The sequence below is a fragment of the Rutidosis leptorrhynchoides genome, chromosome 2 (genome assembly GCF_046630445.1).
Source record: "Rutidosis leptorrhynchoides isolate AG116_Rl617_1_P2 chromosome 2, CSIRO_AGI_Rlap_v1, whole genome shotgun sequence".
Lineage (NCBI taxonomy): Eukaryota > Viridiplantae > Streptophyta > Magnoliopsida > Asterales > Asteraceae > Rutidosis > Rutidosis leptorrhynchoides.
Genome location: NC_092334.1, coordinates 700,986,657 through 701,058,745, shown reverse-complemented (window position 1 = coordinate 701,058,745; position 72,089 = coordinate 700,986,657). Strand labels below are relative to the sequence as shown.

Below are 72,089 nucleotides of genomic sequence, written 5' to 3'. Positions count from 1 at the left end.
GAGCGGATGAACAGAACCTTGTTAGATAGAACAACAGCGATGTTGGCAACTGCAAGCTTGGGAAAATCATTCTGGGCAGAAGTAGTAAGTACTGCCTGTTACGTGATAAATCGGTCACCATCAACTGCAATTGAGTTGAAATCGCCGATGGAAATGTGGACTGGAAAACCAGTTGATTATTCTGACCTTCATGTATTTGGAAGTCCTGTGTACGCAATGTACAATTCTCAAGAAACGACAAAGTTGGATTCGAAGTCCAGAAAGTGTTTGTTCTTGGGGTATGCTGATGGAGTTAAGGGGTATCGCTTATGGGACCCCACTGCCCACAAAGTAGTCATCAGCAGAGATGTTGTCTTTACAGAAGACAAAGATCTAGAAGATGTTAGCACTTCAAAAGAAACTATACCGATACAGGTGGGTAATGAATTTCATAAAGATTCTTCTGAAGCAGTACCAGAGCATGATGAAAATCAAGTAGTCGTTGATGAAGCTCCAGTGACTCGTATTTCTAATCAGGAAAGGAAACGTCCAGGGTGGCACTCGGATTATATTATGGGAAGCAATGTTGTATATTGTCTTCTAATAGAGGAAGGAGAGCCAACAATGTAGTGACCCGAACTTCTCCATGTTTATATATATATTAAATGAAATTGTTATTTACATGATTAAGTGTTTCCAACATGTTAAGCAATCAAACTTGTTAAGACTTGATTAATTGAAATAGGTTTCATATAGACAATTGACCACCCAAGTTGACCGGTGATTCACGAACGTTAAAACTTGTAAAAACTGTACGATGACATATATATGGTTATATATATAGTTAACATGATTTTATTATAAGTATGTATCTCATTAGGTATTTTAACAATGAGTTATATACATAAAAATGAGACTATTAATTTAAGAAACTCGAAAACGATATATATAACAATTATCATTATAACAACGTCTTACTAGGTACATATGAATCATATTAAGATATTGATACACTTGGTTAATTATGTTAAATGATAAGTAAATATATTATTAAGTGTATTAACAATGAAATACATATGTAAAAATAAGACTACTAACTTAATGATTTCGAAACGAGACATATATGTAACGATTATCGTTGTAACGACATTTAACTGTATATATATCATACTAAGATATATTATATATCATAATATCATGATAATATAACAATTTAACATCTCATTTGTTATAATAAACAATGGGTTAACAACATTCAACAAGATCGTTAACCTAAAGGTTTCAAAACAACGTTTACATGTAACGACTAACGATGACTTAACGACTCAGTTAAAATGTATATACATGTAGTGTTTTAATATGTATTCATACACTTTTGAAAGACTTAAAGACACTTATCAAAATACTTCTACTTAACAAAAATGCTTACAATTACATCCTCGTTCAGTTTCATCAACAATTCTACTCGTATTCACCCGTATTCGTACTCGTACAATACACAGCTTTTAGATGTATGTACTATTGGTATATACACTCCAATGATCAGCTCTTAGCAGCCCATGTGAGTCACCTAACACATGTGTGAACCATCATTTGGAAACTAGCATGAAATATCTTATAAAATTACAAAAATATGAGTAATCATTCATGACTTATTTACATGAAAACAAAATTACATATCCTTTATATCTAATCCATACACCAACGACCAAAAACACCTACAAACACTTTCATTCTTCAATTTTCTTCATATAATTGATCTCTCTCAAGTTCTATCTTCAAGTTCTAAGTGTTCTTCATAAATTCCAAAAGTTCTAGTTTCATAAAATCAAGAATACTTCCAAGATTGCAAGTTTACTTCCAAGTTTTTCTAAATCCATTCCAAGTAATCATCCAAGATCAAGAAACCTTTGTTACTTACAGTAGGTTATCTTTCTAATACAAGGTAATAATCATATTCAAACTTTAATTCAATTTCTATAACTATAACAATCTTATTTCGAGTGGAAATCTTACTTGAAATTGTTTTCGTGTCATGATTCTGCTTCAAGAACTTTCAAGCCATCCAAGGATCCTTTGAAGCTAGATCTATTTTTCTCATTTCCAGTAGGTTTATCCAAGGAACTTGAGGTAGTAATGATGTTCATAACATCATTCAATTCATACATATAAAGCTATCTTATTCGAAGGTTTAAACTTGTAATCACTAGAACATAGTTTAGTTAATTCTAAACTTGTTCGCAAATAAAAGTTAATCCTTCTAACTTGACTTTTAAAATCAACTAAACACATGTTCTATATCTATATGATATGCTAACTTAATGATTTAAAACCTGGAAACACGAAAAACACCGTTAAACCGGATTTACGCCGTCGTAAGTAACACTACGGGCTGTTTTGGGTTAGTTAATTGAAAACTATGATAAACTTTGATTTAAAAGTTGTTATTCTGGGAAAATGATTTTTATTATGAACATGAAACTATATCCAAAAATTATGGTTAAACTCAAAGTGGAAGTATGTTTTCTAAAATGGTCATCTAGACGTCGTTCTTTCGACTGAAATGACTACCTTTACAAAAACGACTTGTAACTTATTTTTTCGACTATAAACCTATACTTTTTCTGTTTAGATTCATAAAATAGAGTTCAATATGAAACCATAGCAATTTGATTCACTCAAAACGGATTTAAAATGAAGAAGTTATGGGTAAAACAAGATTGGAAAATTTTTCTCATTTTAGCTACGTGAAAATTGGTAACAAATCTATTCCAACCATAACTTAATCAACTTGTATTGTATATTATGTAATCTTGAGATACCATAGACAAGTATACAATATTTTGACCTATCATGTCGACACATCTATATATATTTCGGAACAACCATAGACACTCTATATGTGAATGTTGGAGTTAGCTATACAGGGTTGAGGTTGATTCCAAAATATATATAGTTTGAGTTGTGATCAATACTGAGATACGTATACACTGGGTCGTGGATTGATTCAAGATAATATTTATCGATTTATTTCTGTACATCTAACTGTGGACAACTAGTTGTAGGTTACTAACGAGGACAGCTGACTTAATAAACTTAAAACATCAAAATATATTAAAAGTGTTGTAAATATATTTTGAACATACTTTGATATATATGTATATATTGTTATAGGTTCGTGAATCAACCAGTGGCCAAGTCTTACTTCCCGACGAAGTAAAAATCTGTGAAAGTGAGTTATAGTCCCACTTTTAAAATCTAATATTTTTGGGATTAGAATACATGCAGGTTTTATAAATGATTTACAAAATAGACACAAGTACGTGAAACTACATTCTATGGTTGAATTATCGAAATCGAATATGCCCCTTTTTATTATGTCTGGTAATCTAAGAATTAGGGAACAGACACCCTAATTGACGCGAATCCTAAAGATAGATCTATTGGGCCTAACAAACCCCATCCAAAGTACCGGATGCTTTAGTACTTCGAAATTTATATCATATCCGAAGGGGATATTCTTATATATGCATCTTGTTAATGTCGGTTACCAGGTGTTCACCATATGAATAATTTTTATCTCTATGTATGGGATGTGTATTGAAATATGAAATCTTGTGGTCTATTGTTACGATTTGATATATATAGGTTAAACCTATAACTCACCAACATTTTTGTTGACGTTTAAAGCATGTTTATTCTCAGGTGAATACTAAGAGCTTCCGCTATTGCATACTAAAATAAGGACAAGATTTGGAGTCCATGTTTGTATGATATTGTGTAAAAACTGCATTCAAGAAACTGATTTCGATGTAACATATTTGTATTGTAAACCATTATGTAATGGTCGTGTGTAAACTGGATATTTTAGATTATCATTATTTGATAATCTACGTAAAGCTTTTTAAACCTTTATTTATGAAATAAAGGTTATGGTTTGTTTTAAAAATGAATGCAGTCTTTGAAAAACGTCTCATATAGAGGTCAAAACCTCGCAACGAAATCAATTAATATGGAACGTTTTTAATCAATAAGAACGGGACATTTCAGTTGGTATCCGAGCGTTGGTCTTAGAGAACCAGAAATTTGCATTAGTGTGTCTTATCGAGTTTGTTAGGATGCATTAGTGAGTCTGGACTTCGACCGTGTTTTCTTTAAAAATGATTGCTTAACATTTTTGTTGGAAACTATATATTATTAACATGTATATATTATGTGATATATTAATCTCTTAACATGTTTGATATTGTGTGATAGATGTCTACCTCTAGCACAAATCCCATTGACTCACCTAATAATAACGAAGAGTCGAATATATATTGGACTGATTCACAAGTTCCCGAAGAAAAACCGGAAGAAGAATCAGAACCGGAAGAAGAATCAGAACCGGAAGAGGAGGAACCGGAGGAGGAAATAGAACCGGTGGGGGAAATAATAAAACGGTTAAGTAAAAGAAAATCCTCAACCAACCGACCAAGGTTAATTATGGTCAATGGTTTTTCCGCCAAGGAAGCAAAATATTGGGAGGATTACCAATTCTCCGATGAATCGGATTCCGACGAGAATTCCGATGATGTTATAGAAATTACCCCAACTGAATTTAAAAAGGCAAAAGAAAATAATAAGAGAAAGGGCATAAAAATAGAGAAATCTAATTCCAACCCCGATGAACTTTATATGTATCGTCAACCCCCGAAGCCCTTAAGTTGTAACAATGACCCGGGAACCTCTAAACCACCAGGTTTTTCTAAACCGTTGTGGAAAACGACAGCTCGTATTAGGGGAACATCATATATCCCTAGAAACTTGGCAAAACGAACCAAAACCGAAGAAGAAGAAACGAGCGAGTCGGAATAAAATAGTTGTATTCGTGTGGTGTAATATATGTAATATAGTGTGCTTATGCTTTATGATATATGTAAAAATTGCTTGTATTAATAAGTATTTTTTTTATGAATCTAACTCTTGTCTATTTTACAGTATAAAACCACAAAATGGATAGACAACCCAATATTTTAAGAGACCTACCCGGAGACATGATTGATGAAATCTTGTCTAGAGTCGGTCAGAATTCTTCGGCACAACTATTTACGGCGAAATCAGTTTGTAAGACATTCGAAGAACGTTCCAAGAATGTCTTGGTTTATAAGAGACTTTCGTTTGAAAGAAGGGGGATATCACATTGGGAAACCCATAAGTTACGATGTGTTTACTTTGACGCATATATTGCGGGGAACCCAAATGCTATTTTACGCAACGGGTTAAGAAATTATTTTGACTCAATGTATCCGAATATAGGACTTCATGATTTAGAAAAAGCGGCTAACATGCAACATAAAGAAGCATGCTATGCTTACGGGTTAGTAATGTTCGCTTCTCACCAAAGTAAGAAAAAGAACATCGGGCTACAACTATTAAACAAAACGTTCCCACAAGTGACGGAGTCGGTAATTGGGGTAAGAAAGGAGGTTTTTAGGTTATTACGAGACTTTTGGTCATTACGTAACCCTCGTCCCTTTGACGACGTTACAACACGCTGTCTTATCAACGACCATAACGGTTATGTTCCACAAGACCAAGGATGGGAAGTAGTCATAGTAAAACCAGAATGCATGACTTGTTTCTGGACGTATGAATTACGTGTCTTTATTGCCTTTGCTGAACGACTTGTGTACTAGCTAGAATTATCTTCACAACTATCTTGTATCAAAGTTATTGTGTGCTATATTTCATGCTTTATGTAAAATAAGCGGTATTGTAAGTTTGTAAAATATTGTATAAAAGTTTGAACGCGAAATATTATTATAATCAGTTTTTCATATAGAATTGTAGTAGTTGAATTGTATATTAGCTACTAAGTATGAACTTAACGGGTAGGTACTACCCGAATTTAAACTTATAAAACGCTAATATGAAGAAAAAGCTTTTATAAATGAGTTCATATTATGCTACGAAATACTATTAACTACTCTTAATATTCTGTATGATTAACTTGTTCCATTTGACTATTTTGAAGGAAATGGCACCGACTACTAGACACACCGTGAATATGAATGAAGAGGAATTCCGTACTTTTCTAGCTTCAAACATAGCACAGTACAGGCTGCGCTACATACCAACAATAACTTTGGATCTAGCAGTACAGGAAATCGTGTAGGATGCACCTACAAAGAATTCACTGCCTGCAAACCTTTGGAATTTGATGGAACCGAAGGACCGATCGGATTGAAACGGTGGACCGAGAAGGTCGAATCGGTGTTCGCCATAAGTAAGTGTAATGAAGAGGACAAAGTGAAGTACGCTACGCATACCTTCACAGGTTCTGCGTTAACATGGTGGAATACCTATCTAGAGTAAGTGGGACAAGATGATGCGTACGCACTACCGTGGTCAGCATTCAAGCACTTGATGAACGAGAAGTACCGTCCCAGAACTGAGGTCAATAAGCTCAAGACAGAACTTAGAGGGTTACGAACCCAAGGATTTGTTATTACCACGTACGAAAGATGATTCACAGAATTGTGCCTATTGTGTCCGGGAGCGTTCGAAGATGAGGAAGAGAAGATCGACGCGTTTGTGAAAGGATTACCGAAAAGAATCCAAGAAGATATAAGTTCACATGAGCCCGCCTCCATACAACAGGCATGTAGAATGGCTCACAAACTAGTGAACCAGATTGAGGAAAGAATTAAAGAACAGATGGCTGAAGAGGCCAATGTGAAGCAAGTCAAAAGAAAGTGGGAGGAAAACGGTGATAAGAATCACCAATACAACAACAACAGCAATTACAATAATAATCGCAACAATTATCCCAACAATCGCAACATCAATCGCAACTACAACAAACGGCCCAACAACAACAACAACAACAACAACAAGAACAACAACAACAACAACAACTACAACAATCATCCCAACAACAATAACAACCGCAACAACAACAACAATCAGAAGCAGCTATGCCAAAGGTGTGAAAAGTATCACTCGGGGTTCTGCACCAAATTTTGCAACAAGTGTAAAAGAAATGGTCATAGCGAGGCGAAGTGTGAGGTCTACGGACCAGGGGTTAACAGAACGAAAGGAACAAATGGTGTCGGAACGAGTAATGGTGGAGCAAGTAGTGTCGGAGCAAGTTATGCCAATGTAGTTTGTTATAAATGTGGAAAATCGGGCCACATTATTAGAAATTGCCCGAACCAGGAGAACACGAATGGACAAGGCCGCGGAAGAGTTTTCAATATTAATGCGGCAGAGGCACAGGAAGACCCAGAGCTTGTTACGGGTACGTTTCTTATTGACAATAAATCTGCTTACGTTTTATTTGATTCGGGTGCGGATAGAAGCTATACGAGTAGAGATTTTTGTGCTAAATTAAGTTGTCCATTGATTCCGTTGGATAGTAAATTTTTACTCGAATTAGCAAACGGTAAATTAATTTCAGCAGATAATATATGCCGGAATCGAGAAATTAAACTGGGTAGCGAAATATTTAAGATTGATTTAATACCAGTAGAGTTAGGGAGTTTTGATGTAATAGTTGGTATGGACTGGCTGAAGAAGGTGAAAGCAGAGATCGTATGTTATAAAAATACAATTTGCATTGTACGAGAAGAAGGAGAACCCTTAATGGTGTACGGAGAAAAGGGCAACATGAAGCTACATCTTATTAGTAATTTGAAGGCACAAAAACTAATAAGAAAAGGTTGCTATGCTGTTCTAGCACACGTCGAGAAAGTACAAACTGACGAAAAGAGCATCAATGGTGTTCCCGTCGCAAAAGAATTTCCCGATGTATTTCCGAAAGAATTACCGGGACTACCTCCACATCCATCTGTTGAATTTCAAATAGATCTTGTACCAGGAGCTACACCAATAGCTCGTGCTCCTTATAGACTCGCACCCAGCGAGATGAAAGAACTGCAAAGCCAACTGCAAGAACTATTAGAACGTGGTTTCATTCGACCAAGTACATCACCATGGGGAGCTCCTGTTTTGTTTGTCAAGAAGAAGGATGGTACATTTAGGTTGTGTATTGACTACAGAGAGTTGAACAAACTTACCATCAAGAACCGTTATCCACTGCCGAGAATTGACGACTTATTTGATCAACTACAAGGCTCGTCGGTTTATTCGAAGATCGATTTACGTTCTGGATATCATCAAATGCGAGTAAAGGAGGATGATATTCCAAAAACTGCTTTTAGGACGCGTTATGGTCATTACGAGTTTATGGTTATGCCGTTTGGATTGACTAACGCATCAGCTGTGTTTATGGACCTTATGAACCGAGTGTGTGGGCCATATCTTGACAAGTTTGTCATTGTTTTCATTGATGACATACTTATTTACTCAAAGAATGATCAAGAGCACGAAGAACATTTGAGAAAAGTGCTAGAAGTATTGAGGAAAGAAAAACTGTATGCTAAGTTTTCAAAGTGTGCATTTTGGTTGGAAGAAGTTCAATTCCTCGGTCACATAGTGAACAAAGAAGGTATCCAGGTGGACCCGGCAAAGATCGAAGCCGTTGAAAAGTGGAAAACCCCAAAAACTCCGAAGCATATACGTTAATTTTTAGGATTGGCTGGTTACTAAAAAAGATTCATCCAAGATTTCTCCAAAATAGCAAAACCCTTGACTGCATTAACGCATAAAGGGAAGAAATTTGAATGGAAGGATGAACAAGAGAAGGCATTTCAATTATTGAAGAAAAAGCTAACTACGGCACCTATATTGTCATTGCCTGAAGGGAATGATGATTTTGTGATTTATTGTAACGCATCAAAGCAAGGTCTCGGTTGTGTATTAATGCAACGGACGAAGGTGATTGCTTATGCGTCTAGACAATTGAAGATTCACGAGCAAAATTATACGACGCATGATTTGGAATTAGGCGCGGTTGTTTTTGCATTAAAGACTTGGAGGCACTACTTATATGGGGTCAAAAGTATTATATATACCGACCACAAAAGTCTTCAACACATATTTAATCAGAAACAACTGAATATGAGGCAGCGTAGGTGGATTGAATTGTTGAATGATTACGACTTTGAGATTCGTTACCACCCGGGGAAGGCAAATGTGGTAGCCGACGCCTTGAGCAGAAAGGACAGAGAACCTATTCGAGTAAAATCTATGAATATAATGATTCACACTAACCTACTCAAATAAAGGAGGCGCAACAAGGAGTTTTACAAGAGGGAAATTTAAAGGATGAAATACCCAAAGGATCGGAGAAGCATCTTAATATTCGGGAAGACGGAACCCGGTATAGGGCTGAAAGAATTTGGGTACCAAAATTTGGAGATATGCGAGAAATGGTACTTAGAGAAGCTCATAAAACCAGATACTCAATACATCCTGGAACGGGGAAGATGTACAAGGATCTCAAGAAACATTTTTGGTGGCCGGGTATGAAAGCCGATGTTGCTAAATACGTAGGAGAATGTTTGACGTGTTCTAAGGTCAAAGCTGAGCATCAGAAACCATCAGGTCTACTTCAACAACCCGAAATCCCGGAATGGAAATGGGAAAACATTACCATGGATTTCATCACTAAATTGCCAAGGACTGCAAGTGGTTTTGATACTATTTGGGTAATAGTTGATCGTCTCACCAAATCAGCACACTTCCTGCCAATAAGAGAAGATGACAAGATGGAGAAGTTAGCACGACTGTATTTGAAGGAAGTCGTCTCCAGACATGGAATACCAATCTCTATTATCTCTGATAGGGATGGCAGATTTATTTCAAGATTCTGGCAGACATTACAGCAAGCATTAGGAACTCGTCTAGACATGAGTACTGCCTATCATCCACAAACTGATGGGCAGAGCAAAAGGACGATACAAACGCTTGAAGACATGCTACGAGCATGTGTTATTGATTTCGGAAACAGTTGGGATCGACATCTACCGTTAGCAGAATTTTCCTACAACAACAGCTATCATTCAAGTATTGAGATGGCGCCATTTGAAGCACTTTATGGTAGAAAGTGCAGGTCTCCAATTTGTTGGAGTGAAGTGGGGGATAGACAGATTACGGGTCCGGAGATAATACAAGAAACTACCGAGAAAATCATCCAAATTCAACAAAGATTGAAAACCGCCCAGAGTCGACAAAAGAGCTACGCGGACAGTAAAAGAAAAGATATAGAGTTTGAAATTGGAGAAATGGTCATGCTTAAGGTTTCACCTTGGAAAGGCGTTGTTCGATTTGGTAAACGGGAGAAACTAAATCCAAGGTACATTAGACCATTCAAGATTATAGATCGTGTCGGACCAGTAGCTTACCAACTGGAGCTACCTCAACAACTCGCGGCTGTACATAACACTTTCCACGTCTCAAATTTAAAGAAATGTTTTGCTAAAGAAGATCTCACTATTCCGTTGGACGAAATCCAAATCAATGAAAAACTTCAATTCATTGAAGAACCCGTCGAAATAATGGATCTTGAGGTTAAGAGACTTAAACAAAACAAGATACCGATTGTTAAGGTTCGATGGAATGCTCGTAGAGGACCCGAGTTCACCTGGGAGCGTGAAGATCAGATGAAGAAGAAATACCCGCATTTATTTCCAGAAGATACGACAACACCTCCAACTGCTTAAAATTTCGGGACGAAATTTATTTAACGGGTAGGTACTGTAGTGACCCGAACTTTTCCATGTTTATATATATATTAAATGAAATTGTTATTTACATGATTAAGTGTTTCCAACATTTTAAGCAATCAAACTTGTTAAGACTTGATTAATTGAAATAGGTTTCATATAGACAATTGACCACCCAAGTTGACCGGTGATTCACGAACGTTAAAACTTGTAAAAACTGTACGATGACATATATATGGTTATATATATAGTTAACATGATTTTATTATAAGTATGTATCTCATTAGGTATTTTAACAATGAGTTATATACATAAAAATGAGACTATTAATTTAAGAAACTCGAAAACGATATATATAACGATTATCATTATAACAACGTCTTACTAGGTACATATGAATCATATTAAGATATTGATACACTTGGTTAATTATGTTAAATGATAAGTAAATATATTATTAAGTGTATTAACAATGAAATACATATGTAAAAATAAGACTACTAACTTAATGATTTCGAAACGAGACATATATGTAACGATTATCGTTGTAACGACATTTAACTGTATATATATCATACTAAGATATATTATATATCATAATATCATGATAATATAACAATTTAACATCTCATTTGTTATAATAAACAATGGGTTAACAACTTTCAACAAGATTGTTAACCTAAAGGTTTCAAAACAACGTTTACATGTAACGACTAACGATGACTTAACGACTCAGTTAAAATTTATATACATGTAGTGTTTTAATATGTATTCATAAACTTTTGAAAGACTTCAAGACACTTATCAAAATACTTCTACTTAACAAAAATGCTTACAATTACATCCTCGTTCAGTTTCATCAACAATTCTACTCGTATTCACCCGTATTCGTACTCGTACAATACACAGCTTTTAGATGTATGTACTATTGGTATATACACTCCAATGATCAGCTCTTAGCAGCCCATGTGAGTAACCTAACACATGTGGGAACCATCATTTGGCAACTAGCATGAAATATCTCATAAAATTACAAAAATATGAGTAATCATTCATGACTTATTTACATGAAAACAAAATTACATATCCTTTATATCTAATCCATACACCAACGACCAAAAACACCTACAAACACTTTCCTTCTTCAATTTTCTTCATCTAATTGATCTCTCTCAAGTTCTATCTTCAAGTTCTAAGTGTTCTTCATAAATTCCAAAAGTTCTAGTTTCATAAAATCAAGAATACTTCCAAGATTGCAAGTTTACTTTCAAGTTTTTCTAAATCCATTCCAAGTAATCATCCAAGATCAAGAAACATTTGTTAATTACAGTAGGTTATCTGTCTAATACAAGGTAATAATCATATTCAAACTTTAATTCAATTTCTATAACTATAACAATCTTATTTCGAGTGGAAATCTTACTTGAAATTGTTTTCGTGTCATGATTCTGCTTCAAGAACTTTCAAGCCATCCAAGGATCCTTTGAAGCTAGATATATTTTTCTCATTTCCAGTAGGTTTATCCAAGGAACTTGAGGTAGTAATGATGTTCATAACATCATTCGATTCATACATATAAAGCTATCTTATTCGAAGGTTTAAACTTGTAATCACTAGAACATAGTTTAGTTAATTCTAAACTTGTTCGCAAATAAAAGTTAATCCTTCTAACTTGACTTTTAAAATCAACTAAACACATGTTCTATATCTATATGATATGCTAACCTAATGATTTAAAACCTTAAAACACGAAAAACACCGTAAAACCGGATTTACGCCGTCGTAAGTAACACCTCGGGCTGTTTTGGGTTAGTTAATTAAAAACTATGATAAACTTTGATTTAAAAGTTGTTATTCTGGGAAAATGGTTTTTATTATGAACATGAAACTATATCCAAAAATTATGGTTAAACTCAAAGTGGAAGTATGTTTTCTAAAATGGTCATCTAGACGTCGTTCTTTCGACTGAAATGACTACCTTTACAAAAACGACTTGTAACTTATTTTTCCGACTATAAACCTATACTTTTTCTGTTTAGATTCATAAAATAGAGTTCAATATGAAACTATAGCAATTTGATTCACTCAAAACGGATTTAAAATGAAGAAGTTATGGGTAAAACAAGATTGGATAATTTTTCTCATTTTAGCTACGTGAAAATTGCTAAAACAAATCTATTCCAACCATAACTTAATCAACTTGTATTGTATATTATGTAATCTTAAGATACCATAGACACTTATACAATGTTTCAATCTATCATGTCGACACATCTATATATATTTCAGAACAACCATAGACACCCTATATGTGAATGTTGGAGTTAGCTATACAGGGTTGAGGTTGATTCCAAAATATATATAGTTTGAGTTGTGATCAATACTGAGATACGTATACACTGGGTCGTGGATTGATTCAAGATAATATTTATCAATTTATTTCTGTACATCTAACTGTGGACAACTAGTTATAGGTTACTAACGAGGACAGCTAACTTAATAAACTTAAAACTTCAAAATATATTAAAAGTGTTGTAAATATATTTTGAACATACTTTGATATATATGTATATATTGTTATAGGTTCGTGAATCAACCAGTGGCCAAGTCTTACTTCCCGACGAAGTAAAAATATGTGAAAGTAAGTTATAGTCCCACTTTTAAAATCTAATATTTTTGGGATTAGAATACATGCAGGTTTTATAAATGATTTACAAAATAGACACAAGTACGTGAAACTACATTCTATGGTTGAATTATCGAAATCGAATATGCCCCTTTTTATTATGTCTGGTAATCTAAGAATTAGGGAACAGACACCCTAATTGACGCGAATCCTAAAGATAGATCTATTGGGCCTAACAAACCCCATCCAAAGTACCGGATGCTTTAGTACTTCGAAATTTATATCATATCCGAAGGGGATATTCTTATATATGCATCTTGTTAATGTCGGTTACCAGGTGTTCACCATATGAATGATTTTTATCTCTATGTATGGGATGTGTATTGAAATATGAAATCTTGTGGTCTATTGTTACGATTTGATATATATAGGTTAAACCTATAACTCACCAACATTTTTGTTGACGTTTAAAGCATGTTTATTCTCAGGTGAATACTAAGAGCTTCCGCTGTTGCATACTAAAATAAGGACAAGATTTGGAGTCCATGTTTGTATGATATTGTGTAAAAACTGCATTCAAGAAACTGATTTCGATGTAACATATTTGTATTGTAAACCATTATGTAATGGTCGTGTGTAAACAGGATATTTTAGATTATCATTATTTGATAATCTACGTAAAGCTTTTTAAACCTTTATTTATGAAATAAAGGTTATGGTTTGTTTTAAAAATGAATGCAGTCTTTGAAAAACGTCTCATATAGAGGTCAAAACCTCGCAACGAAATCAATTAATATGGAACGTTTTTAATCAATAAGAACGGGACATTTCAAACAACTCTTCGCGAGGCACTGAATCATTCAGATGCATCTCAGTGGATGACAGCTATGCAGGAAGAAATTGAAGCTCTTCATAAAAATAAAACATGGGAACTTGTGCCATTGCCGAAAGGTAGAAAACCTATTGGAAATAAATGGGTGTATAAGATCAAGCGAAATGGCGATGATCAAGTGGAGCGGTATCGTACAAGACTGGTGGTTAAAGGATATGCTCAGAAAGAAGGTACGGACTTTAATGAAATATTTTCTCCTGTGGTTCGACTTACAACAATTCGAGTAGTTCTAGCGATGTGTGCTACATTTGATTTGCATCTAGAGCAGCTAGATGTGAAAACTGTATTTCTTCATGGAAATCTTGAAGAAGAAATTTATATGCTTCAACCAGAAGGTTTTGAACTACAAGGAAAAAAGAACTTGGTTTGCAGGTTAAAGAAATCTCTGTATGGTCTCAAACAGGCACCGAGATGTTGGTACAAGAGATTTGATTCTTTCATAATGATCCTTTAATATAACAGACTTTATGCAGACCCTTGTGCATATTTCAAGAGGTTTGGGGACAATGATTTTGTTATTTTGCTGTTATATGTAGACGACATGTTGGTTGCAGGCCCCAACAAAGATCGTATTAATAAGTTGAAGGCTCAATTGGCTAGGGAGTTTGAAATGAAAGACTTGGGTGCCGCAAACAAGATTCTAGGGATGCAAATTCACCGAGACAGAGATAATTGGAAGATTTGGCTTTCTCAAAAGAATTATTTGAAGAAAGTCTTGCAGCGCTTCAATATGCAAGATAGTAAGCCAATCTCAACCCCACTTCCTACTAATCTCAAGTTATCCTCCGTTATGTGTCCTAGCAGTGAATACGAGAGGAAGGAGATGTCTCGCGTACCGTATGCATCAGCAGTGGGAAGTTTAATGTTCGCAATGATATGTACAAGACCAGACATTGCACATGCAGTGGGAGTAGTTAGTCGGTACATGGCGAATCCTGGTAAAGAGAATTGGAATGCTGTAAAGAGGATCCTTAAATACATCAAGGGAACCTTAGATGTTGCATTATGTTATGGGGAACCGGAATTTATTGTCAAAGGGTATGTTGATTCAGATTATGCAGGTGATATCGATAAAAGTAAATCTACCACTGCATATGTTTTCACACTTTGTGGTGGAATAGTAAGCTGGGTTTTAAAACTGCAGTCAGTTGTAGCCACGTCAACAACAGAGGCAGAATATGTAGCAGCTACTCAAGCTACTAAAGAGGCAGTATGGTTGAAGATGTTGTTGGAGGAACTCGGGCACAAACAAAAGAATATCACTCTATTTTGTGACAACCAGAGTGCCTTGCATCTTGCAAGGAATCCGGCATTTCATTCAAAGACAAATCATATACGAGTTCAGTATCACTTCGTTCGTGAAAAGGTGGAAGAAGGAACCGTGGATATGCAGAAAATTCATACTGACGACAATGTAGCTGATTTTCTAACAAAGTCAATCAACCGTGACAAGTTTGTTTGGTGCCATTCCTCATGCGGCCTAGCAGAGACGTAAGCAACATCATTGGCAAGGAAAGATTATCGTGTGAAGATTTATTGAGCTTCAATCAAACCTTCAAGTGGGAGATTGTTGAAATATTAAATTGGAAGGTGGATGGTTGGTGAATTCTATGGTCAACATGCACATGTATATTGTGGGAAAGCTATTACAATGGAGGCTTTAAAATGTTTTCATACTTCACCAACTCCATATCTCTTACTATAAATAGAGATGGACATAAGCTTATTCATGCATCCCAAAAACACATTCTCATACTTATACTAAAAGAGTTAATAGAGAGTTTGAGTGTTTAGTCTCCTAATTACAAGAGATATAAAGATTGATACTTATCCTTGTAATTAGAGAGAAAGTGTAATTCCTATTTTTCTTATTAGTGAAACGTTTCTTCCTTGCCCGTGGTTTTTACCCTATTGGGGTTTTCCACGTTAAATCTCGGTGTCTCTTTATTGTCGCTATTTCAATTATTACTAGCGGTTTGCTATAATTCGGTGTCGCTTTTTCTCAACAATCAAGACACAGAAACTCTAATAAGAGGATTCTGAATAGTCTGTTGGGACACAGGTCCCTAACACAAAAAGTAAATTGTGTTTATTTTGTATGCAAGAAAAAAAAAAGACAAAATGAACACAGAGAACTACATCTTGTTTTTACTTCCATTTCATTGATTAAAATATGTGTTGTCAAATAATACGGAGTAGAAAATGTTAGATGATAATATGGCCCGAGTCCGTATGTAGACTTAGGGTCCATTAGTGTTTTACGATTAGGGCACTGTTAGCCTATTGCTTGTATTATATATTTCCCCATCATGTATTGTGATTGGGTGAGCAATAATACACAACGATTATGAATTCTAACATGGTATCCGAGCCGTATGATCCTGGTTGAATCGCTAGGAATCTCGATTTGTTTATTTCAATTTATTTTATTCTTATTTTTTTCTATTGATTTGATGTTACAAATCTCCTACTTTTTCTTATCGTTGCTTTTTTCTTTTTATAATTACGTCCGTCTACTGATCAAATGATTTAGCAACAATATTTTTGTTCCAATCCGTGTGTGTAGTTTTTGTCTTTTGCACCACCGCCTAAATCCATCTCACATTACTCTTTATTTCTTGTTAGAATCTTATTATATTATAAGGCTTTATCTTTTCATTTTTAATGTCTTACCCTTTTTTTTGTTAATCGATTCATATGAATTTATTTTCTTGATTAGATCTCTATTTCTATGTTCTTTTCTTTTAATCTTAATTTCAAAACTGCAACCCTAATCGGCGTGGGGCTGAGCCGCCTAGCTTGACTAGGTTCCAAACCCCGAAAAAAAAAAGAGGAATATAAAAAAAAAATTCTCTTTTGTAGCGTTGAAGATGACTGTTATCGTAGACAAAAGTTCCATGCCCAAGTCCTGCTCAATCCTTAGGCAAAGCAAGCCACGGCGTAAAAGAAACAAAAAAAAAACACTACGGAAAAAGAATACGCAGTCAAGCAATGGAACCACATCCACGAATATGTGTCTATTCGGTGCATCAAACAAGAGAAGAAAAAAAAGAGTTATTTTTTTTGTTTATTTTGTACTTAACGTTACCTTTCAGTCCGAGCTTTCGCGATTTCGCCGCTCGGCCTGCGGGGGTGTGTTAGATGATAATAAGGCCCGAGTCCGTATGTGGACTTAGGGTCCATTAGTGTTTTACGATTAGGGCACGGTTAGCCTATTGCTTGTATTATATATTTCCCCATCATGTATTGTGATTGGGTGAGCAATAATACACAACGATTATGAATTCTAACAGAAAACAGAGAACAAACCATATCTCCAAAAAATCTGTACACGTACACCACATCTCATTTACGCACATTTCACACCTTTATGTGCATGAGAACTAGTCAACTTATAATACCAATGCAATGCTTGCTGACTCAAATGATAAATAATAAATAATAAAATTAACATATTACAAAATGCTAATCAACCATTAAATATAAATTAAACCAAACTTTAAAAAAACCAATTAAACCAATACAGTCATGTCTTATGAAAAGCTGAAACTGGATTAGATTTTGCAGCACCAGTTGGAGCCTTCAAATGAGTTGGTAACTACTTGATCATACTGAATTTCTTAAATCAGTAATAAAATATGTAGGCAAACGAAACAAAAACCAATTATTTTACCTTCCATAGGCAGTGTTCCGTTGATATTATTAGACTGCAAAGACAAAAATCTTAAGGATGGAAAAGCAGCCATTGCCCGTATGACATCATCTTTATTGAAGTTGTTCCAATCGAGATTCAAGTGCACCAGGGTGCTCATGGTGCCTAAAACGTAATGTCAGAATAGTTAAATACAATACACAACACCTCGGCTGAAACAATGTATTTCGTAATCTAAATACTTGGAGTGATTGAAGAGCTTTTAAAGATGTTATAACGCTTTCACTGAAACGATTATACGACAGATTCAAAACTTTCAACTTCTTCAACATCAATCTTTCTTCAAAACCTACAATCATGCATCCGAATTCTCATTGCCAACATACATAATTAAGGAAAACAACGATAAATAGAAAGACGTACAAGTCAACTCTTACAATATTGTATTTGGATTTATGAGAAAATGACTTAAATAATTTATTAGTACTTTTTTAGAATTTCTTTGTCTTATTTTTGGTGTCCTTGGGTAGTACCTACTTATTAACACTCTAATACCACGAATGTGAGATACGAGGAGGACGTCCGGTCAAAATGAATTAAATAGAAAACAAACGCGCATAGATATAAGAATCCAAATGAAAAATTGAAACATCCTTGTTATGGAGAAATTACTCATGTAATTGATCTTAATGCATGCGGCACACCACATGATAATATGTGTAAGTTAAATTATTGAACATGAGAATGATTACCATGCATTTCGAAGCTACCATGATATTGACACGAGGAGAGATTCAATACCTCCAAATTTTGCAAAGCTGCAAACTCTACAATGTGTGTAAAATAGCATGTATAAGCCTCATGATAACATGCATGTGCATACGGCATACGCTATACATAAAGTTATAGGGCGATAAAGATACCGTGAGCAGGAAAGTTTCCTTCCATATTATAATTGCCACTAAGGTCCAGTATTTCTAGGTTTTTCAATCTCGACAACTTTTCAAGTCCTGCAATAAGAAAGTTATATCGCTGTTTTAATAAGTTTGACTTTCTATATATGTTTTCTAATAACAGAAAGTTAAATGGATTGTAATTGACATATATATCTTCGATTGTCGAATAGTTTGGTCGATCAACTTATAGGCACACTTAAATCAAAAATTATTTCAACATTTGATATCAGCCAGACAAAGACAAACCGATACTGTTCAGTGTTCACTGGTTTTTAAAATCAATATGAAGGTAAATTTCCAAGAGCTAGATCGAAGTAGTAAAACAGTAAGTGAAGCAAATATAAACATATATAAGAAAATTGAAATGTAAGAGATAAGAAATTAGAAAATATCTAAAACATATGTCAAGTAAATACATGTATTAGGTTAATTAACTCGAAAATTGTATGAATGTACTATTTAGTGTCGTAATTAAAACCCTAATGGGTGCTATCACCATCAGAAAAGATATTTACTATATTTGGGTGATAAATATATTAAGGTGACTAAATTTGACTTAGATTAAATTTAGAGTTATTAACCAAAACACCTTTTTAAGTAACTCATTACTTCATTAGCGGGTGCTGAATAGTAAACTCAAGGGCAAGGCTCAAAATTATTAAAGAAGTTCCGGTTCAAGGGTAATTATGATATTTTCAACTATTGTTGACATTTTCTTTACAATAAACGGGTGTAACATAAAACCCTTCAATATGTATCATTTACTCATAGTAATATAGACAATGATGTACACGATACATGTGCTCACTGTTAGTGCATATTTTGTAATCCCTAGTTCCATGAACTTTAATGTTTTATTCGATCATGTAGTAACCTGTAATATTGTTAAACGTTGATTGTCGATTTGTTACTTTATATATTTGTAAACGTTTAAATATAATGTGTAATGTTACTCGACAGTCGGCCGACTGACATAGTCAGTCGACCGACTGTCAACCACAGTCGACCGTATGATCTGGGATGTTTAAGCCAAGTTAATCTCCACTAATTTGGTTAATCACTTCACACATTTTTCACACAGACAAACAGTTCCATGTCCGGTCTTACTCCAATCTTAATGTCCTAATACCACAGAATGTCAGTCTAGGCTTCGTGTTTATCAAGATCTAATCTTGGTTTGACTCATACGAACCCGAAAACCCATAGATATTCGTTTAAGCTCGTTCTAGTGTTATTCCGCCTCTAGATCGTGTTAGGTTGATTCTAAGATCCTCTCCCAGCGTCTACACTCACAATTCCATTATCCAGACCATCCCCCGACAAATTGAGACTTCTCAACTCTTTAAATCAATCACTTTATTCTTTTAAATCGTTTTAAAAACAAGTAGTAAATAAGACAATGATGTACACGATACCTGTGCTCACAATTCCATTATCCAGATGATCAAATGACAAAGTGAGACTTCTCAACTCTTTAAAATGAAGAAAAAGAGACACGTTTAATGACCAAATCCTTTCATCATTTTCATATGCTCTTCCCATGATGTTTCCCAACAACAAGTTTACTACACGCCTGGTAGTTGTGTTGCACTCGACCCTCTCCCAATCACAACACTCGTTATCATCATCGACCCATGTTGGAACAAGTGGGTCCGCATCATAAACAAATGAATCGACAAGGGATGCTTTGATTTCCAGCAGCGCTTTTCTCTCCTCTTCTATACAACCACCTTGTGTAATTCCAAACATTAGAATATGAATCATAATCATAATCAACAACAACCAGTTAAACCAAGATTTGTGCTTACTCAAACAACAATCCATTTCAGTAGATAAAGTAAGTAAATAATAATGCTTAAATTTTCCTGTTTCTTAACAGCAATGAATGCGAGCAAATAAATAATAATTTGTGCTTGAATATTACTTGGAATTTGAGTAGATATATATGTAGCACGGATATTAAACCTGTGATCCATTTAAATCTGAATCTTATCTTAATTAATGTAAGGTAAGATTACTGCTCAGATTCGTGTTTATGATTGTGTAAGTATATGTATATGAATATATGTTCCTGTATATGTATATTGATATATGAATGAGATATACTGATAATGATGATGAGTAATCTGATATGAATCTGTAAATCTGATAATGATGATGAATAATCTGATATGAATCTGTAAATCACTGTGTATTACAATTGGTTAAGTGTAGGTTATTACATGTGTAAGGTTGAGAGTGTTTGCTTAGGTGTGTGTAAGTGAAGGTGCAGGGGTGAGGGTAATTGTGAAGGGTTTATGTGATGGCTTAGCTCTAAATGGTGAGGGATGGTGTCTATTTATAGATGATAGACACCATGTACATATAGCGGATTAGGAATACAAATCACATCAATAAAATATGACCTAAAAATCTCCCCCTTTGATGTGATTTGATGTTGATCAGCTTTGTAATCTTGTATTCTTTGGGATCTCGGGGTCTCTTTGACGACTTGCACTCTCCCCCTCGGAATAGGCGTAGTTGTTGACATGAAACGGTGAAACTTCTTCTTTTGGAAACTTCTCTGTTGTCAGATATGAGTGATCACAATGCACACCATCTTTTGTTCCTGACAATGGTTCTCCCCCTTGGTGTGCGTTGTACAAATATGTCTTGATGGAATTGAGAGGGGTGTAGGAAAGAGCTTTGTTGAAGAATTTCTTTAGCTCCCCCTTGAATGATGAATCATCTTGCTCCCCCTCAATCGGACATGGGGAGTCTGAAGTGTTTATGGGAAGAGTTTGTGTTGGAAATTTGATGCGGAAGTTTGAGAAGTGGGTTTTTCGGTTCGCTTTGTCATTGGTTTTGGTGAACAATTTGTAGGTTTGGTCAATGTGGTTAATTGATCTCGCGTTCCATCGTGGTTCGATCTTGGTTTGAAAAGTTTGGGTTTAGCCTGAATCACGGTTCGCGGCTTAAGGAAAAGTAACTCTTTGAATGAGTACTTGATTAGTCTTGAAGGTGTTTTAACAAACGGTTTTTTGTTCGAGTTGATGGATGATTTTTCTGAACGTGATTGCTTCGGTTTATGAGAAAACCATCTGTATTGATCACGAAATCCGGTGAGTTCTCCATTTTGTCCGTAAGTAGGTTCCAAAAACGGTTGATTAGTTTTGATTTGATAACATGAATAAATTCGTTGTCCGTGGGAAACCGATTTGTGAAGTTTAGAATCCTTGGGATTCTCTTGTGAAGGATAAGTCTTTGTAGCTGATGATTTTGATTCTGAAATATGTGGCTTGGTGCACTCTGGGATTTCGACTTGTGTACCCATCGACACCATGGTTGGTTTTGAAATTGGTGTTGATTTAACATCTAACTCATGTCGCAAATCAGAAATGCGTTTTTCAAAGTCATGAGTTAATGTTCGGTTAAGAGTTTGAGCATGATCGACAACTGTGCGAAGTTGTAGAATGGTCTTTGAATCAAGCTCATGTTTGGACTAGAGATGGCGATTTTCTGCTTGAATAGTCCGAATTGTCTTATTTTCTTCTATAAGACGAACAATTTTTTCTTTAAGTTGATTATTCAGTGTCTCTATGTTGAGTCGTTCCTTGTCGAAAGAATCTTTTTGACTTTGTAACTCTGCTTGAATTTTTGCTTGACTTTCCTGATACGACCGAACTTGACTCTCCAAGTCATTCTGAAGAGTAGACACTTTCTTTCGTAAGAGCTCCTCCCGTGATTTGCTCTTTAATAGTTGAGATTCGAGCTCAAATGTTGATTTCCTTTGAGCAGTCAATTCATTCTCCAACATGAGAATCCGCTTTTTCATGTTATTTTCAATCGTTTCTTGCTGAATTTTCGACTTTCGATCATCTTCATAGATCTTAACTGTACACATCCGATCTTTATATTCTTCTAAATCGGGACCTCTCATCCCACATGTACACAAACCATGTAAATGATTTTGACTTTGATCCCATGTTGGTTTTGGAGGTGTAACGGAAGACATACTCGCCATTTGAAGCCTTTGTTGAGAGAAACCAAACTTCTAAAAATTCTTCGTTAAAAAGTGTAACGAATATTGTTAATTTTCTTGACTCCGTTAATCCTTTTTGTTAGGACTTAACAGAGAAAATTAACTGATAGTTAACTCCATTAGTCCTTGTATAATTCTGGAAGTTTAAGGGCTGATTCGTAACTTTTGAAAACTTAGGGGGCTAAATGAGGTTTCAAGGGTTTAAATTGAATCTAGTTAACAAATGCGTCTAGTTTTCGTTTTGTTGAATATTACGTAGTATTAGTTATTAGTGGGGAGAGAGATGATAAGCACGTGGGTTAACTTTAAGAACATAATTGAATTTAGGCTTCTATTTGAACTTAAGCTAAATTTGGGCCTAATTTAACTTGAGTCTAATATCAATTCTATCTGAACATAATCGACCACAGTATCTTCTTCCCCAAATCTCATTTACAATGAAAAAACCCTAATTCTCAAATCACCGCACGTACGTTCCAGCAACTCAAAGCACTTACTCTTACGATTCAGCAATCAATTGATTCAACCGTATACTCAATCGTGTAGTCACTCGTGTGAAAAATAGTTTATTCAACCTGATGAAGAATCCGGTGAACTTCCAGCTAAAACTGCAAAATTGAGATTTCAATGGCTAAAATTAACAACGAAAGTTTCTGTATGCTTCTAGAACAGGCATGAATCAATTTTCTGATGAATAACACGATCAATCGTCAAAAACTTGAAGGTCACAGTAAAACCGCCATTTATGAGTTCATAAAACGAAATCAAGTTCTAGAATGTTTCAGGCTATGATTTCTGAACGAAAAATGCTTAGAATGATTTGATTAACATTCGGCAATTGATTTCCAGACATGTAAACATCTTTATCGTTCCAATTTGATTCGAACAGAGAATTGGCAAAAACTTTGATTTGATGATTAACACCTCAAATTTGTTTGTGAAATGATTATGATGATTAACGAAGCTTTCGTTGATGATAAGTAAGCTATAACTTCCTTCAATTCGATCTAAGAACTGCTGAATCAAATTGTTGCTATAAAAGTCAACAAAAGTCAAACGATGAAGAACATGAGCAATAATCACGAATTCAACTTGAATATGAGCTTCTGGATCGTGAAGATGATCTTCTTATGCTCTGATACCACATGTAAGGTAAGATTACTACTCAGATTCGTGTTTATGATTGTGTAAGTATATGTATATGAATATATGTTCCTGTATATGTATATTGATATATGAATGAGATATACTGATAATGATGATGAATAATCTGATATGAATCTGTAAATCTGATAATGATGATGAATAATCTGATATAAATCTGTAAATCACTGTGTATTACAATTGGTTAAGTGTAGGTTATTACATGTGTAAGGTTGAGAGTGTTTGCTTAAGTGTGTGTAAGTGAAGGTGCAGGGGTGAGGGTAATTGTGAAGGGTTTATGTGATGGCTTAGCTCTAAATGGTGAGGGATGGTGTCTATTTATAGATGATAGACACCATGTACATATAGCGGATTAGGAATACAAATCACATCAATAAAATATGACCTAACAATTAGTGTGTGCTTCAGAATAGAAGTCATCAAGTCAATGGAGTCAACTCAAGAAGATTCCAGCCAAACGCAACCTTGACTTATCAACAAACTTCCAAATATCAGGGTATGTTTTCCCTATATGTTTATGTAACTAAAAGTAGTATTGTTTCATGCAAATACAATGTATATATTAGATCGAAATCTTCACCAAATGTGATATGTATTTTGTTATTAACATCTACTAACTTGAAATTATCCTTAAATACCGCTTAGCAATGTGTTATGAAATAAACCTGGTTTTTATTTCCACCTGGTCAAAATATAATAATAACTACAGTCTATTCTTCAACATCGATCAATATTCCAACGTAAATTGAGTTCTGATAATATCTTTAAAATTTTAAACAAAAAAAAATAAGTATGCTTACAAATATATCTACACACACATTATAGACATACATCTGACCTGATGCTAGATTGGTGTTCTACTTCTGTTGGCCACTAACAATAACTTTCAATCTTCAGAGTGGTCATGTTGTCCTTATCGTCACCCAAATGTGTTCACAAGTGCTGTTTAGATGATAACGAGACTCTAAGCGTAATTCGCGTATGACAAAAAAGAATTAGTAAAGAAAACATATTAGCGTTTACCCTAAAGTATATACCATTACTCTCTTTCACTGACATGATCATGATGTATCATAAATTTTAAATATGCATATACATACATTACACATACTTAATTTCGTAGTCAACAATACAAAATATTATGTGTATGTAAATCACACATATACAAGCATGTAGAACATTGGAAAGTTAAGATAGTGCAGAGTGACTTACAATAGCAGAACCAGGGAGAATCAAAGGAAGCCCTAATTCTATTATTTGTCTGAATTGCAATTGGAGTAAAGATCATCAATGATTTCTTCAAACCTAACTGTATATACTTATTTTCAAATAAAATATCAAATTTAGCATAATTTATAATATTCTGAAAAAAATTATAGTACATATTTGCCAATCTGCAAATTTGCAAACAATCATAACAATCGTATAGAATCAATAAATTCGCCGAGAAGCTAAAGTTTAGTATTTGTTGAAAGAAAACGCATAAATCAAAAAAGGAAAATGCTAAAAATAATGGTTAAACATTCCACAAATCCAAAATTCTCAAATAGAATAAAAAAATTTGAATGAAAAATTCGACTGAGATGAAACAGATATGAATAAAAAGAGACCCTACCTGATATGGTTTATACTTTTAGAGATGTAGAGCGGCATAACCAGCTAAATCTAGCCAACAGCCTTTCGGCGATCAAAATTAGCGGCGGAAAGCGACGACGGAGGAGACACCCACCCAGAGATGGAGGTTCAGTCGTTCAAAAACACCGAGTGGTGTTAGGGTTTCGCACAAGCATATGATGGACTTTAATTTCGACTTTGAATTGCTTGAGCTACCACATTTATGCTCTTATTATTACAAGTGAGGACGATAGAACGGCTTCATAATCAAAGTGCTCGTTCAGCATATCATCGTTTCCTTCGGAGGTCACAACTTACCTGTAGTGATCCGAACTTTTCCATGTTTATATATATATATTAAATGAAATTGTTATTTACATGATTAAGTGTTTCCAACATGTTAAGCAATCAAACTTGTTAAGACTTGATTAATTGAAATAGGTTTCATATAGACAATTGACCACCCAAGTTGACCAGTGATTCACGAACGTTAAAACTTGTAAAAACTATATGATGACATATATATGGATATATATATATATATATATATATATATATATATATATATATATATATATATATATATATATATATATATATATATATATATAGTTAACATGATATTATGATAAGTAAACATATCATTAAGTATATTAACAATGAACTACATATGTAAAAACAAGACTACTAACTTAATGATTTTTAAACGAGACTTATATGTAACGATTATCGTTGTAAAGACATTTAATGTATATATATCATACTAAGAGATATTCATACATGATAATATCATGATAATATAATAATTTAAAATCTCATTTGATATTATAAACATTGGGTTAACAACATTTAACAAGATCGTTAACCTAAAGGTTTCAAAACAACACTTACATGTAACGACTAACGATGACTTAACGACTCAGTTAAAATGTATATACATGTAGTGTTTTAATATGTATTTATACACTTTTGAAAGACTTCCATACACTTATCAAAATACTTCTACTTAACAAAAATGCTTACAATTACATCCTCGTTCAGTTTCATCAACAATTCTACTCGTATGCACCAGTATTCGTACTCGTACAATACACAGCTTTTAGATGTATGTACTATTGGTATATACACTCCAATGATCAGATCTTAGCAGCCCATGTGAGTCACCTAACACATGTGAGAACCATCATTTGGCAACTAGCATAAAATATCTCATAAAATTACAAAAATATGAGTAATCATTCATGACTTATTTACATGAAAACAAAATTACATATCCTTTATATCTAATCCATACACCAACGACCAAAAACACCTACAAACACTTTCATTCTTCAATTTTCTTCATCTAATTGATCTCTCTCAAGTTCTATCTTCAAGTTCTAAGTGTTCTTCATAAATTCCAAAAGTTCTAGTTTCATAAAATCAAGAATACTTCCAAGATTACAAGTTTACTTCCAAGTTTTCTAAATCCATTCCAAGTAATCATCCAAGATCAAGAAACCTTTGTTACTTACAGTAGGTTATCTTTCTAATACAAGGTAATAATCATATTCAAACTTTAATTCAATTTCTATAACTATAACAATCTTATTTCGAGTGGAAATCTTACTTGAAATTGTTTTCGTGTCATGATTCTGCTTCAAGAACTTTCAAGCCATCCAAGGATCATTTGAAGCTAGATCTATTTTTCTCATTTCCAGTAGGTTTATCCAAGGAACTTGAGGTAGTAATGATTTTCATAACATCATTCTATTCATACATATAAAGCTATCTTATTCGAAGGTTTAAACTTGAAATCACTAGAACATAGTTTAGTTAATTCTAAGCTTGTTCGCAAATAAAAGTTAATCCTTCTAACTTGACTTTTAAAATCAACTAAACACATGTTATATATCTATATGATATGCTAACTTAATGATTTAAAACCTGGAAACACGAAAAACACTGTAAAATCGAATTTACGTCGTCGTAGTAACACCGCGGGCTGTTTTGGGTTAGTTAATTAAAAACTATGATAAACTTTGATTTAAAAGTTGTTCTTCTGGAAAAATGATTTTTCTTATGAACATGAAACTATATCCAAAAATCATGGTTAAACTCAAAGTGTAAGTATGTTTTCTAAAATGGTCATCTAGACGTCGTTCTTTCGACTGAAATGACTACCTTTACAAAAACGACTTGTAACTTATATTTTCGACTATAAACCTATACTTTTTCTATTTAGATTCATAAAATAGAGTTCAATATGAAACCATAGCAATTTGATTCACTCAAAACGGATTTAAAATGAAGAAGTTATGGGTAAAACAAGATTGGATAATTTTTCTCATTTTAGCTACGTGAAAATTGGTAACAAATCTATTCCAACCATAACTTAATCAACTTGTATTGTATATTATGTAATCTAGAGATACCATAGACACGTATACAATGTTTCGACCTATCATGTCGACACATCTATATATATTTCGGAACAACCATTGACACTCTATATGTGAATGTTAGAGTTAGCTATACAGGGTTGAGGTTGATTCCAAAATATATATAGTTTGAGTTGTGATCAATACTGAGATATGTATACACTGGGTCGTGGATTGATTCAAGATAATATATATCGATTTATTTCTGTACATCTAACTGTGGACAACTAGTTGTAGGTTACTAACGAGGACAGCTGACTTAATAAACTTAAAACATCAAAATGTATTAAAAGTGTTGTAAATATATTTTGAACATACTTTGATATATATGTACATATTTGTTATAGGTTCGTGAATCGACCAGTGGCCAAGTCTTACTTTCCGACGAAGTAAAAATCTGTGAAAGTGAGTTATAGTCCCACTTTTAAAATCTAATATTTTTGGGATGAAAATACATGCAGGTTTTATAAATGATTTACAAAATAGACACAAGTACGTGAAACTACATTCTATGGTTGAATTATCGAAATCGAATATGCCCCTTTTTATTAAGTCTGGTAATCTAAGAATTAGGGAACAGACACCCTAATTGACGCGAATCCTAAAGATAGATCTATTGGGCCTAACAAACCCCATCCAAAGTACCGGATGCTTTAGTACTTCGAAATTTATATCATATCCGAAGGGTGTCCCGGAATGATGGGGATATTCTTATATATGCATCTTGTTAATGTCGGTTACCAGGTGTTCACCATATGAATGATTTTTATCTCTATGTATGGGATGTGTATTGAAATATGAAATATTGTGGGCTATTGTTACGATTTGATATATATAGGTTAAACCTATAACTCACCAACATTTTTGTTGACGTTTAAAGCATGTTTATTCTCAGGTGAATACTAAGAGCTTCCGCTGTTGCATACTAAAATAAGGACAAGATTTAGAGTCCATGTTTGTATGATATTGTGTAAAAACTGCATTCAAGAAACTGATTTCGATGTAACATATTTGTATTGTAAACCATTATGTAATGGTCGTGTGTAAACAGGATATTTTAGATTATCATTATTTGATAATCTACGTAAAGCTTTTTAAACTTTTATTTATGAAATAAAGGTTATGGTTTATTTTAAAAATGAATGCAGTCTTTGAAAATCGTCTCATATAGAGGTCAAAACCTCGCAACGAAATCAATTAATATGGAACGTTTTTAATCAATAAGAACGGGACATTTCATTACCCAGCCATCACCAAATTAAATGAACGTTAATCGATTATGCATTCGACCCGGAAATTTCCGACCAAATTTAAACTTAATCTTTAAATGATTCCAACACGATAAGCAAAGCCTATTAATCTGAGCCTCAAGAATTTGAATTGATTTCATGGAGATATTTGACCTTTGACCATTTTCGACGATTCACGAACAAATGGGTATAAATAAAAATGTGAATATATATATATATATATATATATATATATATATATATATATATATATATATATATATATATATATATATATATATATATATATATATATATATATATATATATATATATATATATATATATATATAGTGGTAGGATCAAGAGGGAAGTAACCATTCGGGGGGAAGCGGGGGAAGCAAAAACTTTTTTTTTTCGTTTTTTGAAAATACTTTGTTCACGAACATTATAGATGAGATGAAAATATGAACATTTAGTAGAGACACTTTGTGATAAATGTTTTTATTTTGGCGGGAAAACGCTCGAAGAAGTAATATATAACAATTATCGTGTTTTTCGAGCATATTTTGAGGTTTTAGCTATTGGGGTTTAGATATTAGGGTTTAGATATTAGGGTTTATAGGGTTTAGATATTAGGGTTTAGAAATTTAGGGTTTAGGGTTTAGATTTAGGATTTAGATTGAGTTTTTAACACGAACGGTTTAGAGTTTAGGGTTTAGGGTTTGGTGTTTTGGGTTTATGGAATAAACCCAAAACACCAAACCCTAAACCCTAAACTCTAAATCGGGCTAAATTTTACTTCACAAAACATGAAGAAAAAAAAACGTTCATATTCTTCACGAACAATATTATCTTGAATGTTATTTTTGTCGATCATTTTCCCGCCTAAATAATAACATTCATCACGAAGTGTCTCTTCTAAATGTTCATATTTTCGTGTGATCTTGATGCCTGGAAAAAAAATTCAAAAAAAACGAAAAAAAAAAAATTTGCTTCCCCCCGATTGGTTACTTCCCCATTGATCCTGCCCCTATATATATATATATATATATATATATATACAGATAAGAATAAGTATATATAAAATGGTTTATTTATTATTCTTATTGTTTTTATCGATATGGTTTAAAACAGATAAAATGGTTCGGACGAGTGATTAAGTGTTGATTCAGGTGAGCGGGTGGTCGCGAGTTCGAGTCCCGGCAGAGACTGTTTTATTTATTTTTGGGGGGAGATTATACTCTTAAGGTAGTTTTTATTATTCTTATTGTTTTTATCATTATTACTATTATTATTGTTATTATTATTATTATTATTATTATTATTATTATTATTATTATTATTGTTACATTTATTATTGATTGTTATTATATAATAATACTGATAATATGAATATTATTACCATGAGGATTATAATTAATTAGTGTTATTATGAGTATTATAATTATCACAATTATTATTAGTATTATTATGGTTATTATTAATATTAGATATAGACTACTAGTTATTATTATTATTATTGATATAAGTATTAGATATCATTTATGATTATAATTTCCATTATGGTGATTATTATTATTATTTTTATTATTATTATTATTATTATTATTATTATTATTATTACTAATATTATTACCATTAGTAGTATTAGTAAGCAGTATTGTTATTAATATTATCATTAGCAATGAGGTCGTTATTATTAAGTATTAGGTGTAATTATCAGAAGTATTATTTTCATTATCTTAGTTAGTAAACTTTTCTTTTTTATTAAAAACTAATGTATTTAATATTATTATAAGTATTATTATTATCGTTAATATTATTATTATTAATATTAGAATTAGGATTATTAATAATATTACCATTTGGAAACAATACATTATGTTATTATTTTCATAAACGTTATTATTTTTATTAGTAATAACAATTATTATCATTTTTACCATTACAAATATTAATTTGAGTATTATTACAATTACTAATTTCGACAAACAAATGATATATATATATATATATATATATATATATATATATATATATATATATATATATATATATATATATATATATATATATATATATTTAACATACATAACTTAACCATACTAATGCTTTTTATATACAAAAAGAATACACTTAATGAAATAATGAAAAATATATATATAAGTTAATAATATAAAAGTTATATCACTAATAGTAAATACATATATATTTGTTCAATTACAATTATGTATATTAATAAATATACAAATGATATAGGTTCGTGAATCCGAGGCCAACCCTGCATTGTTCAAAGTCATCATATGTATTTTTACTACAAAATACAGTACTGTGAGTTTCATTTGCCTTTTTACCCTTTATATTTTTGGGCTGAGAATACACGCGCAATTTTTTATAAATGTTTTACGAAATAGACACAAGTAATTGAAACTACATTATATGGGTGAATGATCGAAGCCGAATATGCCCCTTTTGCTTGGTAACCTAAGAATTAGTAAACCGATCTACTAATTGACGCGAATCCTAAAGATAGATCTATTGGGCCTAACGAACCCCATCCAAAGTACCAGATGCTTTAGTACTTCGATGTTGTTTTATCATGTCCGAAGGATTTCTCGAAATGATTGGGGATATTCTTATATGCATCTTGTTAATGTCGGTTACCAGGTGTTCAATCCATAAGAAAGATTATTTTTGTCTCTATGCATGGGACGTATATTTATGTGAAATGAAAATCTTGTGGTCTATTAAAATGATGGAAATGATTATTTATGTTAAACTAATGAACTCACCGACCTTTTGGTTGACACTTTAAAGCATTTTTATTCTCAGGTATGAAAGAAGTCTTCCGCTGTGCAAATGCTCATTTTAAAGATATTACTTGGAGTCATTCATGACATATTTCAAAAGACGTTGCATTCGAGTCGTTGATTTCATCAAGATTATTATTAAGTCAATTATAGTTAGATATATTATAAAATGGTATGCATGCCGTCAACTTTCGATGTAATGAAAGATTGTCTTTTCAAAAACGAATGCAATGTTTGTAAAATGTATCATATAGAGGTCAAGTACCTCGCGATGTAATCAACTGTTGTGAATCGTTTATAATCGATATGGACTTCGTCCGAATGGATTAGGACGGGTCCCTTCATCACATTTGGAACATTCTGGTTGGTTGTGTTTAGACATCGTTTTGACAGGTAAGCTTAACCATAAGAGTGATGTTTATGCTTTTGGAGTTGCACTTCTAGAGCTTTTACCTGTTAAAAATAACCCAGTATTTCACCTTAAAAATTGTGCAGTCATATTATTTAAACTTGAAATAAGTTGAACTTAATCATACAGGTTGGTGCTCTAGCTGTGGTATGAGTACAACCAGAACCAAGTTATTAGACCATTGATAACGGATGTCTTACATTCGTTGATCCCACTTGTACCTATTAAGCTTCGAGGGTCATTAAGATCTGCAGAATCTTGATTAGTTTGTTTTTATGTATAGATTACTCTTTTCAGGTTGCAGATAATTTAAACATGGCTTCAAAATAAAGGTACCAAGTACTATAGATGACATTCATTGAACAAAATTGATACTGAATTTACTGAATACAAGTAGAAAATGAATAAACTTTGTTTTGCCTATTGCCAATCGGGTATAGCCCGATCTCATCAGCTGGCTTTATTCCCGCATCTCGGTTATGATGATCTTCCATGAAAAACAGACCTTCTCGAGATCTTGATTTCCTAATTCTTATTTTTATCTTCTCCAAAAATTATGCCTTCGATGAACTAAACTGTGTAGTGTTGTTGGATAGTTTCAATATCGAGGCCCTTTAGCTTCACTAGGGATTCAACATGCCCTTTTAGTGTGTGAAGCTCCCTCAACCTGCACAATTCTATATATGAAATCTAGGATCGTTCGAAATAGTTAAATTATGTAATCTGTAGGTCCAAATGGTCGAGTCATTTGACCTCCTAATAATTTTTCTGTTTTTTTGACAATCAGAACATATCACATCAATAATTCATTTTAAGACGTTGAACAGCTTTAAATGACACTTAGATATTTTCTGTTTTACTTCATACTCGGGTTTAGTTTGTTAACTTGGCCCGCCCATTTGGACAGGTCAAAAACTTAGAAACTTACCTAGCCACCTCTGCACATCTCTTAGCTTGTTCTGCAAGTTCTGATACCTCTCTATATTCGCTTTTGTCACTCAAGATCTCGTTTGCATTTGGTGCTTGGAGACCGTGCAATGTACGTTGAGCCGTGGCCCATTGAGCTTCTGTCACGACCCGGAAATTTCCGACCAAATTTAAACTTAATCTTTATATTGTTTCGACACAATAACAAAGTCTGTAATGTTGAGTCACAAAAATTTTGAACTATTTTATATATTCGTTTAACTTTCGACCATTCCCGATGATTCGCGAGCAATTATTTGTAAATAGATACATATGTATCTAAATATTATAATTTGAAATATTATTTGAAATAATATATGATTTATTTGTTGGAAATAAATATGTAAAATTATACGCGATATAATAAAACTATTATTATAAATATATAGATAATATATATATATATATATATATATATATATATATATATATATATATATATATAATTAGGTGTATAAATATTACTTGTAAATATATAAATAATCTATTTGTTTAAAGAATATATAATATATTATTTTAGTAGTTAAACTTGTTATTTAACACTGTTTATATATAGAAAGAGAACATATTAAAATTTAATGAATTCGAGCTTAATTAGTAAACGTCAGTAATACTCGGTTGATATTTCGTTAGCGTTCATATAGATTTAATACATGTTCATGAATGATTAAGATAAAAGTTTGACTGTAAATTAATTACAAAGATCTTAGATTTGTTAAAAATATTTTTACATTTTTAAGTTTAAATATTAGTACTCCGTACACATAAATCGGAACAGAAAATAAATAATTTTTTTACCTTTTTGATCGGGTTTCAAACAGGTAATGAGTGAAATAATTAAATATGTTTAATCTGAAAATTTGAGATTTTTAGGGACACTTTTATATCTTAACTGTTTAGCAATGAGCACGATATAATACCCTAATACACTGTCGGCACAAGAGTTGAAAAAGGAGGTTGCTTACTGTTTTAAAGTTTCATTCACTCATGCACGTTTTTTTTTTCACCATTGATTAATTTAATATTTTAATATATTATTATATTACTAATATTACTTTTATATATATATATAAATGATATATAGAGAGAGATTGAAACCATCTGCATCTAATCAATCCTTCTTCTTGTTCTTGTTCAAATATTAGACAAACACCACAGCCCAAATAATTCACCACCTTCTACCGCTACAAACCGCCATCATCTTCACCTTCAATCTACAAACATCACCACCGATTAATTCATCATAGTAAAAATACATCAATCATCACCTTCCCGACTACTACCTCAACTCACATCATCTCGCTACCCTAAAGCCTATAAACGCCACCGGCCACCTTCTATCACCACTACTACAACCGCACAACTATCACTTAGTAGTATGTATCATCTTTACGCCACCACACAAACTTTCTGACACTTGCTACTAGACGCCTGCTATATATTCGTTTTAGTTTCCTGGTTCAACTCAACCAAACACATAAGCACCACCGTCACTCATTATCACAACAAACCATCGATTCATCAACCCATAAGCAGCCCTTTTGCTCGATAGAACCTAACACAACCCATTTAACCACCACGATCACACCTACTGCTGCTGTTACAATCTCCAAATGCCATCTAAACCGTCTGCAACTATTCTTGGTTCGCTGTTAATGTTCACCGCCAGGAACCACCACAACCGCCATAATTTTTCTGTTATTGCTATGGTTACTGCAGCTGCTGCTGCGTGTATTTTTCTTTTCTATTCTCCATCGCAAATCACCACCTTTGTCCACTACAATCAAACCGTCACACTAGCCCATACAACCGGCCACCAACACCACCCACAAACCACCTCTCCACCGTGAACTTCCACATTCTAAATCGTCCAACACAGCCACATCATCGCTATCATTTTTCTTGATTAACCTTCGGTCTGTTTCAGCTACAACAATAGCCACTCTAACCTACAACCGTTACCACCTCTTGCAACCATCTTCATCATCATCTCACATACACATATGTACGAGTATTTTCTGTTTTCTATTTTCCTGTACATCCGAATAATTGATAAACAAACAAAAGTAATATTGATTAGTTAATAATGGTAATTTGATAATGATGTTTCATGAGAGCACGATTATGTTATTGAAACAGAAAGATAAATAATGAAATGGTGGACCAAGTGGGAATTAAAACAATAATAAAAGAGAAAGAGGGTGAGTCGAGTTGGTTACGGGTGGGACAAATAAGATGATTATGATGATACATATAATATTACGCATAGGTTGTATATTTGTGATAAAGGACTGTATGATGGCGAGAAGGATTAAAGAAACGAGTAGACGATATGATTATACTTGGGATCATAACTATGATTATACTTATGATTATAATTATGATTATGTTATAATCATGGGTTTTAATGATGTATAAAAACGATGACAATGAATTATAATAATGAGTGATGATGCGAGTGATTTCGATGATGATTAGGATGTAAATGACAATGATGAAGCGAAATGAAAATGATGAATAGTTTTGGGTTTGTTGAAGAAGAAGGAGAAAATGAATCGTGGGTTAAACGAATTTAATATCCTAGTTCTAATAGAAATGAATGAAATGTTGGAGGGTTAAGGGTGTTTGTATGAAACGAAAGGTCTCGAGTTCGAACTCGGGCAGTGGCGTTATTTTAAAAGCCTATTTTTTTGAGGTAACATTATTATTATTATTTTTATTATTATTATTATTATTATTATTATTATTATTATTATTATTATTATTATTATTATTATTATTATTATTATTATTATTATTAGTATTATTAAAATTATTATTAATAATATCATTAATATTATTATTAGTATCATTTTTATTAAAAATTATCATTTATATCAAAAGTATCATTTTTACTATTATTATTATCATTATTAGAGAAATTATAATTTTTATCAAAACTAATATTAGCACTATCATTATTAGTATTTTGACATTAATATTAATATTTTTAGTATTATCAAAATTATTATCATAATAACTATTATTATTATTATTATAAAATAAAACAACTTTTATTTATTGCTATCATCAATATTATTTTATCAAATAACTAATAGTATATAAAATTATATTTACTACACATAACATAATGATATTAAAACTTTTATAATAAATATTAATAAATATAATTAAAAAGGTTATTAATGAAAGACCTAATTAAAATAACAATTAAGTATCTAATAATATATAAATAAATATGTTCGATTACTGTTATATGTGTTAATATGTATGACTAATATAGGTTCGTGAATTTGAGACCAACCCTACACTTATTAACTGACGTCATACGTATTTTTACTACAAAATACAGTATGGTGAGTTTCATTTGCTCCCTTTTTAATTGCTTTTGCAATATATATTTTTAGGCTGAGAATACATGCGCTGCTTTTATAAATGTTTACAAAATAGACACAAGTACTTAAAAATATATTCTACGTTGAGTTGTACCACTGGCATACTTCCCTGTAGCTTGGTAACTACTATTTACATGGGTATTGTAAACGCGAATCCTGTTGATAGATCTATCGGGCCTGACAACCCCAACCGGACTGGACGACCAGTATTCAACGGTTGCACAGTACTTCGTTTTGGTGACTACACTTGGTACGGTGTAGTGAGATTTCATAATAAAGGGAATATGCGACGTTGATTAAATGTTAAGTATAGTTACCAAGTGCTCAACCACTTAGAATGCTTTTCATACACTTGCGAGTGTATTATGTTTATGATAACGGAAATCTTGTGGTCTATTAATATATTGAAATGATTGTTATGATAAACCTATGAACTCACCAACCTTTTGGTTGACACTTTTAAGCATGTTTATTCTCAGGTACGAATTAAGTCTTCCGCTGCGCATTTGCTCATTTTAAGGACATTACTTGGAGTCAATCATCGCAATGGGACCAGATGTTGATGATTTCGTCCAGGGGGATAAGGACGGGTTATCACAGGTGGTATCAGAGCGTTGGTCTTAGCGAACCAGGTCTTGCATTAGTGTGTCTAACTGATAGTTGTTAGGATGCATTAGCGAGTCTGGACTTCGACCTTAGCTGCATATTATAAGTATTGTTTATCATTCCTAGTGGAAAATTACCTGCTTATCATTCCTAAGTCTAGACACGACTTCCGCACTTATTTGATAGATAGTGTACAGATAAATTCATATCTTAGCGTATCTGCTAATTCATAGCTTAGCGTATCTGTTACTGTAGACTTTATCTGACACGTTTCCTTATTTTTCTTCGTAATCTACGAGATTTTCTGTACTATGTATAGGTATTCTATATAATTAGAATATCATCCGATATCCGAAAATCATTTCATATCGAAAAATCCTTTATTCAATCGTACGCAATGGAACTCACCATTAGATCAAGTCCCTCGGATTCCGATATGGAGTCCCACTCCAGCTCCGAAAGCAGCGTCACCAGAATGAATCAATCAATCAGCCATCCCCAATTCATCTGATGAGTTCGTAGTCGACTTAATCAGTGGAGGCGAGAAGAAGGCGATCCCTTTCATCAACCGAATTCACCTCTTGGTGAAGAACCTGAAACACTTACCGGCGAACCTGTTCGTAATACCATTTTCTCTCTCACTTCCAGAGTATCTCGTTATGATTATATACCATCTCAAAACCTTATTCACTCGCCCGTTCCTACCGACAATCATCCCGGAATAATAGGAGAAGTCAACGAACTTCGTGCTCGAGTCGTAGCTTTAGAAATATGGTGCAAAACCTACCAGCATCAGCACCAGTACCACTAACAACCCAAGTTTCAACATCATACGCCTCAACATCTCATTCTGTACCTCGAGAATAATCATCGTTCTACGTATCGTTCTATCTACTTTATCTTCGTTCTACATATCGTTCTACATCGATTATCTTCGCTCGACATGGCGATTATGTAATTTCTAAAGTTTTAGAGATTATGTAATCTAGTAGTAACGATAAATCAAATGAGTTTAATATCTTATTGACTCATTAAATCCATGATTACATCTGAAGAAAATATATATGCAAGTATATTTTCATATAGATAGTAATTAAAAATCCTTTTGTACAGACTGTTAATGGTGAAAATATTTTAACGGGTAGGTAATACCCGAGGAATATTTAGATTTCACATTAATCAGTTACACGGTACATTCTTCGAATCTGATTCAACAGTCATTTACTATCCTATTTACATCCACAAATATACAGATCCGTTCACCGTAGAATAACCATTTTCATTCAATTTCATATTTGGATTTTGACCTATCAGAATCCAACAAGTGGCATAATGAAGAAAACATTGGACAAAATAAAATTTGTTAGAAACCAACGAATTAACTAATTGAAATTTTTTTAAGAATCCACGCTAACTATTCCTAGCTAACTGGTTACATTTTATTTATCGCAATTTAATTATCGCAATTTATATTCTCGCAATTTTATTTATCGTCATTTAATTTCTGTTATTTACTTTTACGCACTTTAAGTCGGGACACATGTACACAATACGTCGGATTAATTCTGAGACAATACGTTGTACAATGGGTCACGATACGTCAAATTATATATTAAACTATATACGTACTACTAACTGTGGACTACTAACTGTGGACTGCTAACATTGGACAATTAAAACGAATTAAAATATTGATCATAACTTATGAAACTAAATACTTCTTCAAGCTTGCCACTTGATTTCATCTTAAACCTCATTTGTATCTCGACGATTCAAATTTGCGTTCAAACCTTTCATGATTCTTGAAAACACCTCAATCGAGAGAATGAACCAACCGCATCTCATCCACGGAAGGAAAGACTATGCATATAGTTATGCACCGGAAAACACTCGGAACCTGAGTAAACGATTAACACGTATTTGTGCTAGCTCCTTTAGCGTTGTTATTACTGAAAATAACTTTGCAATTCCTTTTCAAATTAGCCAGTTTTGTCACAGCTCCAGCAAGTCAACTTCGATTTTTCGTTCGAATCAACCTTATTATTATAGTGACCCGAACTTTTCCATGTTTATATATATTAATTGAGATTGATATTTACATGATTAAATGTTTCCAACATGTTAAGCAATCAAACTTGTTAAGACTTGATTAATTGAAATATGTTTCATATAGACAATTGACCACCCAAGTTGACCGGTGATTCACGAACGTTAAAACTTGTAAAAACTATATGATGACATATATATGGATATATATATAGTTAACATGATACTATGATAAGTAAACATATCATTAAGTAAATTAACAATGAACTACATATGTAAAAACAAGACTACTAACTTAATGATTTTTAAACGAGACATATATGTAACGATTATCGTTGTAAAGACATTTAATGTATATATATCATATTAAGAGATATTCATACATGATAATATCATGATAATATAATAATTTAAAATCTCATTTGATATTATAAACATTGGGTTAACAACATTTAACAAGATCGTTAACCTAAAGGTTTCAAAACAACACTTACATGTAACGACTAACGATGACTTAACGACTCAGTTAAAATGTATATACATGTAGTGTTTTAATATGTATTTATACACTTTTGAAAGACTTCAATACACTTATAAAAATACTTCTACTTAACAAAAATGCTTACAATTACATCCTCGTTCAGTTTCATCAACAATTCTACTCGTATGCACCCGTATTCGTACTCGTACAATACACAGCTTTTAGATGTATGTACTATTGGTATATACACTCCAATGATCAGCTATTAGCAGCCCATGTGAGTCACCTAACACATGTGGGAACCATCATTTGGCAACTAGCATGAAATATCTCATAAAATTACAAAAATATGAGTAATCATTCATGACTTATTTACATGAAAACAAAATTACATATCCTTTATATCTAATCCATACACCAACGACCAAAAACACCTACAAACACTTTCATTCTTCAATTTTCTTCATCTAATTGATCTCTCTCAAGTTCTATCTTCAAGTTCTAAGTGTTCTTCATAAATTCCAAAAGTTCTAGTTTCATAAAATCAAGAATACTTTCAAGTTTGCTAGCTCACTTCCAATCTTGTAAGGTGATCATCCAACCTCAAGAAATCTTTGTTTCTTACAGTAGGTTATCATTCTAATACAAGGTAATAATCATATTCAAACTTTGGTTCAATTTCTATAACTATAACAATCTTATTTCAAGTGATGATCTTACTTGAACTTGTTTTCGTGTCATGATTCTGCTTCAAGAACTTCGAGCCATCCAAGGATCCATTGAAGCTAGATCCATTTTTCTCTTTTCCAGTAGGTTTATCCAAGGAACTTAAGGTAGTAATGATGTTCATAACATCATTCGATTCATACATATAAAGCTATCTTATTCGAAGGTTTAAACTTGTAATCACTAGAATATAGTTTAGTTAATTCTAAACTTGTTCGCAAACAAAAGTTAATCCTTCTAACTTGACTTTTAAAATCAACTAAACACATGTTCTATATCTATATGATATGCTAACTTAATGATTTAAAACCTGGAAACACGAAAAACACCGTAAAACCGGATTTACGCCGTCGTAGTAACACCGCGGGCTGTTTTGGGTTAGTTAATTAAAAACTATGATAAACTTTGATTTAAAAGTTGTTATTCTGAGAAAATGATTTTTATTATGAACATGAAACTATATCCAAAAATTATGGTTAAACTCAAAGTGGAAGTATGTTTTCTAAAATGGTCATCTAGACGTCGTTCTTTCGACTGAAATGACTACCTTTACAAAAACGACTTGTAACTTATTTTTCCGACTATAAACCTATACTTTTCTGTTTATATTCATAAAATAGAGTTCAATATGAAACCATAGCAATTTGATTCACTCAAAACGGATTTAAAATGAAGAAGTTATGGGTAAAACAAGATTGGATAATTTTTCTCATTTTAGCTACGTGAAAATTGGTAACAAATCTATTCCAACCATAACTTAATCAACTTGTATTGTATATTATGTAATCTTGAGATACCATAGACACGTATACAATGTTTCGACCTATCATGTCGACACATCTATATATATTTCGGAACAACCATAGACACTCTATATGTGAATGTTGGAGTTAGCTATACAGGGTTGAGGTTGATTCCAAAATATATATAGTTTGAGTTGTGATCAATACTGAGATACGTATACACTGGGTCGTGGATTGATTCAAGATAATATTTATCGATTTATTTCTGTACATCTAACTGTGGACAACTAGTTGTAGGTTACTAACGAGGACAGCTGACTTAATAAACTTAAAACATCAAAATATATTAAAAGTGTTGTAAATATATTTTTGAACATACTTTGATATATATGTATATATTGTTATAGGTTCGTGAATCAACCAGTGGCCAAGTCTTACTTCCCGACGAAGTAAAAATCTGTGAAAGTGAGTTATAGTCCCACTTTTAAAATCTAATATTTTTGGGATGAGAATACATGCAGGTTTTATAAATGATTTACAAAATAGACACAAGTACGTGAAACTACATTCTATGGTTGAATTATCGAAATCGAATATGCCCCTTTTTATTAAGTCTGGTAATCTAAGAATTAGGGAACAGACACCCTAATTGACGCGAATCCTAAAGATAGATCTATTGGGCCTAACAAACCCCATCCAAAGTACCGGATGCTTTAGTACTTCGAAATTTATATCATATCCGAAGGGTGTCCCGGAATGATGGGGATATTCTTATATATGCATCTTGTTATTGTCGGTTACCAGGTGTTCACCATATGAATGATTTTTATCTCTATGTATGGGATGTGTATTGAAATATGGAATCTTGTGGTCTATTGTTACGATTTGATATATATAGGTTAAACCTATAACTCACCAACATTTTTGTTGACGTTTAAAGCATGTTTATTCTCAGGTGAATATTAAGAGCTTCCGCTGTTGCATACTAAAATAAGGACAAGATTTGGAGTCCATGTTTGTATGATATTGTGTAAAAACTGCATTCAAGAAACTGAATTCGATGTAACATATTTGTATTGTAAACCATTATGTAATGGTCGTGTGTAAACAGGATATTTTAGATTATCATTATTTGATAATCTACGTAAAGCTTTTTAAACCTTTATTTATGAAATAAAGGTTATGGTTTGTTTTAAAAATGAATGCAGTCTTTGAAAAACGTCTCATATAGAGGTCAAAACCTCGCAACGAAATCAATTAATATGGAACGTTTTTAATCAATAAGAACGGGACATTTCAGTTGGTATCCGAGCGTTGGTCTTAGAGAACCAGAATTTTGCATTAGTGTGTCTTATCGAGTTTGTTAGGATGCATTAGTGAGTCTGGACTTCGACCGTGTTTACTTGAAAAATGATTGCTTAAAAACTTTTGTTGGAAACTATATATTTTTAACATGTGAATATTATGTGATATATTAATCTCTTAACGCGTTTGATATTATGTGATAGATGTCTACCTCTAGAACAAGTCCCATTGACTCACCTAATAATAATGAAGAGTCAAATGTAAATTGGAATGATTCGTGGACTGATTCACAAGTTCCCGAAGAGGAACCGGAAGAAGAGTCGGAACCGGAAGAAGAATCGGAACCGGATGAAGAAATAGAACCGGTGGGGGAAATAATAAAACGGTTAAGTAAAAGAAAATCCTCAACCAACCGACCAAGGTTAATTATGGTCAATGGTGTTTCCGCCAAGGAAGCAAAATATTGGGAGGATTACCAATTCTCCGATGAATCAGATTCCGACGAGAATTCCGATGATGTTATAGAAATTACCCCAACTGAATTTAAAAAGGCAAAAGAAAATAATAAGAGAAAGGGCATAAAAATAGAGAAATCTAATTCCAACCCCGATGAACTTTATATGTATCGACAACCCCCGAAGTTCTTAAGTTGTAACAATGACCCGGGAACCTCTAAACCACCAGGTTTTTCTAAACCAATGTGGACAACGACGGCTCGTATTAGGGGAACATCATATATCCCTAGAAACTTGGCAAAACGAACCAAAACCGAAGAAGAAGAAACGAGCGAGTCGGAATAAGATAGTTGTATTCGTGTGGTGTAATATATGTAATATAGTGTTCTTATGCTTTATGATATATGTAAAAATTGCTTGTATTAATAAGTATTTTTTTTATGAATCTAACTCTTGTCTATTTTACAGTTTAAAAACACAAAATGGATAGACAACCCAATATTTTAAGAGACCTACCCGGAGACATGATTGATGAAATCTTGTCTAGAGTCGGCCAGAATTCTTCGGCACAACTATTTAAGGCGAGATCAGTTTGTAAGACATTCGAAGAACGTTCCAAGAATGTCTTGGTTTATAAGAGACTTTCGTTTGAAAGATGGGGGATATCACATTGGGAAACCCATAAGTTACGATGTGTTTACTTTGACGCATATATTGCGGGGAACCCAAATGCTATTTTACGCAACGGGTTAAGAAATTATTTTGACTCAATATATCCGAATATTGGACTTCGTGATTTAGAAAAAGCGGCTAACATGCAACATAAAGAAGCATGTTATGCTTACGGATTAGTAATGTTCGCTTCTCACCAAAGTGAGAACAAGAACATCGGGCTACAACTATTAAACAAAACGTTTCCACAAGTGACGGAGTCGGTAATTGGGGTAAGAAATGAGGTTTTTAGATTATTACGGGACTGTTGGACATTACGTAACCCTCGTCCCTTTGATGACGTTACAACACGCTGTCTTATCAACGGCCATAACGGTTATGTTGCACAAGACCAAGGATGGGAAGTAGTCCTAGTAAAACCAGAATGCATGACTTGTTTCTGGACGTATGAATTACGTGTCTTTATTGCCTTTGCCGAACGACTTGTGTACTAGCTAGAATTGTCTTCACAACTATCTTGTATCAAAGTTATTGTGTGCTATATTTCATGCTTTATGTAAAATAAGCGGTATTGTAAGTTTGTAAAATATTGTATAAAAGTTTGAACGCGAAATATTATTACAATCAGTTTTTCATATAGAATTGTAGTAGTTGAATTGTATATTAGCTACTAAGTATGAACTTAACGGGTAGGTACTACCCGAATTTAAACTTATAAAACGCTAATATGAAGAAAAAGCTTTTATAAATGAGTTCATATTATGCTACGAAATACTATTAACTACTCTTAATATTCTGTATGATTAACTTATTCCATTTAACTATTTTGAAGGAAATGGCACCGACTACTCGACACACCGTGAATATGAATGAAGAGGAATTCCGTACTTTTCTAGCTTCAAACATAGCCGCAGTACAGGCTGCGCTACATACCAACAATAACCTTGGATCTAGCAGTACAGGAAATCGTGTAGGATGCACCTACAAAGAATTCACTGCCTGCAAACCTTTGGAATTTGATGGAACCGAAGGACCGATCGGATTGAAACGGTGGACCGAGAAGGTTGAATCGGTGTTTGCCATAAGTAAGTGTACTGAAGAGGACAAAGTGAAGTACGCTACGCATACCTTCACAGGTTCTGCGTTAACATGGTGGAATACCTATCTAGAGCAAGTGGGACAAGATGATGCGTACGCACTACCGTGGTCAGCATTCAAGCACTTGATGAACGAGAAGTACCGTCCCAGAACCGAGGTCAATAAGCTCAAGACAGAACTTAGAGGGTTACGAACCCAAGGATTTGATATTACCACGTACGAAAGACGATTCACAGAATTGTGCCTATTGTGTCCGGGAGCATTCGCAGATGAGGAAGAGAAGATCGACGCGTTTGTGAAAGGATTACCGGAAAGAATCCAAGAAGATATAAGTTCACACGAGCCTGCCTCCATACAACAGGCATGTAGAATGGCTCACAAACTAGTGAACCAGATTGAAGAAAGAATTAAAGAACAGACTGCTGAAGAGGCCAATGTGAAGCAAGTCAAAAGAAAGTGGGAGGAAAACGGTGATAAGAATCACCAATACAACAACAACAGCAATTACAACAATAATCGCAACAATTATCCCAACAATCGCAACATCAATCGCAACTACAACAAACGGCCCAACAACAACAACAACAACAACAGCAACTACAACAATCATCCCAACAACAATAATAACCGCAACAACAACAACAATCAGAAGCAGCTATGCCAAAGGTGTGAAAAGAATCACTCGGGGTTCTGCACCAAATTTTGCAACAAGTGTAAAAGAAATGGTCACAGCGCGGCGAAGTGTGAGGTCTACGGACCAGGGGTTAATAGAACGAAAGGAACAAATGGTGTCGGAACGAGTAATGGCGGAGCAAGTAGTGTCGGAGCAAGTTATGCCAATGTAGTTTGTTATAAATGTGGAAAACCAGGCCACATTATTAGAAATTGCCCGAACCAGGAGAACACGAATGGACAAGGCCGTGGAAGAGTTTTCAATATTAATGCGGTAGAGGCACAGGAAGACCCGGAGCTTGTTACGGGTACGTTTCTTATTGACAATAAATCTGCTTACGTTTTATTTGATTCGGGTGCGGATAGAAGCTATATGAGTAGAGATTTTTGTGCTAAATTAAGTTGTCCATTGACGCCTTTGGATAGTAAATTTTTACTCGAATTAGCAAATGGTAAATTAATTTCAGCAGATAATATATGTCGGAATCGAGAAATTAAACTGGTTAGCGAAACATTTAAGATTGATTTGATACCAGTAGAGTTAGGGAGTTTTGATGTGATAATCGGTATGGACTGGTTGAAAGAAGTGAAAGCGGAGATCGTTTGTTACAAAAATGCAATTCGCATTATACGAGAAAAAGGAAAACCCTTAATGGTGTACGGAGAAAAGGGCAACACGAAGCTACATCTTATTAGTAATTTGAAGGCACAAAAACTAATAAGAAAAGGTTGCTATGCTGTTCTAGCACACGTCGAGAAAGTACAAACTGAAGAAAAGAGCATCAATGATGTTCCCATTGCAAAAGAATTTCCCGATGTATTTCCGAAAGAATTACCGGGATTACCCCCACATCGATCCGTTGAATTTCAAATAGATCTTGTACCAGGAGCTGCACCAATAGCTCGTGCTCCTTACAGACTCGCACCCAGCGAGATGAAAGAACTGCAAAGCCAAATACAAGAACTTTTAGAGCGTGGTTTCATTCGACCAAGCACATCACCGTGGGGAGCTCCTGTTTTGTTTGTCAAGAAGAAAGATGGTACATTCAGGTTGTGTATCGACTACCGAGAGTTGAACAAACTTACCATCAAGAACCGCTACCCACTACCGAGAATCGACGACTTATTTGATCAACTACAAGGCTCGTCTGTTTATTCAAAGATTGACTTACGTTCCGGGTATCATCAAATGCGGGTGAAAGAAGATGATATTCCAAAGACTGCTTTCAGAACACGTTACGGTCATTACGAGTTTATGGTCATGCCGTTTGGTTTAACTAATGCACCAGCTGTGTTCATGGACCATATGAACCGAGTGTGTGGACCATACCTTGACAAGTTTGTCATTGTTTTCATTGATGACATACTTATTTACTCAAAGAATGACCAAGAACACGGTGAACATTTGAGAAAGGTGTTAGAAGTATTGAGGAAGGAAGAATTGTACGCTAAGTTTTCAAAGTGTGCATTTTGGTTGGAAGAAGTTCAATTCCTCGGTCACATAGTGAACAAAGAAGGTATTAAGGTGGATCCGGCAAAGATAGAAACTGTTGAAAAGTGGGAAACCCCGAAAACTCCGAAACACATACGCCAGTTTTTAGGACTAGCTGGTTACTACAGAAGGTTCATCCAAGACTTTTCCAGAATAGCAAAACCCTTGACTGCATTAACGCATAAAGGGAAGAAATTTGAATGGAATGATGAACAAGAGAAAGCGTTTCAGTTATTGAAGAAAAAGCTAACTACGGCACCTATATTGTCATTGCCTGAAGGGAATGATGATTTTGTGATTTATTGTGATGCATCAAAGCAAGGTCTCGGTTGTGTATTAATGCAACGAACGAAGGTGATTGCTTATGCGTCTAGACAATTGAAGATTCACGAACAAAATTATACGACGCATGATTTGGAATTAGGCGCGGTTGTTTTTGCATTAAAGACTTGGAGGCACTACTTATATGGGGTCAAAAGTATTATATATACCGACCACAAAAGTCTTCAACACATATTTAATCAGAAACAACTGAATATGAGGCAGCGTAGGTGGATTGAATTATTGAATGATTACGACTTTGAGATTCGTTACCACCCGGGGAAGGCAAATGTGGTAGCCGATGCCTTGAGCAGGAAGGACAGAGAACCCATTCGAGTAAAATCTATGAATATAATGATTCATAATAACATTACCACTCAAATAAAGGAGGCGCAACAAGGAGTTTTAAAAGAGGGAAATTTAAAGGATGAAATACCCAAAGGATCGGAGAAGCATCTTAATATTCGGGAAGACGGAACCCGGTATAGGGCTGAAAGGATTTGGGTACCAAAATTTGGAGATATGAGAGAAATGGTACTTAGAGAAGCTCATAAAACCAGATACTCAATACATCCTGGAACGGGGAAGATGTACAAGGATCTTAAGAAACATTTTTGGTGGCCGGGTATGAAAGCCGATGTTGCTAAATACGTAGGAGAATGTTTGACGTGTTCTAAGGTCAAAGCTAAGCATCAGAAACCATCAGGTCTACTTCAACAACCCGAAATCCCGGAATGAAAATGGGAAAACATTACCATGGATTTCATCACTAAATTGCCAAGGACTGCAAGTGGTTTTGATACTATTTGGGTAATAGTTGATCGTCTCACCAAATCAGCACACTTCCTACCAATAAGAGAAGATGACAAGATGGAGAAGTTAGCACGACTGTATTTGAAGGAAGTCGTCTCCAGACATGGAATACCAATCTCTATTATCTCTGATAGGGATGGCAGATTTATTTCAAGATTCTGGCAGACATTACAGCAAGCATTAGGAACTCGTCTAGACATGAGTACTGCCTATCATCCACAAACTGATGGGCAGAGCGAAAGGACGATACAAACGCTTGAAGACATGCTACGAGCATGTGTTATTGATTTCGGAAACAGTTGGGATCGACATCTACCGTTAGCAGAATTTTCCTACAACAACAGCTACCATTCAAGCATTGAGATGGCACCGTTTGAAGCACTTTATGGTAGAAAGTGCAGGTCTCCGATTTGTTGGAGTGAAGTGGGGGATAGACAGATTACGGGTCCGGAGATTATACAAGAAACTACCGAGAAGATCATCCAAATTCAACAACGGTTGAAAACCGCCCAAAGTCGACAAAAGAGCTACGCTGACATTAAAAGAAAAGATATAGAATTTGAAATTGGAGAGATGGTCATGCTTAAAGTTGCACCTTGGAAAGGCGTTGTTCGATTTGGTAAACGAGGGAAATTAAATCCAAGGTATATTGGACCATTCAAGATTATTGATCGTGTCGGACCAGTAGCTTACCGACTAGAGTTACCTCAACAACTCGCGGCTGTACATAACACTTTCCACGTCTCGAATTTAAAGAAATGTTTTGCTAAAGAAGATCTCACTATTCCGTTAGATGAAATCCAAATCAACGAAAAACTTCAATTCATCGAAGAACCCGTCGAAATAATGGATCGTGAGGTTAAAAGACTTAAGCAAAACAAGATACCAATTGTTAAGGTTCGATGGAATGCTCGTAGAGGACCCGAGTTCACCTGGGAGCGTGAAGATCAGATGAAGAAGAAATACCCGCATCTATTTCCAGAAGATTCGTCAACACCTTCAACAGCTTAAAATTTCGGGACGAAATTTATTTAACGGGTAGGTACTGTAGTGACCCGAACTTTTCCATGTTTATATATATTAATTGAGATTGATATTTACATGATTAAATGTTTCCAACATGTTAAGCAATCAAACTTGTTAAGACTTGATTAATTGAAATATGTTTCATATAGACAATTGACCACCCAAGTTGACCGGTGATTCACGAACGTTAAAACTTGTAAAAACTATATGATGACATATATATGGATATATATATAGTTAACATGATACTATGATAAGTAAACATATCATTAAGTAAATTAACAATGAACTACATATGTAAAAACAAGACTACTAACTTAATGATTTTTAAACGAGACATATATGTAACGATTATCGTTGTAAAGACATTTAATGTATATATATCATATTAAGAGATATTCATACATGATAATATCATGATAATATAATAATTTAAAATCTCATTTGATATTATAAACATTGGGTTAACAACATTTAACAAGATCGTTAACCTAAAGGTTTCAAAACAACACTTACATGTAACGACTAACGATGACTTAACGACTCAGTTAAAATGTATATACATGTAGTGTTTTAATATGTATTTATACACTTTTGAAAGACTTCAATACACTTATCAAAATACTTCTACTTAACAAAAATGCTTACAATTACATCCTCGTTCAGTTTCATCAACAATTCTACTCGTATGCACCCGTATTCGTACTCGTACAATACACAGCTTTTAGATGTATGTACTATTGGTATATACACTCCAATGATCAGCTATTAGCAGCCCATGTGAGTCACCTAACACATGTGGGAACCATCATTTGGCAACTAGCATGAAATATCTCATAAAATTACAAAAATATGAGTAATCATTCATGACTTATTTACATGAAAACAAAATTACATATCCTTTATATCTAATCCATACACCAACGACCAAAAACACCTACAAACACTTTCATTCTTCAATTTTCTTCATCTAATTGATCTCTCTCAAGTTCTATCTTCAAGTTCTAAGTGTTCTTCATAAATTCCAAAAGTTCTAGTTTCATAAAATCAAGAATACTTTCAAGTTTGCTAGCTCACTTCCAATCTTGTAAGGTGATCATCCAACCTCAAGAAATCTTTGTTTATTACAGTAGGTTATCATTCTAATACAAGGTAATAATCATATTCAAACTTTGGTTCAATTTCTATAACTATAACAATCTTATTTCAAGTGATGATCTTACTTGAACTTGTTTTCGTGTCATGATTCTGCTTCAAGAACTTCGAGCCATCCAAGGATCCATTGAAGCTAGATCCATTTTTCTCTTTTCCAGTAGGTTTATCCAAGGAACTTAAGGTAGTAATGATGTTCATAACATCATTCGATTCATACATATAAAGCTATCTTATTCGAAGGTTTAAACTTGTAATCACTAGAACATAGTTTAGTTAATTCTAAACTTGTTCGCAAACAAAAGTTAATCCTTCTAACTTGACTTTTAAAATCAACTAAACACATGTTCTATATCTATATGATATGCTAACTTAATGATTTAAAACCTGGAAACACGAAAAACACCGTAAAACTGGATTTACGCCGTCGTAGTAACACCGCGGGCTGTTTTGGGTTAGTTAATTAAAAACTATGATAAACTTTGATTTAAAAGTTGTTATTCTGAGAAAATGATTTTTATTATGAACATGAAACTATATCCAAAAATTATGGTTAAACTCAAAGTGGAAGTATGTTTTCTAAAATGGTCATCTAGACGTCGTTCTTTCGACTGAAATGACTACCTTTACAAAAACGACTTGTAACTTATTTTTCCGACTATAAACCTATACTTTTCTGTTTAGATTCATAAAATAGAGTTCAATATGAAACCATAGCAATTTGATTCACTCAAAACGGATTTAAAATGAAGAAGTTATGGGTAAAACAAGATTGGATAATTTTTCTCATTTTAGCTACGTGAAAATTGGTAACAAATCTATTCCAACCATAACTTAATCAACTTGTATTGTATATTATGTAATCTTGAGATACCATAGACACGTATACAATGTTTCGACCTATCATGTCGACACATCTATATATATTTCGGAACAACCATAGACACTCTATATGTGAATGTTGGAGTTAGCTATACAGGGTTGAGGTTGATTCCAAAATATATATAGTTTGAGTTGTGATCAATACTGAGATACGTATACACTGGGTCGTGGATTGATTCAAGATAATATTTATCGATTTATTTCTGTACATCTAACTGTGGACAACTAGTTGTAGGTTACTAACGAGGACAGCTGACTTAATAAACTTAAAACATCAAAATATATTAAAAGTGTTGTAAATATATTTTTGAACATACTTTGATATATATGTATATATTGTTTTAGGTTCGTGAATCAACCAGTGGCCAAGTCTTACTTCCCGACGAAGTAAAAATCTGTGAAAGTGAGTTATAGTCCCACTTTTAAAATCTAATATTTTTGGGATGAGAATACATGCAGGTTTTATAAATGATTTACAAAATAGACACAAGTACGTGAAACTACATTCTATGGTTGAATTATCGAAATCGAATATGCCCCTTTTTATTAAGTCTGGTAATCTAAGAATTAGGGAACAGACACCCTAATTGACGCGAATCCTAAAGATAGATCTATTGGGCCTAACAAACCCCATCCAAAGTACCGGATGCTTTAGTACTTCGAAATTTATATCATATCCGAAGGGTGTCCCGGAATGATGGGGATATTCTTATATATGCATCTTGTTATTGTCGGTTACCAGGTGTTCACCATATGAATGATTTTTATCTCTATGTATGGGATGTGTATTGAAATATGGAATCTTGTGGTCTATTGTTACGATTTGATATATATAGGTTAAACCTATAACTCACCAACATTTTTGTTGACGTTTAAAGCATGTTTATTCTCAGGTGAATATTAAGAGCTTCCGCTGTTGCATACTAAAATAAGGACAAGATTTGGAGTCCATGTTTGTATGATATTGTGTAAAAACTGCATTCAAGAAACTGAATTCGATGTAACATATTTGTATTGTAAACCATTATGTAATGGTCGTGTGTAAACAGGATATTTTAGATTATCATTATTTGATAATCTACGTAAAGCTTTTTAAACCTTTATTTATGAAATAAAGGTTATGGTTTGTTTTAAAAATGAATGCAGTCTTTGAAAAACGTCTCATATAGAGGTCAAAACCTCGCAACGAAATCAATTAATATGGAACGTTTTTAATCAATAAGAACGGGACATTTCAATTATAACCTTGATATATATGCGTGCTCTTTTATTGTTATTGAGGAACCTTTTATATTCCATCATATTACCAGCAGACGTAGCATCAACCTCGTTGCTCCTTGGCTTAAATCCCTCTGAAAAATCACTATATTTATCTATTGAAGTCTTGTCATGTACTCATCGACATCTTGTAGCGATATTTGCCATACTAAATACCGGGAAACATTACTCATTAATTCTCAAATTTCGCGTCGTTCTTGCGTCAACAGTTATATATCTATATATAACGTATATTGATGTTGTAGCGTGAGGGTACGAAACAGTATTAATTTTACTACGAAATACTACAAAATATTACACAAGTTTTAATTATTTTACGGATGGATATACCTAAACCTTGCTACAACACTTATAGGCAGTGTACCTAATCGTAGAGTAGTGTAGTTTTTAGTAAGTCCGGTTCGTTCCACAGGGAGCTCGTGAAGTTTAACGCTATATTTTTATAAAACTATATTTTTACAAAAATATATAAATATAAGTAGTATTATTATTATTATAAAAGGGGGTTTTTACCGTTTGGTGACCGGTTTGTCGATTCTATATTTTAAGCGCAAAGATAAATGACGATAATTAAAGTGTGTAAAATAATGACAATAAATAAAATGACAGTAAATAAAATTGCGAGTAATAAAATGACAGTAAATAAAGATACGATGAGAAATACAATAAAAGAATTATGCTTATTTAAACTTCCGTAATCATGATGTTTGACGTGTTGATTTTAATTTATTACCATGGGTTAATTGTCATGGTTTATTTGATACGTCTATCTGGTTTTTGTCCATAATAGTCCATCGGTCATAAATATAAAGTGCGAGTATCCTCGTCAAATTACCCTTATACCCGAAGTCAAATATTCCAACTGATTAAGGATTTAAACTGTGACGCAGTTATCACTTCTGTCAACAATTACACCAGTTATCACTATATGTAATCCACCCCTGTTTTAATTAGTTTATGAATATTAATTCATCCACTTGATCAGAATGAATAATCAATTCCCCAACCCAATTGATTAATTAAATGATTATAACAGATTCCATATGAACGTCACTAAATAGGACAACCATAATCATTATTAATTATTAGGTTAATTAATTTGAAGATAGGTTCGACAGACTCCAATGAGTTGTCACTCAATTAGACAATACCCCCCATCTATTAATAGTCAATAGTCCAATTTTCACAAGTGTCGGTCTTTTGCCCAAACCTTAATTATGGTCCAAAGTTCAATAACCCCATCTTAATATTTTAGCCTAACATCACGATTACTTCGGCTCAAATAAGCATAATAATAACTTAGTTACGAGACATTAATTTAAAAAGGAAGAACATAACTTACAATGATTATTTATAGCGTAGCGTTACACGGACAGAGTTCCGACTTAAAACCCGTTAAACATTTGTTACACTACCCCAAAATTATTATTAAACTTAAAATTAAAATTAATATTATAAATATAAATATATATGTTACAAAGAAAGAGAATTGAAAAGGTGTATCTAAATCATCGATTTAGATGGCCTTTTATAGGCAAATGATAAATTGAAATTTTCACTTATGACCCCTGAACTATGCTCAATTAACAACTTTTTAATATTTAATATTATTCTTATTATGAATTATTTAAATATTATATTATATTCTTGTGCATAGTTGACTTGTACTTTCAGATCCGTTGCGTTGAGCGTTGAAAGTTGGTTCATGTGTCGGTTCCGGATTTTCGAACGTCCTTTCGCACAATTTTATATCGTGTACTTTGCGTTTTGTAACTTGTACTCTTGTCGTTTTTAGACGTTCCTCATCAATAATTTGAACCTTTTTTATTGTATCTTGTACTTTTTAGCTTTTTGGACCTTTGTGTCTTCAAATCGTCATTTTCGCCTTTTGTCTTCGCACTTATTTAATATAAACGGATATCACTTGAAAATAGAACAATTGCAACTAAAATCTTGTCTTTCTTGAGGGATAATGCTATGAAATATATGTTCCTTTTTAGCCTTATCAATATCCCCACACTTGAGCGTTGCTTGTCCTCAAGCAATATAGTCTTGAAATACTAGAATCACTTCTTTATTCTTCACACTTTGTACATCAGTGATTTTGATATGGCGGTATAAACAATGGTAGTAACGATATGGTTTACAGTCCCACATGACTATAAAAATTTAGATCCATTAAGGAAATTGGATCTTTATGAAAACATTTGATCTTTTGAAAATTCATTCTAGCTTTTACCCTAGATAAGTTTTCTGATTTGATCCATCATCGGTGTTGCAAAATATATTTGTGGATCAATATTTTGGCTAAAACCTTTAGGTTCGTGTAATCCACTGCTATCCCGGTATCGGAAAGCACACATCCAGTTTACTTGTTCCGTATATTACCTTTCGGTAAACTACCGTCCGGTTGTAAAGGAAAGCGATGAACAAGAAACTGTTAAGGCAATGTCCCGTGATATGCAGATGATTATGGTCTTATTAACGTGTCGGATGCTAGAACTATCCTTGGTAGGAGCGATAGTAAAGATCATCCTATAATTTTTTGGTCTGGCACAAGGTCCTGTCTCCGACCATGCTATGCAACCACCGTTCTTACGGTTGACACCCGATTTGGTTCAGGTGACCTAATGAATTCCAGGTGAATTCCTAGGATTTTACGTTCAATGGTAATGAACGCATTGAAAATGGGTTTCAGAAAACAAATCGGTTTGTATTTTTGATCAAAATATTTTCTCGTTCAAGCTCGAGTTTAGATATCATCGAATTCCATGAGTTTGTAATTCTCAATCTTTAAGGTCAATCTCTAGGATTGAGTAATATCAGTCTTAAAAGCTGATTTTTGATCTTTAAGGAGATTATCCTTTCTGGGGATTTGATTCATTAGTCTTATCAAGCTAATTTGCACGGTGCCTCCCCATTGTACGAGATAAATCCTTCTCATGGTTAGGATAAATCTGACCACTTGGCGACCCTGTTTGATGCTGAGGTCCGTGGATTTTCTGCTGATTTTAGTGATGACTTTTCTAGATTTTTCGTCAACCTACAGCTGGTCTGGACGACAACTTCATGACCTAAATCAAGAAGCGCGTGTCTTTTTCGGAAGACTTTACTTCCTTTTAATGATGGAATTGATTCATCGTGTAGATCCATCTTTCTTTAATAAATCGGGTAAAACAGTTAATTTAGTCTAAAACAAAAACACCTGCAATAACTTTACAGAAACATGTGATAGATAGTTTTTAATTGAATAACTTGGTACATTCTCCCCACACTTAGTTTCTTTCTTTGCCTTTTTATTCTCCTTTATTCCATTTTAAATGAATTCAAGCATTTTAGGTTGTTTCTCAATTTATGCCCTTTCCGAGGTAACGATAATTTCGGTATTAACACCTAGTTTTCATCGTTCATAAATATATATAAACATGATTTTGATTTCATTTAGTTGAAAATTTTTCAAATTTTCGCAAAATTTGGCAAATAAACCAAGTGTAAACCCGAAAGAATTTATAACCCTTCCCCACACTTGAGATCTTGCAATGCCCTCATTTGCAAGAAATCAGTAAAAATTTAAATTCATGAGGGTGATTATTGTAGAAAAATGATTAAAAATACCGAGTTTGCAAACATATTGTTGTTATTTCACATTTGATATTTTGTTTCTTGTCGTCAAAATTAGTACCTTTTTCTGAACTTAATGACAGTCTTTGAAAGTGCGTTATTTTACCCTGTTTTGTATATAACATAAAATACAAACATACATAATTTTGAAGTTGGGTATATTACCCCACGTTCAAAAATTTATAAAATCTAATATTTTTTTTTTTTGCATACTTTAAATCAATTAAATTAAAAATAATGATAACAAAATTTGTCGCCCCGCCCTCGGGTAAAGCAATTTCGGCTCAACGACCTAGTCTTTAACTCACGACGAATTTTAGAAATCATTTTTTAAACTTAATGAATTAAAGTAAATTTTGTTTTTAAATTCACACAAAACTTAAATTTAAAAAGCATATTAATTTCATATAAAACCTACAAAATAAAAAAAAATCAGAATGGGGGAAGAAAACTAGTTCTTTAGTGTCTGCTAGTGGAAAAGACCAATCGAATTCCATTCTCGGAACTACACGAGAACAGAACAACTAACTCCAAACAGCATTTTCTTTTTAGAATATTTGAATCTCCTCACACTTAGGTAGATGTGGTGTCGAAATTGTGATTAACTTCATCGTTAATTTTTCTTGGTCCATAATCAACTTGCATATCTGTGACTTTTGCTTTAAGCCAGTGACCAGCTTTTTCTGTAATATCCACAAATTCAACTAGCTTCGCCTTTTCTTTAGGCGACAGATTGGATACTAACCGGTTATATAACTTAAAGTTTCCCTTACTTTTAGCATCAATAACCCGTTTAAAAAGTTTCTTCATTGAACTGTTAATAACGGGGTTATTTAATTTCGTATCAACTATGGGGTTCTTTATTATCAAGTCATCATTAGGTGTTACTTCATTTTCCCCACACTTAGGCGTTCTATTATTGTTAAGCATTACCGTTGGAGTTGGTAAAACAACATGGTTCTTACCAATCGTTTTTGTCGGTTCAACGGTTTTGGTTTGTGCATATTTAGACTGTCGAATCATAAAGGTGATCGATTTCTCATCATTACTAAGTGTCATTCTACCCTTTCTTACATCAAATAACGCCCCGGTGGACGCTAAGAATGGTCGACCTAAAATTAGAGGAACGTTTGAGTCCTCTTCTATGTCAATGACAATGAATTCGACTAGAAAGGTTAAATTACCTACTTGAACGGGTAGGTTGTCAGCAATTCCAACTGGGTGCTTAATGGTTTGATCAAGGAGTCGAATACTCATATCCGTTGGAGTTAACTCACCTACACCTAATCTCTTATATAATGAAAGAGGCATAACACTCACACTTGAACCTAAATCTGCTAGTGCATCATACATGACACAGTCACTAAGTAGACAAGGAACAATAAATTCACCCGGATCACCTACCCTAGGTGGAGGATTTGGTGGAACTGTCTTCACCGGGTTTACTTCTACTGTTTTTGTTTCTTGCACTTTTTTATTCTTCTTCTTCTTCTTTCCAGAGGTATCACAAACTTTATTACCTATTACTTGCTCATACTCAACTCCTTTTCTTGGAAACGGGATGGGTGGTCTGTATGGTGCCACCACTGGCTTTACATACTCGGGTGGTGGTGGTGGTGTAACTTCTTCATTGTTACTTACATCTAAAACTTTCCCATCTTCTGGTATTGGTTTTTCAGAATTTGTTGATATCATGTTAACATTCTCATTCCGAGGATTTACTTCAGTATTACTCGGTAGCTTTCCTTGTTCCCTCTCACTCATCATGCTAGCAAGAGTACCTACGTGTTTTTCTAGATTCAAAATGGAAGCTTGTTGAGTTCTTAATGACTGATCAAACCTCTCATTTGTTTGGGTTTGAGTTTCAATAAATTGTGTTTGAGATTCAACTAGCTTAAATACCACTTCTTCCAGATTTGACTTCTTCTCGTCGGTTTGTTGTGGTGGTTTATACAAGCCAGGTCTTTGTTGATTAAAAGTGTTGTTTTGAGTTGGTTGGTTATTCGGACCTTGTTGGTTATACCAGTTATTTTCGGGTCCTTTTGGATTGTAAAGAATGTTTTGATTTCGATTGAAGTTTGGCCTTGGCGGTTGATAATTATTCTGATAACTATTTTCCAGCCTTTGGTTCATGTAGACAACATTCTCACGTTGTTCCATCGTTTGTTCAATGTGACAGTCTTTCATTAAGTGTGGTCCACCGCATTGCTCACAATTGATTCGTATTGCGTGAATATCTTTATTCATCTTTTCCATTCGTCTCTCGAAAGCATCTATTTTTGCGGAAACGGAATCAAAGTTATGGCTAGAATCGGCTCTAGCCGCTTTAGATGAGAGATATATATCTTTCTCTTGGTGCCACTCATGAGAGTGGGAGGCTGTGTTATCAATAATTTTGTAAGCTTCAGTTGCGGTTTTCTTCATAATGGAACCACCAGCTGTTATGTCGATGTCTTTTCGTGTAGCAACGTTGACACCTTGGTAGAATATTTGTACTATTTGATAAGTGTCTAAACCGTGTTGAGGACATCCTCTCAACAACTTTCCAAATCTTGTCCACGCCTCATATAGAGTTTCATTTGACTTTTGTGTGAACGTAACAATTTCTCCTTGAAGTCTCACGGCTTTAGATGCCGGAAAGAATCTTTTAAGAAATTTCTCAACTAAAACATCCCATGTGTCAATCGCCCCTTCAGGTAACGATTCTAACCAATCTTTGGCTTCTCCCTTTAAAGTCCAGGGAAACAACATGAGATAGATCTGTTCATCCTCAACTTCTCGGATTTTAAATAGTGTACAGATCCTATTAAACGTACGAAGATGTTCGTTTGGATCTTCCTTCGACGCACCACTATATTGGCACTGATTAGTTACCATGTGTAGGATTTGTCCTTTGATTTCATAATCTGGCGCATTAATGTCTGGCTTAATAATGGCGTGACCTTGGCCCGTGCGTTTGGCTCTCATTCGATCTTCCATACTTAGAGGTTCCGTTACTTCCATAATTGAATTCGTTGAATCGGTATCACTAGATGATTCTGATTTAATGGTTCGTTCCTCAACAATCTCTGTTTGAATGATTGGTGGCTCCGGAGGAAAGTTTAGTGGTTCAGGATCTACGAACCGTTCCTGAATATTCTCTGGATTCTCAATTGTGAGGTTGGGTTCAAAAAATGGATTATCGGAAATTTGAACTGAAGTACTTGGTCGACTGGATGACGATTCTAAAGAAAAATCAACGGCGGTTATATTTGCTAAATGTCTTGATCTAGTTACAGGTGGTGAACGTACAAAAGGTGGTGAACGTCTTGCTCGGTGCATTCACTGAATATCCTATTAGTTTTTAAAAGGAAAGAAAAATTATATAAGTTATCCAATTAATAGACTTTTCTGATTTTGCCCACGTTTCGAATAGCCAAAAGATGCAGCAGAGGGGCAGGATTCGTTTGGTCTCAATATAATTGAGTACTGTTTGGCTCCAATAACCCGGTCCACGTACAAATCCAACTATTACTACGAACCAGAAAATTTTGATGTCTATCAATTTAACCACTTAAAATAAATTTTCGTAATTTTAAGAAATTTAGAGAAGAAGTAGAAAAAATTCTAAGTCCTAAAAACTAGAATGGCGAGAAATAAGAAAGAAATAGATTGCGCGTCGAAAAATGTCGAAAAATAAAAGGTCGAAAAATAGGCGTCGAAAAATAAAAATAAGAAAGTAGCGCGAAAAACGGCGTCGCAAAATTCTAAAGCACATAAATCTTAGTCTAAGGAATAAGCACTTAAGAGATTTTACGGCAAACCTAAAAATTCTAGAAATAAAAATAACTATGGCAAAACTAAACTTAATACTAAAAATTGTAACTAGAGTCGAAAAATCTAAAGGTAATAAAAAAAAACTTTTTTTTTAATTTTTTTTTTTATTTCGTTTTTTAAGGATTTTAAATTTTTTTTTTTTTTAAAAATTTTTTTTTTATATAAAATTTTTTTTAAAACTTTTTTTTTTAAAAATTTTTTTTTAAAAAAAAACGATTTTTTTTTTACAATTTTTTTTTAAAACGAATTTTTTTTTCTTTAAAAAAACGATTTTTTTTACACAAATTTTTTTTTTTTTTTAAAAAACGAAATTTTTTTTTCTTAAAAAAAAATGATTTTTTTTTTAAAAAAACGATTTTTTTTTACAAATTAATAATTTTTTTATAATTATTATTTTTTTTCAAAACTTTTTTTTTTAATTCATTTACTATTCATGAATAGTAAATGAAAAGAAATTAATTAATTTACTATTCACATGAAAGCGACATGATAGAAATTATTAATTATAAGTTACATAATATACCCCTGAAGTATTTAATAAATACGATTTTTTAAAACTTTACGTATCAAATTTTGATTCTAAAATATTATTATATTATTATATTCTATTTCAATATTATTATATTATTATATTCTATTTCAATATTATTATATTATTATATTTTATTTCAATATTATTATAATTAAAAATATAGCTTTTTAGCGCTCCCGGCAGCGACGCCAAAAACTTGATGTTGTAGCGTGAGGGTACGAAATAGTATTAATTTTACTACGAAATACTACAAAATATTACACAAGTTTTAATTATTTTACGGATGGATATACCTAAACCTTGCTACAACACTTATAGGCAGTGTACCTAATCGTAGAGTAGTGTAGTTTTTAGTAAGTCCGGTTCGTTCCACAGGGAGCTCGTGAAGTTTAACGCTATATTTTTATAAAACTATATTTTTACAAAAATATATAAATATAAGTAGTATTATTATTATTATTATAAAAGGGGGTTTTTACCGTTTAGTGACCGGTTTGTCGATTCTATATTTTAAGCGCAAAGATAAATGACGATAATTAAAGTGCGTAAAATAATGACAATAAATAAAATGACAGTAAATAAAATTGCGAGTAATAAAATGACAGTAAATAAAGATACGATGAGAAATACAATAAAAGAATTATGCTTATTTAAACTTCCGTAATCATGATGTTTGACGTGTTGATTTTAATTTATTACCATGGGTTAATTGTCCTGGTTTATTTGATACGTCTATCTGGTTTTTGTCCATAATAGTCCATCGGTCATAAATATAAAGTGCGAGCCAAAAACTTGATGATGCAGCGGGGTGTACGAAATAGTATTAATTTTTACTACAAAATGCGACGAAATATTACACAAGTTTTATTTATTTATTTATCGAGTGGATATACCTAAACCTTGCTACAACACTTATAGGCAGTGTACCTAATCGTAGAGTAGTGTAGTTTTTAGTAAGTCCGGTTCGTTCCACAGGGAGCTGGTGAAGTTAACGCTATATTATTAAGTTTATTTGTAAAAATATATATATAAATAAGTAGTAGTATTATTATAAAATGGGGGTTTTACCGTTTAGTGACCGGTTTGTCGATTCTATATTTTAAGCGCAAAGATAAATGACGATAATTAAAGTGCGTAAAATAATGACAATAAATAAAATGACAGTAAATAAAATTGCGAGTAATAAAATGACAGTAAATAAAGATACGATGAGAAATACAATAAAAGAATTATGCTTATTTAAACTTCCGTAATCATGATGTTTGACGTGTTGATTTTAATTTATTACCATGGGTTAATTGTCCTGGTTTATTTGATACGTCTATCTGATTTTTGTCCATAATAGTCCATCGGTCATAAATATAAAGTGCGAGTATCCTCGTCAAATTACCCTTATACCCGAAGTCAAATATTCCAACTGATTAAGGATTTAAACTGTGACGCAGTTATCACTTCTGTCAACAATTACACCAGTTATCACTGTATGTAATCCACCCCTGTTTTAATTAGTTTATGAATATTAATTCATCCACTTGATCAGAATGAATAATCAATTACCCAACCCAATTGATTAATTAAATGATTATAACAGATTCCATATGAACGTCACTAAATAGGACAACCATAATCATTATTAATTATTAGGTTAATTAATTTGAAGATAGGTTCGACAGACTCCAATGAGTTGTCACTCAATTAGACAATACCCCCCATCTATTAATAGTCAATAGTCCAATTTCCACAAGTGTCGGTCTTTTGCCCAAACCTTAATTATGGTCCAAAGTTCAATAACCCCATCTTAATATTTTAGCCTAACATCACGATTACTTCGGCTCAAATAAGCATAATAATAACTTAGTTACGAGACATTAATTTAAAAAGGAAGAACATAACTTACAATGATTATTTATAGTGTAGCGTTACACGGACAGAGTTCCGACTTAAAACCCGTTAAACATTTGTTACACTACCCCAAAATTATTATTAAACTTAAAATTAAAATTAATATTATAAATATAAATAAATATGTTACAAAGAAAGAGAATTGAAAAGGTGTATCTAAATCATCGATTTAGATGGCCTTTTATAGGCAAATGATAAATTGAAATTTTCACTTATGACCCCTGAACTATGCTCAATTAACAACTTTTTAATATTTAATATTATTCTTATTATGAATTATTTAAATATTATATTATATTCTTGTGCATAGTTGACTTGTACTTTCAGATCCGTTGCGTTGAGCGTTGAAAGTTGGTTCATGTGTCGGTTCCGGATTTTCGAACGTCCTTTCGTACAATTTTACATCGTGTACTTTGCGTTTTGTAACTTGTACTCTTGTCGTTTTTAGACGTTCCTCATCAATAATTTGAACCTTTTTTATTGTATCTTGTACTTTTTAGCTTTTTGGACCTTTGTGTCTTCAAATCGTCATTTTCGCCTTTTGTCTTCGCACTTATTTAATATAAACGGATATCACTTGAAAATAGAACAATTACAACTAAAATCTTGTCTTTCTTGAGGGATAATGCTATGAAATATATGTTCCTTTTTAGCCTTATCATATATCTTCTGGATTCGATGAAAATTTCAACGAATATCTTGCTCCTTACTCATGTTAAAATCTTGCGGAAAACCTTTTCCATCAACCTTTGAACGTAGAAATTCCAAAAATATCGTCATAAATATCTTCGATATTTCTGAAGATATATTCATAAATATTCTTGTCCGAAATTATCTATCTCTTCGTGCTATCTGTGATACATCCTAAAAGAAACTGTTTTAGTTTCTATATTCTTTAAAATTCAAGTTAAATTATGAATGATTTCCTAGAGAAATGTTGGGAACTGAAGCATGAGTTAGTATAATATAATGACGTCAGGCCAACGTAGTTATATTACAGCAAGTCATGCTGAGTTTCTAATGGAATGTGATGGTGGTTCACAGATCTTACCCTCAACATGTGCCATGTTACATGACTCTTTCATTCTACTTAATCTCTAAGCATATCACGGAAATATTTCCTTGATATTTCTGTTATTCTGTAATTCCAACAGTTTGCTAATAAATTGTGTTATTACATTTTCTTTCTGATTAGAAGATTTTCTTTAAATTCCATGAATTCTGAAAATCAACCATGACTATGTCAAAAGTTAAGACGAAACTTTTCACCCTTTTGTGATAGCTTCATTTGTACTCTTTGAGTAATCGAATTATTTTATCCATATTACTCAATGACGAGAAACTTCTATTTATCAACTCATATTCTTCATGAAAACATTCTTATTGTTAGCCATGACGACCTCGATCAAATTTCGGGACGAAATTTCTTTAACGGGTAGGTACTGTCACGACCCGGAAATTTCCGACCAAATTTAAACTTAATCTTTATATTGTTTCGACACAATAACAAAGTCTGTAATGTTGAGTCACAAAAATTTTGAACTATTTTATATATTCGTTTGACTTTCGACCATTCCCGACGATTTGCGAGCAATTATTTGTAAATAGATACATATGTATCTAAATATTATAATTTGAAATATTATTTGAAATAATATATGATTTATTTGTTGGAAATAAATATGTAAAATTATATGCGATATAATAAAAACTATTATTATAAATATATAGATAAATATATATATATATATATATATATATATATATATATATATATATATATATATATATATATATATATATATATATATATATATAATTAGGTGTATAAATATTACTTGTAAATATATAAATAATCTATTTGTTTAAAGAATATATAATATATTATTTTAGTAGTTAAACTTGTTATTTAACACTGTTTATATATAGAAAGAGAACATATTAAAATTTAATGAATTCGAGCTTAATTAGTAAACGTCAGTAATACTCGGTTGATATTTCGTTAGCATTCATATAGATTTAATACATGTCATGAATGATTAAGATAAAAGTTTGACTGTAAATTAATTACGAAGATCTTAGATTTGTTAAAAATATTTTTACATTTTTAAGTTTAAATATTAGTACTCCGTACACATAAATCGGAACAGAAAATAAATAATTTTCGAACCTTTTTGATCGGGTTTCAAACAGGTAATGAGTGAAATAATTAAATATGTTTAATCTAAAAATTTGAGATTTTTAGGGACACTTTTATATCTTAACTGATTCGCAATGGGCACGATATAATACCCTAATACACTGTCGGCACAAGAGTTGAAAAAGGAGGTTGCTTACTGTTTTAAAGTTTCATTCACTCATGCACGTTTTTTTTTTCACCATTGATTAATTTAATATTTTAATATATTATTATATTACTAATATTACTTTTATATATATATAAATGATATATAGAGAAAGATTGAAACCATCTGCATCTAATCAATCCTTCTTCTTGTTCTTGTTCAAATATTAGACAAACACCACAGCCCAACTAATTCACCACCTTCTACCGCTACAAACCGCCATCATCTTCACCTTCAATCTACAAACATCACCACCGGTTAATTCATCATAGTAAAAATACATCAATCATCACCTTCCCGACTACTACCTCAACTCACATCATCTCGCTACCCTAAAGCCTATAAACGCCACCGGCCACCTTCTATCACCACTACTACAACCGCACAACTATCACTTAGTAGTATGTATCATCTTTATGCCACCACACAAACATTCTGACACTTGCTACTAGACGCCGGCTATATTCGTTTTAGTTTCCTGGTTTAACTCAACCAAACCCATAAGCACCACCGTCACTCATTATCACAATAAACCATCGATTCATCAACCCATAAGCAGCCCTTTTGCTCGATAGAACCTAACACAACCCATTTAACCACCACGATCACACCTACTGCTGCTGTTACAATCTCCAAATGCCACCTAAACCGTCTGCAACTATTCTTGGTTCGCTGTTAATGTTCACCGCCAGGAACCACCACAACCGCCATAATTTTTCTGTTATTGCTATGGTTACTGCAGCTGCTGCGGCGTGTATTTTTCTTTTCTGTTCTCCGTCGCAAATCACCACCTTTGTCCACTACAATCAAACCGTCACACTAGCCCATACAACTGGCCACCAACACCACCCACAAACCACCTCTCCACCGTGAACTTCCACATTCTAAATCGTCCAACACAGCCACATCATCGCTATCATTTTTCTTGATTAACCTTCGGTCTGTTTCAGTTATAACAATAGCCACCCTAACCCACAACCGTTACCACCTCTTGCAACCATCTTCATCATCATCTCACATACACATATGTACGAGTATTTTCTGTTTTCTATTTTCCTGTACAGCCGAATGATTGATAAACAAACAAAAGTAATATTGATTAGTTAATAATGGTAATTTGATAATGATGTTTCATGAGAGCACGATTATGTTATTGAAACATAAAGATAAATAATGAAATGGTGGACCAAGTGGGAATTAAAACAATAATAAAAGAGAAAGAGGGTGAGTCGAGTTGGTTACGGGTGGGACAAATAAGATGATTATGATGATACATATAATATTACGCATAGGTTGTATATTTGTGATAAAGGACTGTATGATGGCGAGAAGGATTAAAGAAACGAGTAGACGATATGATTATACTTGGGATCATAACTATGATTATACTTATGATTATAATTATGATTATGTTATAATCATGGGTTTTAATGATGTATAAAAACGATGACAATGAATTATAATAATGAGTGATGATGCGAGTGATTTCGATGATGATTAGGATGTAAATGATAATGATGAAGCGAAATGAAAATGATGAATAGTTTTGGGTTTGTTGAAGAAGAAGGAGAAAATGAATCGTGGGTTAAACGAATTTAATATCCTAGTTCTAATAGAAATGAATGAAATGTTGGAGGGTTAAGGGTGTTTGTATGAAACGAAAGGTCTCGAGTTCGAACTCGGGGAGTGGCGTTATTTTAAAAGCCTATTTTTTTGAGGTAACATTCTTATTATTATTATTATTATTATTATTATTATTATTATTATTATTATTATTATTATTATTATTATTATTATTATTATTATTATTATTATTATTATTATTATTATTATTATTATTATTAGTATTATTAAAATTATTATTAATAATATCATTAATATTATTATTAGTATCATTTTTATTAAAAATTATCATTCATATCAAAAGTATCATTTTTACTATTATTATTATCATTATTAGAGAAATTATAATTTTTATCAAAACTAATATTAGCACTATCATTATTAGTATTTTGACATTAATATTAATATTTTTAGTATTATCAAAATTATTATCATAATAACTATTATTATTATTATTATAAAATAAAACAACTTTTATTTATTGCTATCATCAATATTATTTTATCAAATAACTAATAGTATATAAAATTATATTTACTACACATAACATAATGATATTAAAACTTTTATAATAAATATTAATAAATATAATTAAAAAGGTTATTAATGAAAGACCTAATTAAAATAACAATTAAGTATCTAATAATATATAAATAAATATGTTCGATTACTGTTATATGTGTTAATATGTATGACTAATATAGGTTCGTGAATTCGAGACCAACCCTACACTTATTAACTGACGTCATACGTATTTTTATTACAAAATACAGTATGGTGAGTTTCATTTGCTCCATTTTTAATTGCTTTTGCAATATATATTTTTGGACTGAGAATACATGCGCTGCTTTTATAAATGTTTACAAAATAGACACAAGTACTTAAAAATGTATTCTACGTTGAGTTGTACCACTGGCATACTTCCCTGTAGCTTGGTAACTACTATTTACATGAGTATTGTAAACGCGAATCCTGTTGATAGATCTATCGGGCCTGACAACCCCAACCGGACTGGACGACCAGTATTCAACGGTTGCACAGTACTTCGTTTTGGTGACTACACTTGGTACGGTGTAGTGAGATTTCATAATAAAGGGAATATGCGACGTTGATTAAATGTTAAGCATGGTTACCAAGTGCTCAACCACTTAGAATGCTTTTCATACACTTGTGAGTGTATTATGTTTATGATAACGGAAATCTTGTGGTCTGTTAATATATTGAAATGATTGTTATGATAAACCTATGAACTCACCAACCTTTTGGTTGACACTTTTAAGCATGTTTATTCTCAGGTACAAATTAAGTATTCCGCTGTGCATTTGCTCATTTTAAGGACATTACTTGGAGTCAATCATCGCAATGGGACCAGATGTTGATGATTTCGTCCAGGGGGATAAGGACGGGTTATCACAGCTTCCCTCTCACCGCGTCCGTAGTCCTTTTTGGAAGTGAAAGCAGTCTAAAATGCGTACAAAAGTATCTTCCTTAGTATCAGTACATTTGATTATCAGAAAATTTGATTAAAACATTAAATAATAAATATGAACTTGCCCGTTTTTCGAGCATGTTGTCCCAGGCCTTGCCACTCAAAGCGTAACGGATGATGAATTTGAAAATGTCTAACGGGAAGTAGAAGACGATGCTATAAAGCCAGATCACACCAGCCCATCCCCATCCGATCCCTTTCACTCTTGTGAAGTCCCAATTTGCATAGACCGCAATGCAGGTAGCAATCTTCGAGACGTAAATTCGTTAGAAATCTCAAAATAAAAGTGAACTATTTATGAATATAAAAACAATACACAAACTATATTAATAATATGTTTCTATTAGGACCATAAAGTTACCCATTTTGACACACACCCAAGTTTGAGTTTTTGTCATCTCAAAATAAGAATGTACTCACCAGCTGAGCAATAAAAAAGCCGGTGAGGAGTAAAAGACCAGGAGGTTCAATGAAAGACCAGCTCCTTGATCGTGTAACGAAAATGAGCGCCTGACTAATGATACTAACTTGGAGATAAAGAGCTGACATAAGCTCATATTCTGAGTCTCTGATCGATTTCACACCAAATCGCTCCTAAAAAAATCCTTCATTTATAAGCATATCATTCATCTACAGTAAACAATACTAAATTATAAATCTATTAAACAGTTAATCTGTAGAGCTGCAAATGAGTTGACTTTATTTATCAACTTTAGCTCAGAAAATGAGTTGACTTACTGATTTATCTTACCGTAAAGAAGTCGGATTCTTTTGCTAACCAGAAGAAAATAACTGTAATAACTGCCAAGTAAGTTCCAAGAACAACCCCAGTGGTGAAAATCTCTTTTAACTCCATGAATCAGGCATAGGAGAAGGTTTGACCTTATCTTTAGAAATAGTCATAATGGTTCCATCATTAAGAATCGCAATGATTAAAACCATAAATGGCAAGAAATCGAATTTCCAAATAAGAACAATTAGCATGAACCCGAGCACTATACGAATAGTGATGGAAACCGCATAAATGGTGTAGTTTTTCATCCTTTGAAAGATGGCTCGACTGGCTAAAACCGCGCTTACAATCACGCTAAGTCCTGGTTCGGTCAACACGATATCTGACGCACCTCGAGCTGCGTCAGTGGCGTCAGCAACAGCTATACCAATATCGGCCCATTTTAATGCAGGTGCGTCGTTCACACCATCTCCTGTCACAATCTCGTATTTATGTTCTGCATCACATACATGCTAGTATAATTTTAAAAAAAATATATACTTGTTTTGACCCGTTGCCCAACCCGCTCATTTGGCCACCCTAGGTTAAATATAAGTTGTTTACCAGGGAAGATTCCAGCGAAACCATCAGCCTTTTTCGATTAATTCTTCAATTGGGATATCTGCAATAGCTGAATCTTTGTTTTGACCAAGAAGTGAAGAATATGGGTACATATTGGTACCCATTCCAAGTCTGCAACCCGTTTCCTTGCCAATAGCTAACTAATCACCGGTGATCATTTTCAAGTTGACACCAATGTGTAGGGCCCGTCGAATGGTTTCGGCACTGTCAAATTCCCACCGGCCACCAGAGCTCCTCGGGTACCGTCTGTATAATTAATTAATTATTGAGTATCATTAGTTTTATATCAAAAATCCATAATTCTAATAAATAACTGTGAATATAGAAATACGTACTTGTTTGTAAACGACTAAAGAACGAAGACCACGCTCAGTGTAAGATTAATGTGCAAGGTACAACATATAACTATATGGCTAAATTCATTTGAGCCTTCGGGGTCACACATATATACACCTAGACGCAAAATAAAATATATATATGATGTATATATATTACTCAAGTCACGAATTTGTATATTTAATTATGTATTAATTAATTAATTAAGTAATTAATTAATTATAATTAAATAAAAGTTTTATTGACTTAGTTGATATGTTGAGTTAATTAAAACTTCTATACTCCGTACTTATAGTATCTTAGTTTTAAAAGAAGATTTTATTTTACTTGATGGTTAAGTTGAGAAATAAAAGGAAACTATTTTGGTGATCTTTTCTACGCGTTTTATCATCCAACTAAAAGTCGGTTTACATATTACTCTCAATTATAAATTGAATGGTTTTTGGTCATTGTGGTCGGACATACGAAAAAGATCAAATTTATAGTTTTGTTACGCACGTAATACGAGAGGATATTAATAATCCTTTGTTCATTCATTCTCCACCGAAACAAAAGAAACATAGTTTCTTTTCTTTTGAATTTACTATATGGAGTATTATTATATATTTATTAATATAACTAGGTTATATTAATAATATACTTGGGTTTGGACTAGCATCCATTGGTGTCGCTTGAAAGTGTAGTGGACTATCCAAATAGACGGTCATACCCTTTGATCGTTGGTTTCTCTCCGTTCATCAGTTTCTTCAAGAAAGGTATACCGTTAACTCCACTTTGTATTTTTATATTCATGACAATTATTATGGTGTAACTGGATCCATGGGATAAATTAATCATGTGCATGTTTTTAAATAAGTGATTATTTAATTTTGTAATTTTTGTTCATAAAATAATAAAAGATTATTATCTTAATTATCCGCTGCATTAATCTGAATTGTTAAAAGTACACACGATTTTCCATCAGTGGTATCAGAGCCGCTTTTACACCGTTTTAATTATCGCGTGATTTTCTTAGATCTAGCTTTGTGGTGAATTGGTAAAAGTCAAAACCCTTATGGTTTTGTAAGTCAACTTTGTTGATTACCTCATGACGCACAAATAAGATCTGAAGAAATTCACTATTTAAATTTTGAATTTAGAAAGTTATGGCTTGGATAATTGTTGGTTATTTAATATTTATTTTATTCCATGGTTATACACATGCATTGTAACCATGGACAAGTTATATATAGGTTTAATAATGTTGTTATTAAATTGTGATTGCATACATAGCCCATAATGCCCCGACCAATGTGTGATTGTTGTGATTGTTGGTTACGGAAATTTTATGCCATGATGTTTTTGATTTAATTAGAGGCCATAGAAGCCAAAGTTGTATTTTGTTTATTTTCAATTTCATAGTATTGTATTTAGGTTTATTTCAATTTGTAAATGTACTAGACTAGTCGTATTTTCAATTTTGAATAAATGTAATAAGATGAAGATTGAAGATAAAGATGCAACTTGGAGCTTGACTTAGAAGATGGCGAACAGGTCAAGTTAACAACGATGGCGTTCGGCAAGTTTTCACTTGGATCTTGAATCAAGTTGGAGCTATGGTTTTTCCTTAGTTTGACCTCTTGATCCCATGACGGCTCATGGGATCAAGCATAGGATATTGGGCTAGGCTATATATGTGTGTGATGCATGGTTGTGTTTTATTTATTGCATTTTATATTTAACTGCTGATTATAATATATGCAAATTGTTTTTGATGAAAACATCAAATAAAATCGGTAACGAGTTTCAAAGATTAAAATTGATGATTTTAAATGTTAAACTCTAACGAGTTTAACGTTAAATGTTTTTTGAAACTCAAATAATATATATGATCGACATCTTTTAAAATTGTTTTAAAACGATACACATTTGTGTATTTGTTAATTTTTTAGATAAAATAACAAATTAGACACACAAACACTATCGACATATATAATTGGTTAAAATATTTTTAACAATTAGTGTAACGAATCTTGTGTGCATGCATTATTTGTTAACACAAACTTTTTCAATATACCCGTCAAATTTAGGTCTTGCCATCCAATGAGCTTGCAAACACTCCTCGTTATTTTTTGATTACGGTGAGACCTAATCGAATTATAGCCACGAGGTGGATTTTCAGTTACGAGTGAGACTAGGCTGAATTTCCACTGTTTCCAAATTGGACGACTTAATCGTATTCACGGTGAGACCTGAGTTCGAGGCAAGGATGGGACAAACATGCCAGTAGATAATAGTGGTTTGTTGGACTACAAATATCTCAAGGTCCCATAAAGATCTAAGAGTTGCACTTGTAATGCAATTGGTACCCGCTACCTACCAATAGACTCCATAACTGCTAGCTGATCAACAGATGTGGCTATGGAACCTCTATGTGGATCTTAGACTTTCGTAAATTAATTGTTTTTAAATATATAAAAACTTGGGTAGTTAATTTATTAAAGTTTTATATCGAAAATACTAAATTGAATCTTGTTCTTTTGTAGATGTCAAACAATCAAAACGTAAACCAAAACAC

At 33.1% G+C, this 72,089-nt stretch overlaps 1 long non-coding RNA gene and 1 pseudogene across 1 annotated transcript; both read right to left on the bottom strand.

Annotated features, from left to right (window-relative positions):
• Positions 1-18,012: 18,012 nt before the first annotated feature.
• On the bottom strand, positions 18,013-18,772 carry LOC139894676 (uncharacterized). The gene is made up of 3 exons (XR_011775161.1): positions 18,683-18,772; positions 18,512-18,586; positions 18,013-18,108 (listed from the first exon to the last, which is right to left on the bottom strand). It is a non-coding gene; the product is annotated as an uncharacterized lncRNA (long non-coding RNA).
• A 14,183-nt stretch (positions 18,773-32,955) lies between these two features.
• LOC139890417 (plasma membrane ATPase-like) lies at positions 32,956-70,621 on the bottom strand (annotated as a pseudogene).
• Between the last annotated feature and the right edge of the window lie 1,468 nt (positions 70,622-72,089).